Source organism: Apodemus sylvaticus, chromosome 11 (genome assembly GCF_947179515.1).
Source record: "Apodemus sylvaticus chromosome 11, mApoSyl1.1, whole genome shotgun sequence".
Taxonomy (NCBI): Eukaryota; Metazoa; Chordata; class Mammalia; order Rodentia; family Muridae; genus Apodemus; species Apodemus sylvaticus.
Genome location: NC_067482.1, coordinates 22144485 through 22216573, shown reverse-complemented (window position 1 = coordinate 22216573; position 72089 = coordinate 22144485). Strand labels below are relative to the sequence as shown.

At 37.5% G+C, this 72089-nt stretch overlaps 1 protein-coding gene across 2 annotated transcripts; it reads right to left on the bottom strand.

Annotated features, from left to right (window-relative positions):
- Positions 1-40675: 40675 nt before the first annotated feature.
- LOC127696036 (UDP-glucuronosyltransferase 2B17-like) lies at positions 40676-67568 on the bottom strand. Of its 2 annotated transcripts, none has more exons than XM_052198491.1 (6): positions 66845-67568; positions 65544-65692; positions 64124-64255; positions 51621-51708; positions 50963-51182; positions 40676-40955 (listed from the first exon to the last, which is right to left on the bottom strand). In XM_052198491.1, the coding sequence occupies exons 1-6, from the start codon at positions 67566-67568 to the stop codon at positions 40676-40678; spliced, it is 1593 nt and encodes a 530-aa protein (XP_052054451.1). The 2 variants fall into 2 exon arrangements, with proteins under 2 accessions (XP_052054451.1, XP_052054453.1); XM_052198493.1 differs by having other exon boundaries at positions 65544-65688; positions 67093-67568.
- Between the last annotated feature and the right edge of the window lie 4521 nt (positions 67569-72089).

Below are 72089 nucleotides of genomic sequence, written 5' to 3'. Positions count from 1 at the left end.
TTTTAGGCAAAATTAATAATTGTTATCTAAAAAATAAGTTGTTACAATTTGCTTTATATTTCTGTACATATATCCCATGAAGATTATATCAACTGGGGGAGTATAGTTTATATAATTAGATTAAATGTTATTCCTTAAGTTTCTCCCTGCTTTAGCACAAATAACTAACTTGGGTTCTATAGCAGCTATTTTTAAGATGTTAAAAATCAAGCTTTTAATAATAGTAAATATAGATATAGCTCATGGGTTACAATTGCTTAAAATTGTTCCCTTTTTAATACTGCTAATTCTTAATTTTTACAATTGTTTATGCAAATGTAATTCAAATTTCAAAGGATACGTTCTCTAAATGACTGTCCATTAGATATCTGAAAGCTAATCCAAAGGTTGGAGAGACAGCCATGGATGCTGGGAGCCAAACTCTTATATTTTATAGTTATGAGCCTGGAGAGATGGCTCAGCCTTTAAAGGCTAGGTCCTCATTCCTGGAGCATGGGAGTTTATACTCCAGCGACCACCTGTGATGCGATTTGACACCCTCTTCTGGTGTGTCTGAAAACAGATACAATGTACTTATATATAATTAATCTTTACAAAAGTGACTGGACAAATACTCCTTAAGGCAAGGCACATAAAATTTGTATCCCAGACAGACTATATAGAAACAATTGGCCATACAAAAGGCCAATATCTATCATCAAAAAGGTAATTATAAAAATTTGCTCTTGATGTCCTCTATTTCTATCTCTACCACATAATGGTGTTAATTCTAGAGGATTTAATTAATTTTTACAGATAAATGATACTCGTATTTCTAATTTAGAAAGTTAAAATATGTGCATATAACTATGATTCATTTTGGGGCATTCTAGTTGCCACTGCTCTAGCAAAAAGCAACTGGGAATGCTACATTTATTTTCTATATTTACATAGTTATTGCCTATGTTATGCTATATGCTTGGTGTTCCAACTTAGATTGGAAAAAAAACAATGGAACTGGCCATTTAATAAATAAAGGTTATTCGTTTGAGATGTCTTTGACAATTTGATTCTTTGTTATCCTCAAAGATGAGGTAATATAAAATATTTAAAACAAAACAAAACAATATCTTCTTAAAAAAGAAAAAGTGAGGGGAAATGGTATCCCTGTGCATATCATTTAAATTATGCTTATATATTTTTAAGAAAAATTTAAAATTTGGGTGCCAGAGAACTCCCTGCTGAGTGTATATGGCATCCTATAACTAGGTATACTGATACCTAGGTGCCACTGTGGCCTTGCTGAATGCCCAGATAATGGTAACAAAAAAGCTATATTATATACACTTTAATTGTCAATTGTCCCAGATTAAGTAAACTGCCTTGCTTCAAGCTTTTAGAAATTGTGGGACAGAAAAATTGAAGACTGTTAAACCAACTTAGAAAAATTAATCTAAAGGAGAAATAATAACGACTCATTTGCCTATAGTAGAATTGTGGCAAAAGTCTTTTCTTATGTGGATTCATTTAAGAGTATCTCCTAAATGTAATATCTTGCCATATTATGAGGCAATGGCCCAAATAATTGTACTTGGAAGGAAGCAGTCACTAACTTGTTTTGGCAAAGAAGCTAAAGCATCATGGCACAGATTGATTGCTTGCTCAAGTAGGATTTGAAGGAACTATAGATGGCCATTAGCCTCAAGATAGATTAATAAAGTTTTTGGATGTGCATGAGGTTGTATTTCCTAATATGATCTTTGCAGCCGCTGCATAATGCTCTTTTGATTTTCATAGATGGCTCTTCTGAAGGAAGAGCTAGATATCTTATTAATCAACAAGTGGTTATAGAAACACCTGGGCTCAGTTCAGTTAGCAGAGCTGACAGTGGTATTAAATGTTTTTCAACCCATAAATAATACTTTTAATCTTTTTTTACAATTAACTTGTATGTTATTTTAGAATATGTATTTTTTTGAAACCTGTGGCAGATTTAATTTTAATACACCCCCAGGATCTTTGTTTTCACTATTGCAAAACATCATTTTTGCTAGAAAATAAAATCCCTTCTATATTGGCCAAATACGAGCTCACTCCAGTCTTCCTAGAGGATTAGCTAAAGGCAATCATTGCATTGACATAGCTCTATTAAGAGAAGCTTTAGTGTTAGAGCCTGTTAATTTGGCTACACATGGATTATAATGGGTTCCACCTTTCTAGTTATACATTAAGACTCTGACATGGAATCACAGAGGAGCAAGAAAGAATGATTATAAAACAATGCCCTAACTACCTTACCTTATATCCAACTCCCCATTTAGGGGTTGATCCATATGGCCTTATGCTCACTCATATTTGACAAATGGATGTAACTCACTATACAAAATTTGGAAAATTAAAATTTATACATGTTTGCATTGATACTTGTTCAGGATTTCTTTTCACTTCTCTACATTCAAGAGAAGCCTCTAAATGTAATCAATCATTGTTCACAAGCTTTTTTTACCATGGGATTAACCAAAGTCATTAAGATGGACAATGGGCCAGCCTACACTGGCAATAACTTTATCTCCTTTTGTAAAGAATTTGGTATTAAACATAAAACTGGATTTCCTTATAACCCAATGGGCCATGGAATTGTTAAGTGTGTACTCCACACTATTAAAAATGGGCTTTTTAAAACAAAGAAGGGGAAACTATACCCTTCTAGATCACCCAAAGCACACCTTGCTTTTGTTTTGTTTGTTTTGAATTTCTTGCAAACTGATGCTAAAGGTCAGTCTGCAGCGGATTGCCATTGGCATCTTGCCACTTCTAATTCTTATGTCATGGTTAAATGGCGGGAAACTTTAAATAAGGGTCCCTGTAATCACTGAACAGTCCAGACCCTGTTTTAATATGGAGAAGATGCTTTATTTATATTTTCTATCAAGAAAGAAGACAGAGCCCAATGGCTACCAAAAAGATTGGTATGGCAGGTAAATAGAGACAAATCAGTTGGTAAGTATGACTAATTCAATAATGTTCTCAAAGCTGCTTCTCCCATATTGGAAAGGTAGGCTCCTTTTCCTCTAGCTATTAATTTGCAAGCCAGGTTTGTTCCTGAGATACTAATTTACAACCAAATTAAATATCATGGGCCTCCCAGAAACAGCCCAAGCAGTTTTTTCCTTTTAATCTCTCTTTTTGTGTTTCAAGCAGGTATCTCTCAGATACAGGACTTGAAGGTGGGCTGCTATGAAGGCCAACCAGCTCATATTCACAGGGCATTTACTTTATCATTGGATCTCCAAAAATGGAGCCGCATAGAATTCAGATCTATGTGTATTTGTTAATTAAACGAACATGGGCACCAGCAGGAGGTGCGAGGCAAAGCTCTGCCAGGGAAGGACCATGTTTTCTGGCTCTGAGTTCCCTGAAAGCACACCTGACTCCATAGGGGTTGACATTGATAGGCTGTCCTTATGATAATAATAGGGAAGTTTATTCCCCTCCACTGCAAAAGACATCTTATAATATTTATGTGGGCCATGGTCAATTCTTTCCCCCTCTGGTCAAAGCCCACTGTCTTTTGATGGATATTTATCCACTGTTTTTTCTTAAAATTAATAAAAAGGGAAGAATTGTGACATTCTTCATCCCATTGTTCTCAAAGAATAGTAGCCAGTAACTTGACCCACCCGCCTCCTGAAGAACAAAAAGAACCGGTTTCCAGCCTTCAGGGGAGGGGCTTGGCCTGCTTTTGTATCCTGAGAGAGGAGATTAAAGATGGAGAGTTGAACCGTGTCTGTCTCCATGTGTTTTCTCTTGCCACCCTGTCCAATTCCCATCTCTTCTTCCAGGGAACCCACCGTTAGAATGTAGCAGCTGGACTCTACACTCTCTCTAAACTCTTACATGTAAACACCCACACAATTGTCCTTCCCTGTCCCCCTCACAGAGTCCCCCCACCTTCCCCCATCCTCTTCTCCTCTGAGAGGGTGGGGAACCCCATACACCCCACTATTTCACATAAAAGTAATCCTTAAACTTAGTACTTGCACTATCACTGTTCTGTTCAGAAAGTTGTCTCCTGTGCCAATGACTTTAAGGCTATTCTCTAATGCTTCTACTGTCAGATTCAGAGTGCCTGGTTTTATGTTGAAGTCTCTAATCAACTTGGACTTGAGTTTTGTGCAGGGTGATAAATTTGGATCTATTTACATTTTTCTACATGTAGACATCTAGTTTGACTAGCACTATTTAGTAAAGATATTGTGATGCACTCACTAATAAGTGGTTATTAACCTAGAAAACTGGAATACCCAAAACAAAATCCACACATCAAATGAGGTACAAGAAGAAAGGAGGAGTGGCCCCTGGTTCTGGATAGACTCAGTGAAACAGTATTCGGCAAAACCAGAACGGGGAAGTGGGAAGGGGTGGGTGGGAGGACAGGGGAAGAGAAGGGGACTTACGGGACTTTCGGGGAGTGGGGGGCTAGAAAAGGAGAAATCATTTGAAATGTAAATAAATTATATCGAATAAAAAAAAGAAATATTGGAATAAGTCTTTATCATTGTAAATTTGCATTATGTAATTGGGAGTTTTATATACATAAAGATATTTGGTTAACTAAAAAAAAAAAAAAAAAAAAAAGTAAAGTTATTGTGTTTTGTGTTTTTTTCCCAGTGTCTATTTCTGGTTTCATTATAAAAAATCAGGTGTCCATTTTCTGAAGACCTGGTAGTTATGGCTACCACCTGGGATTCCAGATAAAATGTATTTCTGGGAATAAGGATCTAACACTTAGAAGAAAAAGTAGTCTAGGACTCTGAAGGGTTTCACAGGATGGAGGAGGATATGTTTATTTAGTCTGCTTGGAATGAGAGGAGACTGTGATGAGTAGTCACTGTAGAAGATCTGATAGATCTAAGGGTGAGACCTGGGGATTGGATCTGGAAGAGCATAAGGACAGGTGAAGATATGCAGGCAGCTTACCAGGGTCCTTGGCAGGAGTGGCCCTTAGGTTAGCAGTGGGTGACTGATGGAGATGAGGGCCAGGAAAAAGTAAGGGTAGGGTAGGGATGTTAAGAAAGAAAGGTCTGTGGGATTCACAAGAATGTGGGAATATAACTGTCCAGTAGCCATGGGTGAACAGGGATTTACCTCAAAGTGAGGTTGGAATTAAGGTGGGGTAGGGGGTGCTAGAGAAAAATGAAGCCAAGACCAACATTCTGATCAAGGCTCAATGTTTAATTTTAAGTTCTGCTTTTACATAGTTACAGACTCATCCTTAGTTTCAGCTGAGTTCTGGTTTTCAAAACAAGCTCAGCAGGCAGTCTTGTTTTTGCAGGAATATTGTGGATGTGGTAAACAGGAGACTTGCACCTATTCAGAAGACTTCACCCCAGGTGGGGTAGTTAATGATGACAAAACATGGTTTGATTAGCCTGCTCAAGGCTGGGGGGAAGGGTACATGGGAAGAGCTGGGAAAAGGGGAGGAAGGCTTACAGCAGGTGTGCTGTTACAGAGTGAGAGATGAGACTGGTAGAATAGATTTCAACTTGAGGAGGGCACAGTGAAGATCTTCATTTAGCTTATCTGTTTTCCTAGAAGGTTCAGCTGTGTAATTGCCCACAGTTCCTTACAGCAGATTACCTGGAAGGGAAGCTGGGGATGGATGATAGGGCAAGGTAATGAGAACAGAATGAGACCAGGACAACAGGTTACTGGTTGAGGGTCAAATTTTAATGGGTGACTAAGAATTTAAGTTGGGGGATGAGACCTTTCCCCTGCTCAGTGGGTGGCATGCTTAATTCAGGAAATTGTAGATCTGGAAGGATAATGGACTTCATCTTGTTCCAAGTGCTCCACTCTAGGAGGGGGAAATTGTGGCTAGCCCTGAGGTCTGGAATTACCACTCAGAAGGCTGTGCAGAGAGGGTGCAATTCCTCAATTTTGATTTATTAAAAATTGACTGGACTGGGGCAAAAGATTTACTTATGCTCCATACTCCTGTCTGGGAATTATGGTGGCTGGCGGCCCTGCCTGTCTTATTCTAGACTTTCTCTTACCCATCTTTGGAAATGCATGTGCATCTTGCTTGTGGTTATTTGCACAAACAAGGCCTTTAGCATTTATTATAAATAAATGTGGCAAATAGGTACAAGTTCTTATCTTAGGTTGATGAAAGATCATAGAATTTCAGCTGCCCATCTCTGGTGATAGGCCTTCATAGCATACCTTTTTCCCAGTACAGACCAAGCCACAAACATGCACTCAGTCCATTTCTTCATAGCAATGAAAAATTTGTCATGGTAAGCCACTGAGCCTTGCCTGGATGAAAACACTCAGCCTGATTAAAACACATAGACAGAAGTTAAGAGTAAAACAGGATTAACTTGTCTCTGGAAGGCTGAAGATATTCAATTCAGTTACAAATTAGCAGCTATCAGACACAAAGTCTAATCTCCCAGTGTGGGGGAAGTTGCTCTGCGAATCACCAGAAAGACTCTCAAGTAAGAGCCAGATAAACTGTCTGATAAAGGTTTTTAGTCATCCTTTGTGATTAGTCATACTTACTAGAAAATCCAGGATCTGTGTCCACTTGACAAACCAATCTTTACATCTGCTATCGGGCTCTGTCTTTGTTTTGTGAGAAAATGCAAGCATAACCTCTTCCCCATATTAAAACACATTCTGGACCATTCCATGTATTAGTTAAAGGGTCCTGCCATTTAACCATGGCATATGAGCCAAAAGTGATTGGATGCCAGTGGGGATCTGCTGCAGACTGACATTTAGCATCAATTTGCAAAAAATTCAAAACAAATAAGACAAAAGCAAGATGTGGTTTTGGTGATCTTGGAGGGTATAAATCCCCCCTCTTTGTTTTTAAACACCTAATTTTCACAGTTCAATGCACACGTTCAACAACTCCTTGGCCCATTGGGTTATAAGGAATTCTAGTTTGATGTTCAATACAGAATTCTTTACAAAATGATATAAAGTTATTGCCAGTATAAACTGTCCCATCATCTGTCTTAATGACTTTAGGTAATCCCATACTATTAAAGGCTTGTAAACAATGATCAATTACATTTCTAGAGGCTTCTCCTGTATGCAGAGAAGCAAAAAAGAATCCTGAACAAGTATCAATACAAACATGTATATTTTTCAAATTCTGCATAGTGAGTTACAACCATTTGCCAAATATGATTGGGTGTAAGATCACATGAATTTACCACTAAATGAGGAACAGGAGATAAGGTAAGACAGTTAGGGCATTGTTTTACAATCATTCTTGCCTGCTCCTTAGTGATTTTGTGTCACAGCATTAAGATGTGGCTAGAAAGATGAAACTTATTATGATCACTTCTAGCTAATCCAACAGGATCTGAAACTAAGGCCTCTCCTACTAGGGCTCTATTAACGCAACCATTGCCTGCAGCTAAAGGTCCAGGAAGACTGGAGTGAGCTTGTATATAACCAATTTAAAAGGTATTTTTCCTTGCAAGAATGATGTTTTGCAATTGGGAAAGCAAAGATCCTGCTGGCATATTAAAATTGAATTTATCACAAGTCTCCAACAAAGGGACAGATCCAACCACATACAAACTATCAGAAAAGAAATTAAAAGTATCATTTACAGATTGAAAATCATATAGTACTGCTGTCAGTTCTGCTAAATGAGGTGAGCAGCCAGGGGTCTATATTACTATGTGTTGATTTTTCACAAGATATACAGCTCATCCTTTAGAGGAGCCATCCTTGAAAATCAAAAGAGCATTATGCATCAGCTATAAAGATGTCATATTAGGAAATACAACTTTATGCACATTTAAAATTTTTATCAACCTATCTTGAGGATGATGGTTATCTATAGTTCCTTTCTATCATATTTGAGCAAGCAACCAATCCGTACGATGCTGCTTCAGCCAAGTATCTTGATCTACATTAAAAGACTGAATAATAATATCTGGTACTTTGCCAAAATAAGTCAAAGCTTTCTTCCTTCCAAGTATAATCACCTGGGCTACTGTCTCATAATATGGCAAGGCATTGTGTTTAGGAGACAGTCTCAAATGAATTCACATAAGAGGAGTCCTTTGCCAACATAATCCTGTAGGCATATGAGTCGTATTAAAAACCAACAGATGTAAAGATAAAGAATAATGTATATAGGTAACAAGTTGTTTTTCAATAGCTCTTTCTATTTGTTGTAAGGCCAGCAGTCTTTCTTGGGTTAAAGATCTAGGGGAAGCAGGATTAGCACTTCTTTTTAAAATATCAAATAAATGTTGTAATTCTCCTGTAGTAAGCTTTAAATAGGGTCGTAGCTATTTAATATCACCTAAAGATTTTTGAAAATCATTTAAAACTTTTAAACTGCTCCTGTGAATAATTATCTTCTGGGTAAAAATGGCTTGATCTGTAAGTCTAAAGCCCAAATAATTATAACTATCCTGAGTTTGCACCTTTTCTGGAGCTATTTGTAGTCCTTTATTAGCTAAAGCCTGTTGTAAATCTCTATAACATAAGAGCATGTCCTGAGGATCTTTTCCTGCTGTTAGGAGGTCATCTGTGTAATAAATAAGGTATATCATTGGTCATTGCTGTCTTACAGGCTGAATGGTCTCTGTCTCAAACTTTTAACATAAGGTAGAAGGACTGTTTGTCATGCCCCAAAGAAGAACTGCCCATTGGTATCTTTTCATAGCTTCCATGAAGTTACTAGAAGGAATGCTGAAAGTGAATCTTTCTCAATCCTTAGGGTGCAAAGGAATAGGAAAGAAACAATCTTTCAAATCTACTACTATTTTATAATGTGCTCTAGGAATAGCCACTGGGGATGGAAGGCCAGATTGTAAAGCTCCCATAGGTGCTATGGTTTCATTAACCTTTCTTAGACCTTGTATCAATCTCCATTTACTGGATTTTTTTTCTTAATAACAAATATTGGAGTATTCCATGGTAACTGAGATACTCTTAGATGTACTGCCTCTATTTGCTCCTGCACTAGCAAAGAGGTGGCTTCTACTTTTTCTTTAGAAAAAGACCACTGATCAACCCATACTGGATTATTATTAAGCCATTGAATTTTATCAGTATAGGATGCAGGCAAGATGGTGGCCATTACAGAAAATGCCCCAAACCTCTAGTGTTAGAGTGAGGCTTAGGGCTTTCAAACCTTTTAATGCCTTGTCCTTTTCCTAGCACAATAGTGGCAATTACAGAAAATGCCTCAAACCTCTCTTGTTAGAGTGAGACTTAGGACTTTCAAACTTTTTAATGCCTTGTCCTTCTTTTCCTAGCCCCTGACCAGGCAAAAATCTTTGTTATAAGCATTTCTTAGCCACTGCCTCATTAGGACTACACATTATGAGACCCATATATGACAAGAATCTCTTCCTCAAAGGGTAATAGGCAAATTTGGAATAGCATAAGACTGAATTTTCCCTGAATTGCCCTCTCCATCTTTCCAGGTTAGAATTTTAGCACTTTGCTTTGGGTTATTGACATAACCAATCCCTTAGAGGTGAGTGAGCTTATCTAACAAGGAGCCAAGTTGAAGGCCAGTCTTGTCCTTTAACAATTGTCAGATCAGCTTCAGTATCTATTAATCCTTTAAAGCTTCCCCCTCAATTGTTAATTTAAGGTTAGGTCTTTTATTAGTAATAGATTAAACCGAATACATATCAGAGAAACCAAAACCACTCTGTCCTCCCTTACTCTTAAGAATCTGGAAGGTAGCAGACACAAAGGAACTAAGATAAATTCAGCAATTCTTTGGTTAGCAGGTGCAGTTATAATACCATGAGGGGAAGCTGCCATAATTTTCATTTCTCCCTCATAATCATTATCTATGACTCCAGAATAAATCTGCAGTCCGTTTTCAATGGCACTGCTTCATCCTAGAAGCAATCCTCAAATTTCTGCAGACAAAGGTCCAAAAACTCCTGTAGGCAGGGTCTGAACTCCCATTTCTGGGGTTAATACGTCATGAGAGATGGAATAGAAGTCCAGTCCTGCACTTCCTGGTGTTGTCCTGATAAGTTTAAAAATGGAATTCCCTGACCTGGCAGCAGTTTCATGGCCCCATAAGCTGCCTGCTGTGGGAATCTGGGAGCCTGAGGCTGCCCCGCTGCTCATTTCCTGACACAGGATGGCCTTGAATATCTATATTAGATTTACATTCCCTGGCCCAGCGGTTGCCCTTCCTGCATCGAGGATAAACTCCTGGGACATAACCTGATTGCCCATTTATGGAGCCTCTGTTCTTAGGACAATCACTTCTAAAATGACCCAAACCTCCACATTTAAAACATGTTTTATTCCCTTGTCTGTGTGAAAATATCCACTGCACAGTGGTTCCTTGCAAAGCTGCAGCCATGGCTAGACCTTGATTGACGAATGCCCAATCTCTGCACAAAGATGAATGTACCCAGTTAAGTCTGTCTGCTTTTTGTAAGGTCTAATACTGACTCAGCAGGCTGCATTAGCATTCTCATAAGCCAATTGTATATAAAAAAAGATTTCCTGTTTGAGAATCTCAAAAAAGGCTGCTTTTAGTAGCCTATCTACATATTCCTGAAAAAGCTCATCAGGAGCCTGTCTAATGCTAGCTAAATTTCTACTGAGATTCCCTTTAGTCAGTAATTGATTCCATGAGTGACAGGCAGCCATTGCAACCTGTACATACACTCCAATATAAAACCAATCTGATTAGCATTGCCTTCCTATCAACCTTCTCCTAAAAGAGTGTTAGCATCCCAATCTGGATTACCTGTCTGAGCATTCATCATGGCAATTCTCTTACTAGCTTTGTGCCATTCAGAACCCCAGATTAAAAAATTTCCTCTTAACAGAGTAGCCTTACGTAGAGTTTTCCAATCTTGGGGGGAGGGGGCACATTAAATTTGACTCCATTACAGTATCTAACAAAGCTTGTGTAAGAGGAGCTGTAGGGCCAAACTGCCATGGCCGTTTTTAATTCTTTTATCACTTTGAACTCCAAGGTCTGATATTGTCTGACTCTATTGTTCTGTTGATCCATGATCTCAGTGATAGGGAATGCCAGTATCTCAGATGTATCCAGTCCTTTCCCTTGAGCCTGACTCACAGCTCTTTCTAGCAGTGATTGGTGCATCTCAGAATCCCTGCTCCTTCCTGCACTTGATACCAATTTTAGCTCCTATAACTAATTAGTCAATTTCTGCAACTATATTTCAAACTCCAATTTATGTAGTTGCATATCCATCTGAGTATCATCTTTACAATAGTGGCCATAGGCCGAGCAGAAGGAGACCAATCTTCACCATAATATTTGGCAGCTCTTTTGTCTGAATGAGCTTTCTCCTCTAATGCTAGCTCATCAGTAGTATCTCTATATCTTTCTAATTTAGGGTTGCAAGGACCCTTTTCTGAGAAAGTCTTCTCTGGCAGGCTTCCTTCCTGAGATTCCTCAAGTTCTCCCTGGGTGCTATCTGACACCTGAGAGGTCTCTTCATCGATAGCATCCATTATAGGAGCCCAGAGGCAGAGGGTAGTATTATCTGCCTTGGTGGTTCTTAGTGCTTCTCCATTTCTTTCCCCAGGTCCTCTTATCTAAGGTTCTTTCATCTTGAGACCATGGGCAACAAGAATTTATCTGATCCAAAAGATCTTCTAACCATTGTTCTTCAAACCGTACCCCTCTCTCCTGTAGCAGATCTTTAAGGCTGTGGACAAATGCCTGTTTATAAGTTTTCTGTCCCATTTTCTACTGTCAACCCCTAAGTGAACTCAGCATTGGGTCAACACTGTCCCACCTAGCCTGTATCCTTCTGCACGTACAACAGCTTCAAAAAGATGAAATTTAAGACTAGCCCTAGCATTTAGTGCTGTAGGTTGCTCACTGTGCAAGATACCATCTTTTTCTATTTTCTGGGAAGCTTTGCCAAGACAGTGTCCCACAGGAGTTCTTTTCATGTCCAGCCCCATGTTTGGGCACCAATCTGTTACTGTGGGCAGTTATGTTGAACAGATTACCTGGAAGGGAAGCTGGGGATGGATGGGTAGGTAGTACAAAGAGAATGAAACCAGGACAACAGGTTGCTGATTGAACCCCAAATTTTAATGGGTGACTAAGAATTTAAGGTTGGGGGCAAGACCCAATGTTCAAGAGTTTGCTGAGCAGGAGTTGGCTCCACTGCTCAGTGGGGAGTCTGTTTAATTCAGGAAATTGTAGATCTGGAAGAACAAAGGACTTCAACTTGGTCCTAGCACTCTACCCTAGGTGAGGGAGATTGTGGCTAGCCCTGAGATCTGGAATTATTACTCAGAAGACTGTAGGGTGGAGGGGGGCACACATCTGTTGTGTTCCTAGTGAATACTTGCTGGTGTTGAAGGGTGGGGTAATGGGTTAAGTTGAGGGAAGGAAAGTTGGAGTGAAGAAAGTTGTAATCCATTGAGAGTGTGATCAGAAAAGAAAGGGACAAATGGAACAGAAGGAGCCATAAATATCTATGTGCAGTTTCTGGAGTTATCTTTAACATTCACCTTAACTTAGAAGTTCAGTACTTATGAGTGTTGTATGAGTATTATCTGGTTATTCCAAAATTGATAACTTATTTTGAAACTAGGCTTGAAAATGATTTTGTTGCAACAGCCCATAATAATCTTTGATATGCATGCTTTGCAACATGTTGCAAAGACTAAATGGTCAATTGAATAGATTTTGGCATCATTATGATTTTGGACCATTTCATTTCACTGTAAATTGTAATTTCCTTTCCTATTAATGTTAATAATACTCTGAATTCATGTTGAAAATGCCCTTGCTAATTTTTGCCAGGTTTAAAGATGAATAATTTATAGTGTCAACAAGTCATATGCAAATTCTAAGAATAACTCACTATTTCAGACAGCAAATGACATAGACTCAAAAATAGTACATATTAGTCAAAGAACTTATCAAATAAGAAAATATCATTGAGATCTACCATTTAATATGAGACTACTAGTAATGAGGGGAAAATTAGGTGAAACATGGTCAATAAATAAAGCAAGTATTAATCATTATCAATTTGTTTCTATGCAGTAAAGTATGACTACATAACTGTTTTTTAAATTCAAGCTTTGGGCACTTATTAGTCACTTTTTTGTGTTACTCTCCATTCCATGTCTTTTAATATTTCAGTAGTTATCACTACATCACCGCTTTTATCATTCCAATGCATATTTCACAGACATGAATCCTAGAGAATTTGAATATAGTATAATTTGACATTCAACTGTTCTTCAGAAGTTTGAGAAGGAGAAACCATGTGTAAAAGTTTTCTCATATATAATACTTGCATATGCAAGTAGAAGGCCCCAGAATGACATTCATGGTATAACTCTAGAGAATACGTAATGAAATATGAGTAGCAATAACTCAATGCATAAATTGTTTAGGACTTTGAGACAAAAATGTGACCAAACATAATGGAAGAGAGCCTGGTTGGTCACAATTCTTGTCCATGACTAGCAGAATATATGAAGTATGAAAAGAAAAAAGTCAAGATCACAATAAAGTTTTCATGGGTGTGACTCCATTTCTCCTACTTTGAACAATTCCTAAATCTCCAAAATCTTCTAGTTGATTACTAATACAATGCCAAAGCCTCCAAACATGGATCATGAGGCACCACTATCCAAACTGTAACAGGAATATATTAGTAAGAATAATAATACAAAATGTACAACTCCAGGAATATGCTATTATTTAATGTGCTGGCTGGTTTGGGGCCAACTTGACACAAGCTAGAGTCATCATAAAGGAAGGAGACTTGATGGAGAAAATGCCTCCATTAGATCCAGTTGTAAGGCATTTTCTCAATTAGTGATTAATGAGGGAGGGCCTAAACCTTTGTGGGTGCTGCCATCCCTGGGCTGGTGGTCCTAAATTCTACAAGAAAGCAAGCTGAACAAACCAGGGAACCTCTGCATTGGCTTCTGCTTCCAAGTTCTTTCTGTTTGAATTCCTGTCCTGAGTTGCTTTGATGATAAAAAGCAATAGACCAGTATAAGTTGAATAAAGCCTTTCCTCCCCAGCTTGCTTTCAGTTGTGGTGTTTTGTTGCAGTAATAGAAAACCTAACTAAGACATTTAAGAAAGATAATATGCTTGCGTAGTTTTAATGATAAATTGTGTGAGCGTTTTTTTGAGTTTTAATGTTGTCAAATCACAGTTTTCTACCAGCTTTCTCCAAGCTTGCATATCAACTTTGCCACATACTTGTTTGTGTCTGGAAATTTTTGGTATTATCTTGAGCTGTACACATCATGGCCAGCTTTGGACATGATATTTAACCGTTCCTCTTGGATTACTCAAGCCCTACATCCATGACATGATAATTTCTACTGTCATTTATGCCTTTAGGGATTACCTGATTGTAGCCTCTAGTTTTAACTATTTGGTCCACTAAATCTTCCGTAAATCCTGTGTTCAAAAGTCATCCCATGGATATCACACTTCCGTTCTGTGACACACATCCCCCTACCACTTTAGTCAGGAGCTGATATCTGTTCCCCCAGAACTTTGCAGGGGTGCTGCATGCTCCCGGGTCCTCTGCCTCCCTGTCATGCCACATCTTTTTCCCAAAGCAAGCTGGGCTGGGTCAAGAAAGAATGAGCATCAGGTAGGATCTGTGACCTTCCTCAACACTCATGGGGTGCCCTGGTTCCCCATCTTCTTAGGTGGTTCCCAGAACCAAGCATGGTTAGGGGACAGGCAGGACTTAAGAAGAGCCTACCTCTCACTGTGACTGCTTGGGACTCCATTTCTTCCTGTGAATTTATGAGTTTATGAATCTTTATGTGGAAACATGTCTTTTCAGTTCCTGATAGTATATATTTCTCTTTGTATTTCTATAACTGCTAATTAATGTTAACCTTGTCTTACTAAAGGTCACCCAAAAACCAAAGCCCTCATAACTCACAGTAGATCAACGGCCTCCATGAGGTGATCAGTCATGGAATCCCTATGATTAGCATTCTTTTGGAGAACAACATGATAACATTGGCCATATGGTGGCCAAAGGAGCAGCTGTTGCATTGAATATCAGAATAATATCAAACTCAGATTTGCTCAATGCATTGGAGGAAGTCATAGATAATCCTTCATGAGTCTAACCTTTTAAAATGAGTATTATTTATTTATTCATTTGTTCATTCTTACAATCATTGTGTTTGTATAGAAGGCCAAATGAATAAGATTATCCTGAAGGTAATAATGATGATAGAAACAGAGATAAATTAGGGTGTGATTGAGCACACACATTATTCTCTGCTTTTGTTGTTTTTTAAATTTTTTGCTATGCCTTATGTTTCTTTGTTATGTAAACCAGGGTAGACTTAACTGTCGAACACTTCTGCTTCATCCTCCACATTGCTTGTTCAAGAGGGATATACCATCATATCTGATTAAATTTTCATTAAAATTATTTTAGTAAAGTAACTTGCCAGAGTTTGAAGCATAATACACAATGTATACATCCAATGAGTAAGAAATAAACATTGAGTGTGGATTTGGATATGTTGTTCATAGGAGTAGAAGGAAAACATTACATGGCAGTAACTTGAATGTTATTACAGATAATGTAACTTTATGGCAATTACAACTTTCAGCATCAAAACAGTTTATGGGAACATAAAAGTAAGTATATGGTTGGTGTGTAACTATGCAATCCAATATTTTAGAGTAACATATTAGAGTAAAGCAAATCAATATCTCAATCATGATCATCCTTTGATTTAAAGAAAAAATGCAATTTGGCACTTATATCATGGGAAGGACTGTTTCTACTTTGCTCCTATAATAGCTCTGAGTATTGTTGGGGGAAGGGGGATGTTTATCCCCTTCCATACTAACATGATTATTGGTATCAAACTTATTTAGATCTTGTTTTGGTACACATAATTGTTACTTTATTATTGCTTATTTATTTATTTATTTATTTATTTATTTATTTACCTTTCAAGTGTTGTCCCCTTCTGAGTCTCCCTATTGCAAAATCCCCATCCTATTACCCCCCACCCCCAGCTTCGATTTATCTCTAAGAGTATGCTCCTCAACCTACCCACTCACTCCTGCTTCACTCTTCTAGCCCCTTCACTGTGGCAACAAGCATCCATAGGATCAAGCGCTTCCCCTACAATTGATGCCAGATAAGTCATTCCTCTTACATATGGGAGTCAAAGACCCACCCATGTATACTTTTTCATTGCTAATTTAGTCCCTGGGAGTCTGAGGGTTTCTGTTACTTCAAACTGTTTTTTCTTCAGCTCCTTCAGCCCTTCCCCTAGCTCTTCCATTGATGTGTCAATGCTCAGTCCAATGGTTGACTGTATAGGCATCTGCCTTAGTTAGGTACTGGCAAAGCTTCTCAGAGAACAGCCATAGTAGGCTCCTTGTCTGCAAGAACTTCTTGGCATCAGCAATAGTGTCAGGGTTTGGTGTCTGTGGACAGAATGGCTTCCAAGGGGGGCAGTCTACAGATGGTCTTTCCTTCTGCCTCTGTTCCATTTTCCTTCCCTGTGTTTCATTTGTACAGGAATAATTCTGGGTTAAAAAGTCTTGAGATAGGTAGATGCCCCCCACCCTCAAATGGGGACCATGCCTATCTAGCGGAGGTGGTCCTTTCAGGTTCTATCTTCCTTCTATTGGAAGGAAGTCATCCATCATGAAATTTCAGGTAATGTCATCACCATTGGGTCCTGGGAATCTCTTGCATCCCTGGTGTCTGGGACTTTGTATTGGTTACCCACTTTCCTCAACTCCCACTACTACATATTTTTATACATTCTCCTGGCCCTCTGCACATCTCTCTTGCCTCTTGCCTCTTGCCTCTTGCCTCTTGCCTCTTGCCTTTTGCCATACCTGTTCCTGCCCCCTTCCCCCACCTCGTCTTTCCCACTGAGCTTCTTATCTCCATCTACCTCCAATGATTATTTCTTTCCCACTTCTAACTGAAATTGAAACATCCACACTTAGGCCTTCCTTTTTGTTAAGCTTCATATGATCTGTGAGTTATTTCATGGGTATTCTGAGCTTTTGGGCTAATATCCACTTATCATTGAGTACATACCATGTATGTTCTTTTGGATGTGGCTTACTTCACTCAGGATATTTTCTGGTTCTACCCAATTGCCTGCAAAAATTGTGATGTCATCAATTTTAATAGTAGTATTCAATTATGTAAATGAATCACCTTTTCTGTAGCCATTATCCCATTGAGGAACATCTGGAATGTTTCCAGCTTTTGGCTCTTATAAATAAGGAGGAGGTAATATAAAAATTTTAAAATAATATCTTCTTAAAAAAGAAAAGAGAGGGGGAATTGTATCCTTGTGCTTATTATTTAAGTTATGTTTGTATTTTTTTTAGGAAAAACTTAAAATTTGGATGCCAAGGAACTCTTTGCTGAGTGTCTATAGCATCCTGTAACTAGGCATACTGATGTCTAGGTGAGATGGAAGAATTTACTTATTGGCATATGACATGATCCTGACTTAATGTTGGGGAAGAAGGCATGTCTATGTTTTTCCACAGAATGCTGCAGAAGCATGCTAGCTGCCAGAGTGATTGGTGTGGCATGCTGAGGATATGCTGACTGGAGGCTTGCTGAGTGCCCAGACAATAGTAATAGAAGAGTTATACTGGGTATATGTTCTTGATTTACTTTAATTGTCAAATGTCCCAGATTAGATAAATTGCCTTGCTTCAAGCTTTCAGACTTTGTGGAACAGAAGATACTGTTAAACTAACTTAGAAAAAAATTAATCTAAAGAGGAGTTATAATGACTCTTCTCCTTCCTTTAATGTGATCAGCTGACTCAATCATAGACTGGTCTAGAAATAAATCCAATATTGGAGATTCCAATTATGAAGATGGCTAACAATCTTCTTCAGCCAGCTGAGTTAATTTAAAATATAGTCTCCACTTTTCCTGAGAAGTAACAACTTATCTCTTGAGTCACAAAGCTACCTCCCTCACCCCAGAGGCCAGGCTTTGTATTTTTTAAGTTGCTAATTTTGCAACTGGATACCTTGCGCACCTAAGCAGACAAGTTAATCCTGCCCCAACTTTAACCCTTGACTTTGTTTGTTAAGCAGACTGGCTGTCTCTACCCAGTTCACTTGGATTGAAAAATTGCATGTCTTGTTAAAGACCCCTGTCTTCAAAACCTATACAAGTGGGTCTCCTTTCAGGAGCCACATAGAACTCAGATCTGTATGTGTCTGCTTGTAAGCAGACGTGGACACCAGTGAGAGGTGCAAGGCAAAGCACTGCAGGGGGAGGACCATGATTTCTGTCTCTGAGTTCCCAGGAAGCACATTTGATTGCATAGGAGTTTACTTTGAGAAGCTGTCTTTAAAATAATAATAAGGAATCCTATTACTCCTCCTCTGCAAAAGACGTCATATAATATTTAAGAGAAATTGAGGTCACTGTTTTCTATCTCTGGTTAAGGTTCACTGTCTTTTGAGGGATGTTTATCCACTTGTTTGCTACCTCCTCATTTTCAAACTAATAAAGAAGGAGAAAATGTACAGAGCCATATTGCAGTGTCATGCCACTTGGTAGGAACTCGACATTGATCAAGGTGAACTTCCTCTCCCAGCCTTTGTTGAGTGGGGATTCTTGTGCTATTCAGGATCCAGCTTCACCGAGGGTGGAGTGCTCAGAGTGAAGGTGAAGTTTATTGCTCCTCCAGGTCTATGAAGTCCTGAATAAAGCAAGTGACCCAGCCAGTTACCTGAGCAGTGGAGCCAATGGACTGCCAGACCACTTCCCCGGAACTCACCCAGGAGGTTGGAGGCAGGGGCTCACCCAAACTCTTAAATTGTCAGACCTCCATTAACTTGGGCCTCAATCAGCAATTGGGTTTTTCTGGCCTCCATTCTTTTCACTGCCCCTCCCATCTATCCCCAGCTTCTCTTCCAGGAACCCAGTTCGCAATAGCTGTTGGTTATAGTACAGCTTTTGGACTGTAAGTGGGTAAAACCACTTTGGAAATCAATCTAGCAGATCCTCAGAAAATTGGAAATAGTTCTATTGGAAGATCCAGATATACTACTGCTGGGCTTATAATCCAAAAGCTGCTCTAACATATAGCAAGGACACATGCTCCATTATGTTCATATCAACCTTATTTATAAAAGCCAAAAGTTGGAAACATTCCAGATGCTCCTCAATGGGATAATGGCTACAGAAAAGGTGATTCATTTACACAATTGAATACTACTCAGCTATTAAAATTGACATCACAATTTTTGCAGGCAATTGGATAGAACCAGAAAATATCCTGAGTGAAGTAAGCCACATCCAAAAGAACATACATGGTATGTACTCAATGATAAGTGAATATTAGCCCAAAAGCTCAGAATACCCATGAAATAATTCACAGATCATATGAAGCTTAACAAAAAGGAAGGCCTAAGTGTGGATGTATCAATTTCAGATAGAAGTGGGAAAGAAATAATCATTCAGGTAGATGGAGATAAGGAGCTTAGTGGGAAAGACGAGGTGGGGGAAGGGGGCAGGAACAGGTATGGCAAGAGGCTAGAGGCAAGAGGCAAATTTCATTAGCCTTGCCTTAAGGGGTCTTTTCCAGGCAATCTAGGATGAGCTCTTTTTAAAGATTTATTAATTTATTATATATAAGTATACTGTAGCTGTCTTCAGACACACCAGAAGAGGAGGTCAGATTTCATCACAGGTGGTTGTGAGCCACCATGTGGTTGCTGGGAATAAACTCTTATATTTTTAGTTGTGAGCCTAGCCTTTAATGGCTGAGCCATCTCTCCAGCCCCTGGATCAGCTCTCAAATATCCAAAGGATGGTCATTCAAAGAAATATATCTTCTTCTTTTTTTTTTAACTTCAATTGTATTTGCATAAATAATTTAAGAATTAGCAGTATCAAAAGAGGAACAATTTTGAACAATTGTAAACCATTATATATATATATATATATATATATATATATATACTATAATTAAAATCTTGATTTTTAACATCTTAAAAATAGCTGCTACAGCACCCAAATCAATTATCTGTGCTGAAGCAGGGGGAAAAGCAAAAGAATACTCATGTGATCTAATTTTATGAGCTTTACTCCCACAGTAGATGCATTCTTTATGGGATGCATGTATAGAAATATAAAAGCATGTATGGAAGCAAATTTTAACAATTCATCTTTTGGATGATAAATATTAATTTTGCCTAAAAAGGTTTTCCAAGTAATAGATTATTGTTAATAATCAATTTGATTGCTGTTTGAAACAAGGAACAAACTTTTCATCAGGCTCTTAAAACATTCCTTTTAAAATACTTTTATGATTTAATCTTATAACATTTTACTAAAACACCAATATCTTTATTGAAGGATGTAAAATCTTTATTTGAGAGGGAAAAAGCTGATTTTACATCAATGTTCTCTTTGCCATAGAATATCAGGGAACACTTAACAAACTGTTTGACAAATGCTTACAGTAGCTTTCTCTGAGTTATGTCTTTTACTATTTATTTTGAAAACATTAGAGGCTTAAATGCTCTTGTGGCAACCTTAAAGCAATGTCTTAACCAATTAATTTTTCCTAACAACTTTTGAAAGTTATTTATTTGAAGTTTTAAAATCCCGTTGTTAAGAGCAAAGTCCTGTAATAAAATTCTATAAACAATATACACTGAAAATGTATGATCATAGCTTCTTATATTGAAGCAGAGACAAAATATTATTTCTCACATAAGATAGGCTATTAGCCATTTCTTGAGGAAAAACTTTCTAATGAAATTGCTTTACTGCTACTTTAAAGTTAGCTCATGGGAAACAAATGCCCCTACAATCATCAGGATCCACAAAGCAAACAAAACAAAACAAAACAACCCTTTAAATCTGTAATAATTTTGTATGGAGAATGCAGGCCAAATTTTAATGCCTACATGAGTTCTACATAGCCTTAGCAATCTTTCATAGATTTTAAATTTGAACTGTATTATGCACCACACCTAGATAAGTTTGCTAAGAAAGTTTTTTGGACAGAAACTTCCTAGGTCCGGTTTACAAGACAAAAGCAGTTCCTCACAAGCTTCCACTGAGGCAGCTCTATGCTTTGCATTAACTCAAATGTAATTTTTTCTAATCTGCCCAACACCCACCTGTCCAGCAATGACATTGTTTGAGAGTCTTCAAATGTAAATATCTTCTAATCTGAGCCTATTGTCTAAGACCAGACCCACACCCACCTGTCCTGCAAGGACATTGTATGAGGGTTGAATAACAAAAGGAACCTGTAATTTCAGGGTTCCTGGAAAAATTCTACTACTTTTTTCTTAGTAATAAAAGGAGCCTTTTTGATATCAAATAAATTTCCACTGAGATCTCCTTTTTAATCCTGGGGGGTTAAACTTTGCTTTTACCACAGTACCAATAAACTTGTGAAAAAGTCACAATAGGCTCATTCTGGCCACAGCTGTTTTTAAATTTATCACTCTTAAAATCATCTTAATTACAAAATACTTTAAGAATCATGAGCCTTTAACCAGACTGAAAACTGCAGCCAATGGCATACTGGCATTTTTTTACCATATTTCTCAGCCTTCCCTTGCAACACCAGAGCACAACCACAATTTTGGAAAGCAAAGCCCAATTTTAAATGATCTATTTTCTTTAAAATTAATGGCAAAGGAATTACTTTCACACTACAAAGTTTGTCTGCCAGTTCTTATGTTCGAATGTATGACAGCATATCCTATTAAAGAGACATTATTTTAAATCACACAGAGAGGGAAGCACACTGTACAGTAATAAGAATATCTCCAGTAGGGTCCACAGAGGAAACAGGACCTCTCTCTATTTCCACTTTTCCTCAGGAGAGTTTTAAAATCCATTTTCCTACTCTCAGTCTCTCTCATTTTTCAAACCTTCTTGAAGCAGCTCTTGAAGGCTGCAGACATACACCTCTTTTCAAACCCTTTTCACCTGAATCAGCTCTTAAAGACTGTGGACAAATGTCTATAAAGTTCCTGTCCCATTTTTTACTGTCTGCCCCTAAGCAAGTTCAGCATTGGGTCTACGCTGCCTCATTTAGTCCATATCCTTTTGCACCTATAGTTGCTCACCATGCAGGATGCCATCTTTTTTCATTCTGCAAAGCTTCACAAAGACAGGGTCACCTCAGGAGATCTTCTTGTGTCCAGTCCTGCATTCAGGTGCCATTCTGTATCTACGAGCAGCTACTGCAAACTTAGTCCCTGGAAGAGAAGCTGGGGGTAGATGGGGCGCAGTGGAAAGAATGGAGGCCAGGACAACCCAATTGCTGATTGAGGCCCCAAGTTTAATGGAGGCCTGACAATTTAAGAGTTTGGGCAAGCCCCTGCTCAACAAAGGCGGAGAGGGGAAGTTCACCTTGATCAATGTTGAGTTGCTACCATGTGGCATGACATTCTGTTATGGCTCTGTACATCTAACCTGAAATGGAGGAGTGTTCCTTTTTCTCCACATGCCTGCAAGCATCTGCTGTTACCTGTGTTTTTGATCTTAGCCATTCTGGTTGGTGTGAGATGGAATCTCAGTGTCATTTTGATTTGTATTTCTCTGATGACTAAGGATGTTGCCCATTTCTTTAAGTGCTTCTCAGCCATTCAAGATTTTTCAGTTGAGAATTCTTTGTTTAGCTCTACACCCCATTTTTAATAGGGTTATTTGGTTCTCTGAAGTCTAAGTTCTTGATTTCTTTGTATATTTTGGATGTTAGCCCTCATCAGGTGTAGGGTTATGGTATTTTAGCTTTGTTGGGGAATCCAGGGCTTGCTGTGTTGGATAAACTGGGTTCTGATGTTGCCAAGTAGCATATTTTTTGTTGTTTATGAACTTGTGCTTGCCTCTCACCACCTGGTTATCTCTGGTGTTAATGGGCTTTCTGTCTCTGATTGGAGCCTATCCTTACAGTGAGCCTGAATATCATGGGACTTCTTGTGTCAGGCTGTCTCTGGGTTTGAGAGGAAGTATGGAGGATCAGATCTGTGAGGCTGGTTATGATAGACCTCCAGGGAATCAGGGTGTCTCTGGGAGTGGATCAGAAACCCTGAGTACCCAATCTGCTCTTGGGCACAGTTGCATACTGGAAGGTCCTGCATCCTCTGGGCACAGGATCAGGGGTTCCAGGGTATGTTTGGTGGGGGTTTCTTACCTGTGATCCTGGTTGTGACAGACCTCCTGGGAGTCGACCTGTTTCTTCTTGTCATGCTTTTTGTTCCCTGCTTGTGGCCTTCCCCCAGCCTTAAGTTGGCAAAACCTTCAATGGATTTTACAGCCTGGCTGGAGCCAGATCCTGGCCTTACCGCATTTGCATTTTCTTACATAAGCCTTGAAGAGTTGACTGCCTACTCAGCACACTTTGCAACCCAATCCAGCTGAAACAAAGCAACAAAACTTGGCCAGAACAAAGAACAGTTCTTTGGTTTTTTTTTTTTTTTTTTCCTTATATAATCAGAGCTGAACATTAAACTTTGAGCCTTGATCAGAAACCTTTGTCTGGGCTTCATCCCTCTCTCTTCTCTTCATTTAGATCAATCCTCAGCTCTCCTTTCAGGTACCCAATTCACCCTCTTGCTTCTCTAAGGATTCTTCCATCTTCCAATTTCCTTTATTAAATGATTTGAATTTTGCTATTTCTCTTCACACTCTTTACAACTTCTGTATTTATCTCAGTCTCTTTCTCTAAGAAGCCTCTATTCTTCTCATTCTCATACAGATAAGTTGAGTCCTGAATTTTAAATAAATATGCTTAATAAGAAATGAGGACTATTCATAAGAATAAATACACAATTTTCCAGTTGTGCTTTGTAAATAATGAGAGGGTAATTTACCACCATTGTAATTAATATTTTGTCCCTTCCCCCCATAGCATTTAGCTGTGAATCTCCTGGCCTGCAGCCTCCACCCTTCCCCTGGTGTTATCTCCGGCCCTTGTTCCATTGGGAACAATACAGCCGCTTTCACCTTAACAACCAAGGCTGCCTCAGGGCAGTCTCACCTGGAGACCAGCAGAAACCTACGTGACTGGAAGCAAACAACCCGCTGAGAAGAAGAACCAAGGAATTCGCGGCCATTTGGGGGGCAGGGTTGTTTTCTAAACACTATATATATTGGCTAAATAATAGTAAAGTCAGTCTCCATCGGCAACTGTCGTCTTGACTCATTTCCCTTTCGTCCCCTTCCCGTTTATCCTCAGAATTCTCTTCCAGGTATCCGGTTCTGTGCAACATAATCTGATGTTTAGAGTTGGTAACTAATATCTCTAAATCAGCCTACGTTTTTGTATATTCATCAATAACATTTCAACAGTAGAATCAAAGGCACCTGCAAATTGCAGTGTGAAAATTTGACCGCTCTTACTTCTAAAATCAGAATGCTGATTAAAATTGAAGAACAACAATACTGTCAAAAATTAGACTCAATGCAGGGCTCAATGAGTAAGAGCAGGCTTTCTTCTAGGAAAGGACAATTGTTCAGTTCCTAATTCTCACAGTAGGTGGTTTTAACTGTAATTTTAACTTAGCATATATCTCTCTATCTCATTCTGTCTCTCTGACTCTCTGTCTCTGCCCTCTGTCTCTGTCTCTCTCTGTATCTCTCTCAGACACACATATGCATAATAATATATAATAGGAAATTTGTCTTTCTACTTTACAATAAAAATAATATATGTTATGGAATAAAAATTACAGTAGCATAATAAAGAAGGACAGTACCCTTCCTTTTAATTGCATTGAATAAGCAATAACCTTCATGAGAAATGCATAAAAGCAACAAGAAAAACCCATTAGAGTTAATTAATAAGAAGCCTGACACTTTTGTAATCATAATCTTTAATCACTGAAACATCATTTCATAAAAATTTTTTCCAATCCGAAACTATTATTAGCATTACACATATATGCACCACTGTGGGAAGGTTTATGAGAGATTTGTCTTCAACTCAGTGAAGGTTAAGTTCATTGATCCTCCAGGTCTATGAATTCCTGAATTAAGCGGTGACCCACCCAACTGCCTGAGCAGTAAAACCAAGGACCACCAGAAGACTTCCCTGTAACTCAGCCTGGAGTCTGGGGGAAGGGGGCTTGCTCAAACTGTTCAAAGGTCTGACAGCCATTGAAGTTGGGGCCTCAATTGGTAAACTATCATCCTGGCCTAGTTCTTTTTGCCCCTTCCCCATCTATCCCTCAGCTTCTGTTCCGCCAACCCAGTTTGTAGTAGCTGCAGGCAGCTACAGAATACAACAGAATACAACAGACATTCTGAGACCAGTATAAAGTGTACACAAAAGGTTTCATAATTCCATAACTGGGTTGCTCAACACTCTAGAGTATCAGTGGGATATCCAAGAGTAGAACTTGTAATTGAGGCATAGAAGTCTCATGCAAGAGCCTATTTTGTTCAGAGTATGAGTCAATTAATACTACAAGGATAAAGAGGAGTCACATGAGCAGTGTATAATCACAAGAGCAATCTGCATAAGATAGTCAGGCAATGAACAGCAGAAAATGCTTTTCCATGGAGGCACAAGAAAAAAATAACAATAGCTAGTTATAATGAATAATCAAAAGTAAACTCATGCCTAACTGCTACCCCTGGAAGAGGCACAAAATTATAATCCATGAACAATTCCACGACTTTTGAAGAAACTGAGGTTACAAGACTCTTGTTTTCTTACAAGCAATTAGAAATCTTGTCACAAGATTTTGTTCTAAGACCATATTCTGATAATTGGATAACTGAATCTTCATATACTCAAATACTCTCTCATTTTGATATTTTTTGTATTTAATGTTTAACTGTCTGAGCAATGTAATTTGAGAATATTTGAACTTTTCCAACTTTTCTGTTTATATCCTTCCATCATTTGTATTCAAGAAATTCACACATACCTACTAAAATTTTCATAGGCATGAATACAAAACATAATTTGTTTAAAGTTATATTTTTGCACAACCATATTTACTGCCAGCACAAAAATTGGCGAATCTGTGTTCTTCATTCATTCTGTGAATTGGCATCAATATTATGTTTTACAGCTAAAAAAAGAATAGTTTTATAGATATGTGGTTGTCAACCCTCACCAGTCTATGAAGCCTCTGGACAGGGCTGTCTTCTGGATTGAGGGTCCAGCACCTGAGTCCACTTGCATACAACCTCATCTGGTACCAGTATCACTTTCTTGGATATGATTATATTCCTACTTGTCTGTATAGTGGTACTGCAGTCCTCGTTGTTTATTCAAATGATGTTGATATGCTTTGAGGAATATTATAAAAGAGATATGTAACTACTAAGACAGTTATAACTTTTAGCATGGAAGTATTATGTGTAGTAACATAAAAGTAAGTATGTGGTAGGGTGTTTAAATGTGTAAACTAAGATTTTAGAATAAATTCAAATAGTGGAGAAAATAAATATGCCCAGCATTGTTGTTCTTTAATTTTTAAAAATGTGTTTTGGAGATTCTTACCTAGAAGTGACTTTCTTTCCCACTGCCAGAATTCCTTAGGTGCCTATAGGAATTTTGTGTAGAGTAGGGGGGCCCAAGTGAGATTTCCCTCTACCCATATTAGCATGAATATTGGTGTCATCCTTATTGAGCTCTTGTTTAAGGCACCCAGGGTGAGACATATTGAGTATAACTTTCCTGATTTTTCTCAAAGATGAAACTTCACAGCAGATATCTTGGTCCTCTGACTCTTATAATCTTTCCATTCTCTATTCTACAATGTTTTGTTGATATTTAGATAAATATTGGACACACAAATCAAATATTTTAGGCCTATTAGTTCAATCAAACAGCTTTACGCTCTGTATATGTAAATCTACAAATAGTAAATTAAAAATAATTTATTCAGTTATGCTAGCCTCTTGTCTGCAAGCATGACATTAATATAGCCAGGGATAGGTGTTTGCCCATGGGATAGATCTCAAGTTTGAGTGGACATTGGTTTTCCATTCTCTCAGTCACTGCCCCATTTTCGTCCCTGCATTTCTTGACAGGAAAATTATGAATAGCCATCATTTCTGGAGGCCCTGCCTAGCTACCCTGTGTGGCATCTTCTGGTTACATATTCCCACTACTAAGCATCTCAGATAAAGTCACCTGGGAGCCTCCACCATCCCAGGTCTCTGGCACTTACTAGAGATTCCAGCAACACACCACCCCCAGAAACAGCAGGTTTCCCTTCTCCTGGCCATCTAGTCCTGTCTTCTGTCTCTCCCCACAAATGATCTGACACCTCATTTTTCTCCCCTCTCCTCTTCTGCATAATTTCTTTGCTCCCTCTGCCTTGTATGGTTATTTTACTCCCCATTCTAAGTGAGATTCAAGCATCTTTGCTTGGGCCTTCCTTCTTTAGCTTCTTTCAGTTTGTAAAAAATATCATGTATACCCTGTACTTTATGGCTAATATCCACTTGTCAATGTGTATAAACCCTGTATTTCTTTGGTTCTGGGTTACCTCACTCAGGATGATATTTTCTAGTTCTACCCATTTGCCTGCAAAATTCATGATGTCTTTGTTTCTAACAGATGAATAGTATTCCATTGTATAAATTAGTGACATTTTTTGATCCATTCTTAAGTTTAAAAACATATGAGTTGTTTCCAGTTTCTGACTATTACAAATAAAGCTGTATTAAACATAATCGAACATCTGTCCTTGTGGTAGGGCATAGTATGTTTTAGGTATATGATCAGGAGCTATATAGCAGGATCTTCAGGCAGAGCTATTTTCAATTATATGAGAAAACACTAGATTAATTTCTGGAGTGGATTACAAGTTTGCAATTTCACCAGCAATTGAGGACCATTTCCTTTGCTCTGCATCATTACAAGCATGTATTGTCTCTTAGTTTTTTATCTTAACCATTTCTATAGGTATAAGATAGAATTTCAGGTTAATTTTTGACTTGCATTTCCCTGATGACTAAGGGCATTAAACATTTCCTTAAATGTTTCTCAATTATTTGAGAAACCTCTGTTGAGAATTCTCTTTTTAGCTCTGTAGCCCATTTTTAGTTAGGTTATTTGTTTAATTGGAGTCTAATTTCTTGAGTTCTTTATACAATTTGGATATTAACCTCTGTTGGATGTAGGGCAAGACATTTTTCCATTCTGTAGGATGCTCATTTGTCCTGTATATGATGTTTTTTGCTTTCCAGAGCTTTTCAGTTTCATGAGGTCACATTTATTAATTGCTAATCTTAGAACTATTGGTTCTAAATAAGGTAATAAATAAGAATCTATTTGCATTATCCTACATGTAGACATCTAGTTAGATCAGCATCACTTGTAGAAGATGCTTTCTTTTTTTCATTGTATGGTTTTGGCTTCGTTGTTAAAATTCAAATGTCCATAGGTTATGAGAGCTTATTTCTGGGTCTTCAATTCAATTCTGTTGATCAATCTTTCTGTTTCTACACCAATTCCATGCAGTTTTATTTTTAATCTCTATTGCTCTGTAATACAGTAGAGCTTAAGACCAGGGGTGATGATCCCTCCAGAAATCCTTTTATTGTTAGGATTGTTTTGAATATCCTGGATTTTTTTCTATATGCAGTTGACAATTACTCTTTGAATGTTTCAAAATTTTTATTGGAATATTGATGGGAAATACATTGAGTCTGTAGATTGCTTTTGATAAGATGGCCATTTCTACTATGTTAACCTACCTATTCATAACATTGTGGAATCTTTCCACATTCTGATATCTGCTTCAATTTCCTTCTTCAGGCACTTGAAATTCTTGCCATACAGGTCTTTCGTTTACTTGGTTAGAGTTAAACCAAGATACTTCATATTATTTGTGGTTATTGTGAAGGGTATTGGTTCCATAATTTATTTCTCGGCCTGGTTATCATTTGTATAGAGGAGGAATACTGAGGTTTTTAAGATAATTTTGTATCCAGACACTTTGTGGAAAGTGTTTATAAGCAGTAGGAACTCTCTGGTAGAATTTTTGAAGCTACTTATGTATATGAAAAAGTCATCTACTAATAGTGATACTTTTGCTTCTTCCTTTATAAATTTCATCCCCTTGATATTCCTTTGTTGTCTAATTGCTTTAGCTAGAACTTCAAGTTCTATACTGAAAGACGGGGAAAGAGTAAACAGTGCTGTCTTGTCCCTGGTTTTAGTGGGATTGTTTTAAGTTTCTCTCCATTTAATTTTATTTTAGAGATTGAATTGCTGCATATTGCTTTTATTATGTTTAGATATGCACTTGGTATCTCTGTTATCTCCAAGACTTTTTTTTTTTTATTTTTTTTTTATTTTTTTTTTTATTATTCGATATAATTTATTTACATTTCAAATGATTTCCCCTTTTCTAGCCCCCCCACTCCCCGAAAGTCCCGCAAGCCCCCTTCTCTTCCCCTGTCCTCCCACCCACCCCTTCCCACTTCCCCGTTCTGGTTTTGCTGAATACTGTTTCACTGAGTCTTTCCAGAACCAGGGGCCACTCCTCCTTTCTTCTTGTACCTCATTTGATGTGTGGATTATGTTTTGGGTATTCCAGTTTTCTAGGTTAATATCCACTTATTAGTGAGTGCATACCATGATTCACCTTTTGAGTCTGGGTTACCTCACTTAGTATGATATTCTCTAGCTCCATCCATTTGCCTAAGAATTTCATGAATTCATTGTTTCTAATGGCTGAATAGTACTCCATTGTGTAGATATACCACATTTTTTGCATCCACTCTTCTGTTGAGGGATACCTGGGTTCTTTCCAGCATCTGGCAATTACAAATAGGGCTGCTATGAACATAGTAGAACATGTATCCTTATTACATGGTTCTCCAAGACTTTTAACATGAAGGGGTGTTGCATTTTGTCAAAGGCTGAATTTCAGCATTTAATGAAAAGATTATATCATTTTGTCCTTTTCACTTGTTTATATGGTGGATTATGGTGATAGATTTTCATATATTGAACGTTCCGTGCATTCATGGGATAAAGTCTATTTGATCATAGTAAATGATGTTTTGATGTATTCTTAAATTCAGCTAGTGAGAATGTAATAGAGTATATCGGCATTGATGTTCATAAGAGAAATTGTACTGAAATTCTCTTTCTTTGTAGAGTCTCTGTACAGATGAGTTATTTTTACATTGTTTCTTCTGTTTATATTTTGTGTAATAGTTTGAGAAGTACTGGTGTTAGCTCTTCTAATACTTATGAAGAGAATTAGAATTTTGAGCTAAAACAATGCGATTTTTCTCTTCCCATGTGCAGGGTGATCCTCTCGTAAGTTAAGGGTCCCAGAGTCTTACATTTGGTGTGTGGACAGGGAATCTGTCCTCCTGTGGGAACATGCTGGAGTAGTGAATCAGAGGTCTCAAGCAGGTAACACCACAGTATTGTTTTTGTCTGTCTCACTGACAGACTTTGTCAAAGTCTGAGTCTGTAAGTCTGTTTGAAATTTCAGTTTGCTTGCAAGCATCTGGGTAGCGCGGAGAGCTAACAGTCTGCTGCAGTCAAGTTTGGCTGGCACATGTGCCATAAATCGAGACTGTGGGGGACTTGAGAATGCTTCAGGACCTGGGTGAGAGCTGGGAAAGCTCTGCTCCTTCCGGAAACAGAAAGATCATAATGGCGGGAGCTAGGTCTTGCTATAATTTTGTTTGTTATGCTCCCATAAGGCAGGAGCACCTAGTTTGTTTCAATGCAGCTGTAGGTAGTTGAGCGACTCTGTTATCTGATTCCTGCCAAATGGGCAGGAGCACCTGGTGGCTGTAACTGGGCCCATCAAGGGGCAAACTGTGTGTTGATTGTCTTTTCTCTGTGTTCTCAAACCTGAATGCTGGTCTATGGCAGGGTCAGGCTGTCTGTGTGGTGATTGTTCTTCACTGTGTTTGTTAGTATCTTATTCTGTGTTCTTAGACCTAGATGCCCACTTATGGCAGAGTAGAGCTGTCTGTGTCCTGATTGCTTTTCTGTGTTTGTTGGTTTCTCCTTCTGTGTACTTGGACTTAAACTGATCACATTGTTGTTTGGACATTAGACTAACTGAAAAGCAAGTTAATTACTCTCAGCTTCTCCAAATGACCTACCTTTAGGGACCTTTGATTGGCAGATAATCAAAGCAATAGAAGAGATAGTCTTTATAGTTAGAAGAAATTCTGTCTCTGAGGCACTCTGAGGCAGTCTTCTCCATGTCCTACACTAACCTTGGTACACATCAACATGTATTGTTCACATTAAATATCTCACCTTTGCTCCAACACATACAGAACACTCAGGAAGGAGGCAGACTAAAAGAAATGGGGGTACAAGTTCCAATGTCAGTGATAATTACAATAATGTGGATGGTCAATTAAATCTTACCTGCAAATTTCCCTGCTCTTACTGACTAGAGACTTGTAGATCTATATTAATAGTCTTATAATTCCAAAGCAAAATTTATTTCCCAAGAAGATACAAGAATTATTGAGTTTTTTATTCATGTGAATCAAAAGCAACAGGGTCAAAACCTGTGCAATGTGAAAACAGACCAAATCTGAGCATGGAGATGGGTGAGAGGTACACAGTCAACACAGAGCCATGGACTCCTGGCAACTGTTGGCTTGTGAGAGGGGAAGAGTGCACGCCCTGTGAAGTCAACTATCCTCTAGCAGAAGACCACATACACAAGAATAGTTGGAGTGCACAAATTTGTCTTGAAGTTGTTAGGTTATTTTTTAAGGATGCTTAGTTGGGTTTATAAGGAAGGGGATGATTTACAGAAGATTATAGTAAGAAGGAATGAATTTTAAGAAGCGCATTATATGGCATACCTAGAGAAATGAATAAAAAAGAAATGTCAGTTTCTCTTGGTATGCTCACAGTCATTTTATAGCAGGTGGAATCCCAGCAGAGGTGATGCCTGTATATTATAAACCATTAATCCACAGCAATTGCTCTACTGTAGAGAGTCTTATTGAGGTGCCATGCCACCTGGCAGGAACTTGACATCGACCAATGTGAAGTTCCTCTCCCAACCTTTGAGAGGGAACTCCGGGAACTCCTGTATTAGCCATAATACCCTCCACCTAGGGTAGAGTGCTCAGACCAAGGTGAAGCCTATTGTTCTGCAAGGACCTGCAGTTTCCTGAGAAACACTAGCTTAGTTATCTGTGGAGCAACTGAAGTGGTTATGCTGAGACACTTTCAGCTTTTGGGGGAAGGGTTTACTCTGCCTATGTATTTGGAGTTCTCCATTAAACTTTGAGACCTTAAACAGCAATGTTGTCTTGGTATCAATCACTTTTTGCCACTTTCCCATACATCCCCAGCTTCCCTTCCAGGTAACCCATTTGATGTAGCTGCAGGCAATTACATTCTCCAAAGGGTATTTGTCTATTAGGGTGAAGTTTGTATATCAGGCTTAATATCTGTGTTTAAATCTACCCTGTCACTACTCCAGAGGAAGTTGGGAATGTAAGTCATATGCAATCTTCAACTTTATTCAGAGAATAAAATAACTTATTCTCTGAGGGTTAGCAAAGGTCTTATGAGTACATATCACATGAGTTCAATCTACATACAATCATAAAGATACATAAAGATGTGGTAAAAACATGCATTTCCATACAGGTCCAGAAAGGACGGTTTATATATTATCAGGATACCAGTAGCATGCAGAAGTGGGTAACCTGAAGTAGATTCACTTTTATCAATTATATCTGGGAGAAGGGCAAACACACATTCCAAAAATAATATCTTGGTGTGAAGAAACTGAGGTCAAAGCCTCTTGTCCTTTTTTCTTTGAGTGTTCCCAGAAGTACTCATTATTCTACTTATGTGACACTTCTTGGACCATTTTCTAATATCTCCCTCTTTTTTTTCCTCTTGGCAATTTTTTACAGCTTTTTCTTTTTTAATTTAAATCTAATTTTAATCTTTTTTAATTAATTAATTTATTTATATTTCAATTGTTATCCCCTTCCCAGTTTTTCTTCCTATCCTCCTTACTCCCTGCTTCTATAAGGGAGCTCCCTCTGCATCGTCCACTTGAAACTCACCACCCTAGCATTCTGGGCCATCGAGCCTTTCCAGGACCAAGGCCCTACCCTCCTATTGATGCCAGATAAGGCCATCCATTGCTACATAAGTGACTGGAGCCATGGGTGTTTTGGTGTGTTTATGTGTGTGTGTGTTTTGTTTTGTTTTGTTTTACATACAAATAAATCTAATTGTCCTTTGATGTGTGAGTATCTGCAGACACAAAAGTTAAAGCAGCTAGAATCATGATAAAGAAATTGTCAGGTGACAAGGGGCTCTGTGTTATTTCTCCCTTGGTGTATATGATGTTTACCTGGCACTAAGAGGGCAGACTTGAACCTTTGATGGTTTGGTCCACAAATCCTTCTGCCTTTCCAGCTGGAGGCTTGCTGTCTTCACAGTGACTGCCCTACTCCCTCCCTCTCCACCTTTGTCCTTCATGGCCAAAGTCTGGAGAAGCCTAAGAGGAATCCATAGTCTTTCAGTAGAAACATCTGCAAGTCCAGATACATATCCTTTCCTAAATTACTTCAGCCAACCAGACTTCAAATTCTCAAATTGTTTAAACCTCACAGTCCTGTCCAAAGGCAATGCAACATGTTCTGGAGATGAATAGTTTTGAGTTCCTGAACATGTATTACTTCAGGTAAACTTCAAAATAAGTGTAAAAAACAAAAGCATAAGGGAGGGAGAGGGAATAGTGCAGTCATTGTGAAGACAGCAGCCCTTCAGCTAGCAAGGCAAAAGGATTAATGGAGGATCCAGCTCAAGGGGAAATCCCAAAGTCTGACACTATTACTGAGGCTATGGAGTACTCAGAAAATGGGACAGAGCATGACCTCACTCCAGAAGACCCAACAAGCAGCTGAAAGAGTCAGATACAGATATTTGCACCCAACCAATGTACAGAGGCAGCTGACTAGTGTTGTTGAATTAGGGAAGGCTGAAAGAAGCTGAAGAGAAGGGCAATCCTGTAAGAGGACCCCGAGTCTCATTTAATCGGGAACACCCCCTCCCGAGATCTCTCAAACACTAGACTACCAAACAGGCAGCATACACTTGCTGATATGAGGCCCCCAACACACATTCAGTAGAGGACTTCTGGGTCAAGGTTCATTCAGAGATGATGCACAGAACCCTCAAGAGAGTGGAGGTCCCAGTCAGGGAGTTTAGAGGTCGAGAGTGGTGGGGAGGAGGGTTGGGACATCCATGTGGAGACAGGAGGTTTGGGAGAAGTTATGGAATGTGGAACAGTCACAGGGTGGAAAAAGGGTGTGGGAGGAATAAAATATGGAGAGTAAAAAATAAAATTATTTATTAAAAATAAAAAGAAGAAAAATAATTGTTATTTTAATGTTATATTTGCTCTTTTACTTATGACCTGGCCTTAATGATTATGAAGTTTTACCATATGATAAATATTGCATCATTTGCAGAAGTTTATTTTTTTTCTACTAAAGACCTAAATGCTGTTCTACAATTGTCTGTAATTCCAGTTCTAGTGGATCTGGCACCCTTGCACAGACAGGCAAGCAGAACACTAAAGCACATAAAAATAAAGGAATATACATTTAAAGCAGCATGTAGGCAATTAATATGCCATAATTTTTGAAAGTGTTGAATGTTTTTAAATGTCCTGTCTAATTGACATTTATGTGGGCAATAACACTTCTTAGAGGAGACACCATGGGTCCTGGGAAGGTTTGATGCCCAGTGTGGGGGAATGCCAGATCAGGAAAGTGGGAGTTGGGGTTGGTAAGCTGGGGGAGAAGGGATAGGGTATGGGATTTTCAGAGAGGTATTGAGGAAAGGGGATAACATTTGAATTGTAAATAAAGCAAATATCTGAAACAAAAGACAAAACACACCAAAAAAAAAAAAAAAACACCCAGGTGTTGTTGTTAACAGGTATCCCAGATATTTTAACATGTCTGATCTTTGTAAATTTTCAAGTGTAATAATAAGACTGATTTTATTTACCACCTCCTGAATCATGTCATATACACATTATAGCTCTTTCTCTTTGGAGGTGACTAACAGGATTCATCCATGTAATGAATACTATAAGCCTGAAGGAAGGCCTGCCTCACAGCTCTTAAAACATTTCCTACATGATATTGACACACAATAGTGGGTTTTTTTTTTTGCCATGACTTAAGGTAATATAGTCGATTAATATCAAAGCTGGGTTTCTTTAGGATTGGGTGAAGGAACAGAAAATGTTATATATGCCTTATAATAAAGATGTACATATAGAGTAAAATCAGTTTTTCAAATCCCAAACAATGGAAGGCCAGTCTTTAGCAATAGCTGTCAGTGTAGATTCAGGCTATAAAGCTCCTATTGGCCACATGGTGAAATTAAGATTTCATAAATCAATCAACCATCTCCATTTACCCTATTATTTTTTTAACTACAGGAACAATAGAATTCCATGGAGAAGAGGGACAGATATATGTTCCCATTCTCCAACTGTCCTTTGACTACTGGTAAGGAGCCTGTAACTTTCCTTTAGAACTGGACCTTTGAGGTATCCAGACAAACTAACATTTTATGTAACTTTTAGCTACAATAAAATACCCAATCCATGCCTATGATATTTGTCATGAGAGAATATAGGTTCAATAATCAGTAGTAATCCTTAACCTACTCCTTTTCTTTTCTTTTCTTTTCTTTTTTAATTTGATATATTTTTATTTACATTTCAAATGCTTTCCCCATTCCTGGATCTCCCCTCCTCAAGAGCCATATAAACTCTCTTCCCTCCCCATGTTCCCCAATCAACCCCTTCTTGCTTCCCTGTCCTAGTATTCCCCTACACTGCTGCACTGAGCCTTTCCAGGACCAGGGGCCACCCCTACCTTCTTCTTTGGCATCATTTGATATGTGAATTGTTTCTTAGGTATTCAGAGCTCCTGGGTTAATATCTGCTTATCAGTGAGTACATACCATGTGTGTTCTTTTGTGATTGAGTCACCTCACTCAGGATGACATTCTCCAATTCCACCCACTTGACTAAAAATTTCGTGAGTTCATTGTTTTTAATAGCTGAGTAGTATTCCATGGTGTAAATATTCCACATTTTCTGTATCCATTTCTCTATTGAGGGACATCTGGGTTCTTTCCAGCTTCTGGCTATTATATATATGGCTACTATGAACATAGTAGAACATGTGTCCTTTTTCAAGCTGGGAAATCCTCTGGGTATATGCCCAGGAGGTATAGTGAGGTCCTCCACTAGTATCATTTCCAGTTTTCTGAGGAACCACCAGACTGATTTCCAGAGTGGTTGTACCAGCTTGCAACTCCACCAGCAGTGAAGGAATTTCCTCTTTCTTGACATCCTCGCTAGCACCCGTTTTCTCCTGAGTTTTTGATTTTAGCCATTCTGACTGGTGAAATCTCAGCGTTGTTTTGATTTGCATTTCCCTAATGACTAAAGATGTTACACATTTCTTAAGGTGCTTCTCAGCCATTAGATATTCCTCATGTGAAAATTTTTTGTTTAGCTCTATACCCCATTTTAATAGTGTTATTTGGCTCTATGGTGTCTACCTTCTTGAATTCTTTGTATATCTTGGATATTAGCACTCTGTTGGATGTAGCCTTTTCCCAATTTGATGGTTGCCATTTTGTCGTTTTGAGAATGTCCTTTGCCTTACAGAAACTCAGTAATTTTATGAGGTCCCATTTGTCAATTCTTGATCTTAGAGCATAAGCTATTGGTGTTCTGTTCAGGAAATTTTCCCCTGTGCCTGTATGCTCAAGACTCTTCCCCAGTTTCTTTTCTATTGGTTTTAGTGTGTCTGGTTTTATGTGAAGGTCCTTGAGCCACTTGGACTTGAGCTTAGTACAAGGAGATAAGAATAGATCAATTTGCATTTTTCTACATGCTGACCTCCAATTGAATCAATCCCATTTGCTGAAAAAAAAAAAAAAACTCTTCTATTTCCACTGGATAGTTGTAGCTTCTTTGTCAAAGATCAAGTGACCATAGGTGTGTGGGTTCATTTCTGAGTTTTCAATTCTATTACATTGATCTACTTGCCTGTCACTGTACCAATACCATGCAGTTTTTAACACTATTGCTCCATAGTACTGCTTGAGATCTGGGATACTGGTTCCCCCAGAAGCTCTTTTACTGTTGAGAATAGCTTTAGCTATCCTGGGTTTTTGTTATTCCAGATGAATTTGAGGATTGCTCTTTCTAACTCTATGAAAAATTGAGTTGGGGTTTTGATGGGGATTGCATTGAATCTGTATGTTGCTTTTGGCAAGATGGCCATTTTTGCTATATTAATCCTGCCAATCCAAGAGCAAGGAAGATTTTCCATTTTCTGAGGTCTTCTTGGCTGTTCATGATCATATTAGTGTTTCTTCTTTCATGAGATCAGAACCAGTACTGTGTGGTTGATGTTGCCAAATATTTCTTCAAGACTATATATCACAGCCAGCTTAAAGTGCCTTTAGTATGTGGTTGAATGCTAACCCTGACTAAATAAATTATTAGGGTCTTGTTTCTAAAATCACACTTTTGTAGCAGCATTAAATTGGAACTTTCTTTTCTAATTGTTGTAAATTTTCATAAGATAGAGATTATGGTGGATGTGCTATGTACTTTCATGTTGAACTACTACAAGGGCTAGGTTTCTCTTTAATGGTGCTAATTTCTTCAATATGTATAGCTGGTTTTTTAGTACCCTTCTTGCTGGCAAGTTAAATAATTTTATGCACATTTCCTTGCCAACCTTCACAGTTTTCATAACTATCTGCTGTATCCCAGGCAGATCTGAATTGAAGCAGTGAGCAGAAGCCATACCATACTCTGAGTGACCTCATGTTTCCAAAGCTAACTGGCAAAATTTTATTGCTTTATATTAATAGATTGACTTTTAGATTATAGCCATAGTGATATGATAAGATGTAATACCTTTATGTAACTCCGGAATTTATTATATTATGTTTCTGATTAGAAGTAACAGTCTTTGAAGAGGAGATGGCTTAATAATTCTAAGCACAATTATAAAATATTTGTCTTAGGACATGTTAAAACTGTGGCTTCCATCTTATGCTGGCATTTAATTTTATATGTGTAAACAGTATCTTGTCCTCTAATTAACCCAACTAAGCTGAAGATTTTACAAATTAGTTACTTCTTTCAGACTAGCTTGCTCTCTCTCTCTCTCTCTCTCTCTCTCTCTCTCTCTCTCTCTCTTTCCCTTTCTTCTCTCTTCCTTGTAGCACCCATAATTAAAAAACTAGGGTCTCAGTGGGTAACTTTCTCTTGGTGCTTGCTTGTGTAGTGTTAACTATTCAGTATTCATGAACATGCTCCCTACACTTAGTGACTTCTGCCCTCTTAAGGGCATACATCAAAAAAAAATATATAACCATGATAAATAGAAGGGGAATACTAATAAGAGCTTGAAAATACTTATACTCAAAGAGCTAAGTTCAAGCTAGCTACATGGAATGGATAATTGTATACTAATTCTGTATTAAAAATACATCCACTCATTTACTTGTCTGATATTTTAGGAATCTGACTTCCTCACTTTCACCAGAACTTGTTTCCGATTCTTAACAAAACATGTATAGGTAAGATTTGTGATTTATATGAGATTTATATCATGTACATCTTATTAATAATAATGTAAATAATCAAGTTTTTCCCCTCCTTTGAGTTCATAGACAATCTGGTATATTTCACCTAGCATTTATTTATTTTTAAAATAAAACAAGTAATTTTATTTTTAAAGGGGTTCTCTTTCTTCCTTTTTATTTATAAAGATAGCCGCTACATGTCTTAATGTAAGATTTTATTTGCAAAAAAATTGGTTGTAAAATTTATAGTCTAGTCCTATACTTCAATTGGAGAATATTTTGAGGCTAAAATCTATCATCTAGTCAGTTTTGATAAGTTTACCATAAATAGTGTTGACATTGGAGACCATTTTATTGTTTGTATTTTATATAAAATTAGACCAACCAAAATTTAGGTCATCTTAGTTTAATTTTGGTCGATTGCATATATGTAGAAGTACATGTATTTCTTTAAGACTTATTTCCAGTTTAATATAAAACAAAACTTAATATGAATTCCATAATGTTTTAAGTTGCCAGCAAAAATGTTATTTTAAATAATTAAAATAAATAAATTAAAATTATTAAAAATAATTGTATTGATTTAGTGCTTGAGAACTAGCCCAACCTCTCTGAGCAATAGGTACCACACTTGGGCTACAGCTTTAGAGAGAGCCTCCATTCCAGCTATTGGGGTGGGGAGCTACATAGAGCTCCTGGAGTACATCACTGGAGCAAGCTTTGAAAGCTCACAGCTTAGCCCCACCGTCTGCTCATTCTCTCTGCTTTCAATATGTGGTTGGTTGAGATGAGTGAGCTGGGTGGTGGTGGCCTTTAATCCCAGCACTTGGGAGGAAGAGGCAGGTGGATCTCTAAGCTCAAGGCCAGCCTGGACTACAGAGTGAGTTCCAGAACAGACAGGGCTATATAGAGAAACCCTCTCTCAAAAAAAAAAAAACCAAAAAAAAAAAAAAAGAGAGAGAGAGAGAAAGAGAGAGAGACAGAGAGACACAGACACACACACAGAGAGAAAGAGAGAGAGAGCGAGAGAGAGAGAGAGAGAGAGAGAGAGAGAGAGATGATGAGTGAGCTTTCTCCTCTTGGTATCTACTGCCCGGCCTTCCCAGCATTCCAAGGATCTGTAACTTCAATTCAAAATAAACTCTTCTCCTTTTCCCTTGAGATGCTTTTGGTCAGTGCACTTTATTACAGTAACAATATAGTAAATACTACATATTCTAACTCTGTTTCTCACTTATTTTATCAGCTTTAAAATTTCACCTTGCAAACTGTTAAATAAATTCCCTGAAAAATTTTCTCTACCCAACAGAAGGTTTTTCTTTATTAACATTTAATACGTGAAAGTATATTTTAAGCCACATTTTTTATAACTTATGGAGGAAACAGCCTTGTTTTTGTTTGTCACAGTTGCTTATCTTTCAATAGTCAAAACATACTATGTAGGTATTAACTCAGAATATTTATTGCTTGTACCTGAAGTACATGAATTATTTAATGCACTTTTTATAGAATGAAACTTTGATAACTTCATTTTCGCTAATAATTTTTGTAGAGTCTAGATTTCCATGTTATTCAATATTAATATCTAAAATAAACTACCCTTTTCCTCAGACTAAAAAATTTAAGACTACTTCAGAAAACACACACACACACACACACACACACGTATTTAGAGTGTCTGAGTAAGCTAATTTTTGTCTTCTTTATTTTGGAAATATATGACAGCTATAAAATTGGTCTTGAAGATAAAGAGAAATGAAAAATATTCAAATATTGGAAGGATAATACTTTGATTTTTAAGACTCTCTCAAATAAATCTTTATTTTCCATATTTTTTACGCATGCAAATTGTTTTACCTTAAATAATTTGAAAGTTAAAATAAAATTATAGTATTAGCTGATCACATATCAGTAGCCACAGAATTACATGTCTTTTTATATGATATTAAGTTGCAAAGATGTGCTTCTGTAAAGTGATGAGTGTTTAGAAGGTGGCTCATTACATAGAATGATGCAGAAATCTCATTCATGTAGTGCATTATCAATGAGCACTACTCATTCTTCATTTTCTTTTCCTTCTTTACAAAGAATCGGTAAACTAACAAGAAGCACTTTACAATAAGGACAACAATAACTGCCACACAGGTGAGCAGGAATCCAATCACATCCAGGGAGTGGTACTGATACCAGGTGAGGTTGTATGCAAGTGGTCTCAGGTGCTTGGCCCCTTTGTGGCGCATGACAACCTCAATCCAGAAGACTGCTCTGTCCAGGGGCTTCATAGGCTGGTCATGGTGAATGGCTGACAACCACATAGCATTCTTTTTATAGCTATAAGAGATAAAATGGTCATTTAAAAAAGACAGAATAAATGAAAAAAACACAGTTATAAATTTTTGTGTAGTGAAGATGATATACAAAAATTAGAAGAAAATTTGTTTTATATTCGTGCCTAGAAAGATGTTAGTAAGAATGTCTAACCTTCTTGAGTAAACCAGATGGAAGCACATAAAGAGAAGTTTGAAAAAGTCATGTATTTTAGAGTTTATAGACAGTTAAACCATAAATACAAAAACATCAAAATGAGATATTTTTATTTGAATATATGAAACTTTCGCTTACTTGCCATGTATAGCTTGCTCTTGTGATTGTTACAATCTTCATTTTTGGTTAGCACTGTCATTTTAAAAGTAAGAGTGCTTTTTGCCAAAAAGCGCTTTCTGAAGGGAGCCTGATATAGCTGTCTCTTGAGTGGCTCTGCCAGTACCCGGCAAATAAAGAGGTGGGTGTTCCCAGCCAACCATTGGACTGAGCACAAAATCCCCAATGGAGGAGCTAGAGTAAGGACCTAAGGAACTAAAGGAGCTGTCAGCCCCATAGGAAGAAAAACATTATGAACCAACCAGTAACCGCCCAGAGCTCCCAGGGACTAAACTACTAATCAAAGAGTACAAATGGAGGGACTCATTGCTCTAGCTGCATATGGAGCAGAGGATGACCTTGTTGGACATCAAAGGGAGGAGAGGCTCTTGACCCTGAGAAAGCACGATGCTCCCGTATTGGGGAATGCCAGGACTGGGAAGTATGAATGGGTGTGTTGGTGAGCAGGAGGGAGGGGAGAATGGAATAGGGTGTTTTTGCAGGGGAAACCAGAAAGGGGGATAACATTTGAAATGAAAACAAAGAAAATAGCTAATAAAAAAAGAAAGAGTGCTTCTGCACCTCCACTTGAATCCCTGTCTCCACCCACCCCCAGGAGCCCACAGCCTGTCTGTCTCACAGGAAGTCTGCCCTAACCTGGGTCACAGGTAAGACCCCCACACCTCAATACCCATGCCAGCTGGGACCCCACACAGAGACCTAAGATATGAGATCTACCCTGCTCTGCCAGAGTCCCATCCCCCTTCAGGTTTGTACCTCCACCTGAACCCATGGCAGGCCAGCCTGCCTGCACCTCCATAGGATGCCAACACCTACCTATCTCCCAGGAGCTCTGCCTTAACCAGCAAGAAAGATCAGTGTGCTATTACTAGGAACCCAAAGCCTGCCTGTCTCCCAGGAGGTCTGACTTAACTAGGGACACAGGGACACAGGGACACAGGGACACAGGGACACAGGGACACAGGGACACAGGGACACAGGGACATAGAAGGCCTGCTCTAAGCAAGAAGATAGGAGGCCTGGCCTAACAAGAGATAGCTCTTCCTGACTCACAGAAGGACTGCTCTAACTCAGGTCATACAGATCCACATGTGTCCAAGGAGGCCTTCTCCAGTTCTAGACACCCAGGTCAAAGGTACCTTTTGGCCCTTACTTACCAAAAGTAAATAACCAGATGGTAAAATGCAAGCACAAGAATATAAGCAACAGTAGCCAATGTAATTTGAAACCACCCAGTTGTTCCACTACAGCAAGTCCTGGATATCCTACCACACTAAAAGAGCAAGATTCTGACTGAAAATCCCATCTCATGAAGATGATGGAGGCATTTAAGGAGGATGTAAAGAACCTCCTTACAGAAATACAGAAAAGCACAGACAACTGGGAAGAAGCCTTTAAAGAGGAAACAAAAAACCCTTAAAGAAATACAGGAAAATAAATTCAAACAGGTAAAAGATTTTAACAAAATGTTCCAAGTTCTAAAAAGAAATTAGAAACAATAAAGAAATTACAAATAGAGACAACCCTGGAGATAGAAAACCTAGGAAAGAGTTCAGGAGCTATAGATGCAAGCATGACCAACAGAATAGAACAGATAGAGAAGAGAATCTCAGGCATAGAAGATATTGACACATTAGTTAAAGAATATACTAAGTGCAAAATGTTTCTATCCAAAACATCCAGGAAATTTGGAACACAATGAAAAGGTGAAACCTAAAAATAATAGGAATAGAAGAGGATGAAAATTCCCAGTTCAAAAGTGCTAGAAAACAGCTTCAACAAAATCATAGGAGAAAACTTCCCTGACCTGAAGGAAGAGATGGCCATCAATCTACAAGAAGCTTACAAAATACCAAATAGATTGAACCAGAAAAAAAATCCTCCTGCCACATAATAGTCAAAACATTAAATATACAGAACAGAGAAACAATATAAAAGCTTCAAGGAAAAATAGCTAAGTAACATATAAAGGCAGACCTATCAGAATTATAATAGACTTCTCAAAAGAGATGCTAAAAGAGAGAAAATCCTCCTGGACAGACGTCATGCAGACTCTTAGAGACCAGAGATGTCAGATAACTATATGTGGAAAAACCTCAATCACAATAGATGGACAAACCAAGATATTCAATGACAAAAACCAATTCAAACAATATCTTTTTACTAGTACAGCCCCACTAGAAGCAAAACTCCAATATGAAGAAGGTAACTACATCCAAGAAAACATATGAAATTATCATCACAACAAGCACAAGAGAAGTGATTAATCTATACATAATACCATATACAACAACAGAAACAACAGGAACTAACAATTAGTCATCTTTAATATATCTCTATACCAATGGACTTAAATACCCAATCCATAAACACAGGCTAATGGTGACATATGCAAATTCATTATTTTGCTACTTTTAAGAAATATACCTCAGCAACAATAGACCTTTTCTCAGAATAAAATGATGGAAACAAATTTTCCCACCAAACGGTCCCAAGTAACAAGCTGGAGTAGCCATTCTAATATCTAATGAAATAGACTTTCAATGGAAAGTAATCAAAAGAAATGAGGAAGGACATTTCATATTCATCAAAGGAAAAATGCACCAAGATTAAATCTCATTTCTGAACTTCTATGCCCTAAATGCAAAGACACCCACATTCATAAAAGAAATACTACCAAAGCTCAAAATACACATTGAACTTCATACAAAAATATTGGGAAACTTTAACACTGCACTCTCATCAATGGACCAGTCATTGAAACACAAACTAACAGAGATACAGTGAAAGTTACAGAAGTTATAAACTAAATGGATTTAACAGATATCTACAAAACACTCAACCTAAAACACAAGAATGTACCTTTTTTTAGGACCTCATAGAACATACTTCAAAACCAATCATATAATCAGACACAAAACAAGCCTCAATAGATAAAAGAAGATTGACACAATCCCATGCATTCTAACAGATCACCAAGGACTCAGACTAGTCCTCAAAAACAACAGAAAGCCCCCCTATTCATGGTATCAGAATAACTCTCTGCTCAATAATAACATATTCAGGGAAAAAGTAAAGAAAGTTTTTAAAAACTTTATAGAATTCAATGAAAGCGAAGATACATCAAACCCAAATTTGTGGGACACAATACAAGCACTGTTAAGATGAAAAGTCATAGCACTATGTCCTTTTATAAAGAAATTGGAGAGATCCCATTCTAGCAATTTAACATCACACCTGAAATTTCTAAAATAAAAAGAAGCAAACTTATCCAAGAGGAGTAGAGTAAAGGACATAGCCAAATTTGTGAAATCAAACAATTAGGAACAAAGAGAACAACACAAAGAAGCAACAAAACCAACTACCAGTTCTTTGAGAAAAATCAACAAGGTAGATTCACCTGTAGCCAAATAAACTAAAGGGTACAGAGACAACATCCAAATTTACAATATCAGAAGTGTAAAGAAAGATATAACAACTGAAAAAGAAGAGATTAAAAATATCTTCAGATCCTAATATAAAAGCCAATACTCCATAAAACTGGAAAACTAGACCAAATGTATGATTCTTTAGACAGACACCAGGTACCAAAGTTAAATAAGGATCAGATAAACCATCTAAACTGTCACATAACACTTAAGAAAATAAGCAGTCATTAATCACATTAGTCTCTCAATCACAAAAAGCCCAGGGCCAGATTGCTTTTTATTTCAAGGAAGAGCTATTACCAACACTGATCAAACTATTTCACACACACACACACACACACACACACACACACACACACACACACACACAAGAAATAGAGGAAAAGAAAGAAAAGAAAACAAATAGAAGAAACACTACCTAATTCATTCTATGAAGCCACAGTTGCTCTGATACCTAAACCACACAAGGATGCAGCAAATCAAGAGAACTTTAGACCAATTTTGCTTCTGAATATCGATGCAAAAATACACAATAAAATTATCACAAACAGACTCCTAAACAAGTCAAAAACATCATTCATCATGGTCAAGTAAGCTTCATGGCAGGGATTCAGGGATAGGTTAATATATAGAAATACATCAATACAATCCACTATATATGCAAATTCAAAGAAAAAATCATATGATCATCTCATTAATTGCTGAAAAAGCCTTTGAAAAAATCCAACACCCCTTCATGTTAAAAGTCTTGGAGATATGAGGAATTCATGGCATATACCTAAACATAATAAAAGCAATATACAGCAAACCAACAGCCAACATCAAATTAAATGGAGAGAATTTGAAGAATCCCTCAAAAATCTGGGACAAGAGAAGGCTGCTCACTCCCTATCTCTACTCAGTATAGTACTTGACATTCTAGCTAGTACAATTAGACAACAAAAGGATATCAATTTGGAAAGGAAGAAGTCAAAGTATCAATGTTTGCAGATGATATGATAGTATACATAGGTGACCCCCAAAATTCCACCTGAGAACTCCTACAACTGATAAATAACTTCATCAACATTGCTCGATATACAATTATCTCAAACACATCAGTCACTTTCTTTTATAAAAATGGTAAATGGACTGAGATAGAAATTAATGAAAGAACACTGGTCACAATAGTGACAAATAATATGACCACATGGTATTGGTACAAAGATGTACAGGTCAATTAATGGAATAGAATTGAAGACCCAGGAATAAACCCACATATCCTGGACCTCTGATTTTTGACAAAGTAGTCAAAAACATACAGTGGAAAAAAGAATGCATCTTCAAGAAATAGTGCTGGTCTAACTGGTGCTATACATGTAGAAGAATGCAAATTGATCTATATTTATTACCATGCACAAAGCACAGTCTAAGTGGATCAAGGACCTCAACATAAAACCAGATACACTGAATCTAATAGAAGAGAAAATGGGAAGGAACCTTGAACTCATTGGCTTTGGGAGAAATTTCCCAAACAGAACTCCAATGACTCAGGCTCTAAGATCAAGAACTGACAAATGGGACCCCATGCAAACAAAAAGCTTCTGTAAGTCAAAGGATACTGTCAATTGGATAAAACAGCAACCCATAGAATGGGAAAAATAATCTTCACTAGTAATGCATCTGAGAGATGATTAATACCCGAAATATACGAAGAATTCAAGAAGGTAGACTCCAAAAACCAAACAACCTAATTTAAAATGGGATAAAGAGCTAAACAGAGAATTTTTAACATAGGAAGTTCAAATGGCTGAGAAGCACTTAAAGAAATGTTCAACATTAAAATGCAATTAAATACAAATTAAAATGACCTAAGAATCCACTTACAACAATTAGATTAGCTAAGATCAAAATCAAATATACAGGCAAGGATGTGGAGAAAGAACACTTCTGCATTATTATATAACCGTCCTCAAAATAAATCTGGAGGTTCCTCAGAAAATGGGAAATAGTTCTACTTGAAGACCCAGCTATACTGCTCTTGGTCATGTACCAAAAAGATTCTCCACCATATCACAAGGACATGTGCTCCACTATGTTCATAGCAATATTATTCATAATAACCTGGAACTAGAAACAACCCCTCCTCAAGGGTAGAATGGATTCAGAGAATGTGGTTTATTTACACAATGGAATACAATTTAGTTATTAAAAATGTGGAAATCAGCTCCTAAAGAAATGTTCATTAACATTGTAATGTTAATGAACAGTGCCAAATACACTGTGCAATCTACAATTTTCCATTTGAATGTATGTTAATTAGTTACTCCCTTCTATGTGATGGTCCCATGCTTAGAGTCAGTGAGGTCCTTGTGATGGCTTGTTATGCTTGTAGATTTTGGCACTTGTAATTAATGTGTATAGCAAGTTTTTATGATTAAGGAATCAAATTTATTGAATTTTATTATTGAAAGTTGAAATAAGATATATGAACAAAACAAATCAATAAAAGAATATACTCTTTTCATGGAAAAAAAGAAATATTCAACACCCTTAGTTATCAAGGAAATACAAATCAAACAACCTTGAGATTCCACCTCATACCAGTTAGAATGTCTTAGAACAAAAATTCAGGTGACAGCAGATGCTGGAGAGGATGTGGAGAAATAGGAACATTTCTCCATTGTTGGTGGGAATGCAAGCTGGTAAAACCACTCTTAAAATCAGTTTGGCAATATATCAGAGAACTGAACAAAGTATTACTGGAGGACCCAGCTATACTGCTCCTGGGCATATACCCAGAAATTGCTCCAACTTGTAATAAGGATACATGCTAAACTATGTTCGTAAAAGCCTTATTTATAATAGACAGAAGTTGGAAAGAACCATGATGTCCCTCAACAGATGAGTGGATACAGAAAATGTGGTACATTTATACAATGGAGTACTACTCAGCTATTAAAAACAATGAATCCATGAAATTCATAGGCAAATGGATGGAACGAGAAAATATGATCCTTAGTGAGGTAACCCAATCACAACAGAACACACATGGTGCACTTGCTATTAAGTGGATATTAGCCCAGAAGCTTGGAATACCCAAGATGTAATTCACAAACCACATGGACCTTAAGAAGGAAGACCAAATTGTGGATACTTTGGTCCTTCTTACAAAGGGTACACATACCCATGGAAAGAAACACAGAGACAAAATGTGGAGCAGAGGCTGAAGGAAAGACCATCCAAAGACTGCCTCACCTGAGGATCCATCCCATATTCAGTTACCAAACCCAGACACTATTGTGGATGCCAAGAAGTGCTTTCTGACAGGAGCCTGATATAGTGGTTTCCAGAGAGGCCCCTGCCAGTGTCTGACAAATACAGAGGGGGATGCTATCAGCCAACTATTGAACTGAGCACAGGCTCCCCTGTGGAGGGGCTAGAGAAAGGTCCCAAGGAGCTGAGGGGTTTGCATCCCCATGGGAGGAACAGCAATATGAACCAACCAATATCCCCCAAAGCTCCCAGGGATTTAACTACCAACCAAAGAGTTATGGGAGAGACCCATGGCTCCAGTCACATGGGTAGCAGAAGATGGCCTTGTCGGACATCAATGAGAAGAGAGGCCTTGGACCATGAAGGCTCATTGCCCCAGTGTAGGGGAATGCCAGGTCAGGAAAGCAGGAGTGGGTGAGTTAGTGAGCAGGGGGAGGAGGATCAGATAGGGCTTTATCAAAGGGGAAACAAAGAAAGGGATAGCATTTGAAATGTAAACAAAGAAAACATCTAATAAAGAAGAAAAGGAGGACATCATGCATTTTTCAGGCAAGTGGATGTGAGTAGAAAATATCATCATGAGTGAGGTAATTGAGATTCAAAAGGACATGCATGGTATCTATTTACTGATAAATGTATATTAGTCAAAAAGTACAAAATGCCCATGATACAGCCCATAAACTGTAAGAAGTTTAAGAGAAGGAAGCCCCAAGTGAAGATGTGGCAGTCCAACTTAGTAGTAGCAAGGAAATAATCACAGAAGGCAGAGGGAGGGAGGGACCTGAGTTGGAGATGGGAGGAGGGGTTAAAAAGGGGACAAGATCAGGTATAAAGGGAGACAAGAAAGAAGCCCAAAGGGCCAGGAGAAAGAATAGAAACATGCATTTCATTCTTTCTGTGGGGTGGGGGTCGGGTGGGGGTGGGGTAGGGAGAATCTCTAGAAAGTCCCCAAGACCTGAGATTTGAGATGTACCCTGTACTCAGTGGGAATGACCTTAGCTAAAATGCTGAACAAAGATGAGACTGGACCTGAAGATTCTACCTCCAGTATGTAGTCAGGACCCTCAATGGACAGCCGAAGTCACCAACCAACCTTCGAAAATTGTAACCCAGAATTGTTCCTGTCTAAAAGAAATGCAGGGACAAAATTGTGCAGAGACTGATAGAATGGCCATCCAGGGAGTGGCCTAACTTGGTATCCATTCCATGGCAGGCACTAAATCTTAATTCTATTACTAAAGCAATGTTGTGCTTGCAGAAAGGAGTCTAGCATGGCTTGCAGACAGGAGCCTAGCATGGTAAAGAGGTTCTACCAGCAGCTGGCTGAGACATCTTCAGATACTTGCATTCAAATATTGGATTGAGGTCAGGGGCACCTTATGGAAGAGTTAAGGGAAGGATTGAAGGAGCTTATGGGAATGGGAAGCTCATAGGAAAAACAACAGTATCAACTAACTTGGACCCCTCAGAGACTGTAGAGGCTTAGACACAAAAGGATTGGTCCACGGCTCTAGACATATATGTAGTAGATGACTGCCTCATCTGGCTGGCTTCAGTGGTAGAGGATGTGCTTAATCCTGTAGAGACTTGATACTCCAGGGAATGGGGATGCCAAGGTGGGGTGTGGAGGTGGTGGGTTGGTTGGTGTGTGTGAGAGCACTCTTTCAGAGGCAAAGGGGATGGGAGGTGGGTTTAAGAGCTATGGGAGTAAGGAATCGGGTGCTGGGACAACAGCTGGAATGTAAATAAAATAAATAATTAAAAAACAAAATGCCAAAATTAAAAGAAATGCCAAATTCAATTTTAAATTAAAATTAAAATGCCAAATAAAATTAAAAGAAAAATAAATAAGGCTTGTCAACATTTCACATTGAAGCATGGAGGTGTATCTGACTGTATTGTTGAAAAGATTTTTGATGAGTACATAAAGGAGAAATGTGACTCAGAGACATGAGTCACCAGTTTGGGTAGCACAACAGGTAGTAATTGCAATGGTGATTGCTTGCACTTCTAGTGTTTACAAAGTACAATAGGAAACGTGCGCATTTCTTCTCATTAAATCATCTTCATTTCTTAGTATGCATATTCCAGTTATTTAAATTTAGGATTACATGTATCTGATGGAGGAATGGGAAAGGGAGAGGCTTCTTTAAAGATGGGGGGGGGAGGTAAATACTGAAGAAGGTATGAAGACAGTGAAGGGAGATAGCAGAATTCAACAGATCTGGTAAGGAATTTTGGAAGAAGGGAAGCATGCCAAAGAGGGGAACGAGATGAGGAGGGAAATGGAAAAAATAACAAGAATAATGTTGACAAATATCAAAAGAGTGATGCTATTAATTATCCAAATCATGTAGAAAAAATGATCATGTACATGTTCATTTGCTTTACTCTAATAGTTTCTCATTTTTATCCTAAAATATTGGGTTGCACAGATATACATCCAACCATGCACTCAATTTTATGTTCATATCTATCCTATTTCAATGATGCAAGTTATAACTACCATAAATGTTGCATATCTATTATATAAAATTTTGGGCTTCTCCATTGTAATGTTTTCTGATAGCTGCTCTGTGTAATCCATCTGATACCACGTTTTCATTCATTGGCTATGTACATTTTGTACTATCATTAGAACTTGGACCAATTTCTTTACTAAAAAAAAATGAAAAGAAAAATTGGCCAGATTTGATAGCTCATGGCTCTTGGTCAAACAGTGTGGATGAAGAAGCAGAAGGGCTTTATGGTTAAGATGGTGCTACATGGCAAAGAAATGTAAAGGACACATGGAATTAAAAAAATGTAAGTAAAGGAGAGTGTAACATAGACACAGAAACTTGCCTGAATTTCTCTCAGTTTCTACCATTATTTTTATATTCAGGAGAATCCTTGCTCATTTGTCCTTCAGGAAGAAGGGCAATGAATAAATAAATAAATAAATAAATAAATAAATAAATAAATAAATAAATAAATCACAAAGTTTATACTCACAAAGGATTGTCTATGACTTCCTTCAGTGCATTGAGCAAATCTGACCTTGACAATGTTCTGATATTCAATGTAACAGCCACTCCTTTGGCCACCATGTGGGCAATGTTATCATGTTGTTCTCCAAACAAAGGAATACCAATCATAGGGATTCCATGATGGATTGCTTCATAGAGTCCATTGGCTCCACCATGAGTTACAAAGGCTTTGGTTTTTGGATGACCTAGAAGAAGATGAATTCAGATTAATAGAAATGAGCAGTCTTAGAAATGCAAAGAGGCATGTATAGTATGAGGAACTGAAAGGAGATTTTCTTTATGAAGATTGTTATACTCATAACCTCACTGAAATTCCTCTTTGTTTCAGAGAAAGAAGAACCTAAATTTACAGAGAACAATCTTTGCAAGTTTGCATGTGACTTCAGACTTGAACTATGAAATATAGACTTCCACTGGAACACAGGAACCCCATGGTAGATAAGATAGAAATATAGTAGATAAGATAAAAAAAATGAGTGTTTAAAAATTCGAACTGTATTTCAGAAATTTTTCTTAAATAAATAATCAATTCAATAAGTATAATACGCAATATTTTGAAGTCAACAATGATAGAAATCAGAGAGAGTCAGTCATTATTAAGCATTTATTTTGCAGAGTCTTACCGAGAAGATCATTTTGGGGAAGCCACTTGTAGAGTCTGGTATTGGGTCCTAAGGTAGCCGGTTTTTTTCCATCAAATCTCCAAAGAACCTGTTAAATGTTAGAAAATCTGTGTTGATAGAGACAAATTTGACATTGTAAAGACTAAGCAGGTTATATTTAGGATATATATATATGTGTGTGTGTGTGTGTGTGTGTGTGTGTGTGTGTGTGTGTGTTTGTGTGTTTGTTTGTGTGTGTGTGTGTATGTGTATCTAACAACAATTAATGATAAGTGATGCCATGAGTTTGAAAGAAAGCAAGGGCACAGATATGAGAGTGTTTGGAGGAAGGAATTGAAACAGAGAAATGATGTTATGAGAATTTCCAAAAAAGTAATAATTAAAAATGTAGCTTTTTAAAGGGAAAACGTAGTTAAATTACTGCCATAGGATAAATGACCAACTCAGAATAGGTGAGCAATGGTAATTCTTAAAAGAATAAGCAAGAGTGTGTTGTGATAAATCTCCAACCCAAATAGGCCCCAGCAATGAAAACACTATTCGGTTAATATGAATACAAGCTATTCGTCAAGACTGGGCAAATTTACCACTACACTACCATCTTTCCCATCTATTAGATTCTTTATAACTTGTATTATCTCCAAGCCATGGGCTTCTGCTTCTCTCTCCCCCTCCTAAAACCTTCAGCTCCATTTTCTCTTTTCCCTCCTCTTTCCCTGTCCCAAAACCTTCTCTCCCAAAACCTTTGCTACCAAACCTTCTCCTCCTTCCTCATCCTATCTTTCTCTCCTCACACAAAACCTTCTCCTCCTCATCCTTTCTTTCTCTATCTAAAACCTGCCCCTCCTCCTCATTCTCTCTTTCTCTCCTTCTAACCCCTAACCTGCTTCTCCTCCTCCTCTTCATCCTCGCTTTGTCTTCTCACCATAACTTTTTCCTCCTCCTCCTCTTTCTTTTCTTCTCACCCAAACCTTCTCCTTTCTCTCTTTCTCACACAAAACTTTCTTCTCCTTTTGGTCATCGTCTCTTTCTCTCCTTCTCACACCAAACCTTCTTCTCCTTCTGCCCAATCACTGGCTCTAGCCTTAATTTATAAATTAAGGTGGAAAGTAGGTTTACAGGAAATCACCTGAGTGCTGACTCATTCCTAGTTCGAAGTCCCTCACCCGAGAAGAGAATTTGCATCAAATACAATTAGTCCCAGGGCTATCTACAACAAGAGTGTGCCAAGAGTTTCTGTTTACTTCTATTCTCTTGTTCTATGTTTTTTCTAATGAGTTTCATTTTTTTTTATTATTTCCTCATGGCAAATATTCTCCATTCACAATTCTCTCTGAATGAAGTTCTTAAAACTGATGTCATTGTGTTTATCTTATATTAACCTCATCTTAAGATTGCCATAAGAGAATTTTAACCTCTGTTTTCAAGGTAGAAAACATTTGTTCCTTGTTTCAAACACTAATCAAATTGGTTATTACAAAACATTGATGGTTGATCTATTACGTGGCAACCTTTTTTAGACAAAATTAATAATTGCTATCCAAAAGGTAAAATGTTACAATTTGCTTTTATATTTCTATACATGAATCCCATAAAATACATCAATTATGAGAGAAAAGTTTATATAATTAAATCACACGTTTATTCCTTCGAGTTTCCCCCTGCTTCAGCACAAATAACTGACTTGGGTGCTATAGCAGCCATTTTTAAGATGTTAAAAAATCAAGCTTTTAATAATAGGAAATGTATATACATATAGCTCATGGTTTACAATTGCTTAAAGTTGTTCCCTTTTTAATACTGCTTATTCTTAATTTTTACAATTGTTTATACAAATATAATTCAAATTTAAAAAGATATGTTCTTGAAATGACTGTCCTCTAGATATCTGAGAGCTAATCCAAAGGCTGGAGAAACAGCCATGGGTGCTGGGAGCTAAACGCTTGCATTTTATGGTTGTGAGCCGGGAGAGATGGCTCAGCCATTAAAGGCTAGGCCCTCATTCATGGAATATGGAAGCTCAGATCCCACGAGTGGCTCACAACCACCTATGATGAGATCTGATGCCATCTTCTGGCATGTCTAAAGACATCTACAATATACTTATATATAATTAATCTTTAAAAGGTACCTAGACAAAGACTCCTTAAGGCAAGGCACATAAAATTTATATCTCAGAAAGGCTATATAAAAACAATTGGCTATACAAACATATTCTTTATATCATCAAAAGGAGTAATGGTTTAAAAATTAATTTTATATTTTTTGTGCACATCAAATTATAAAGATTTGTTCTTGGTGTCCTCAGTTTCTACCTCTACCACATAATAGTGTTGATTCCAGAGGACTTAATTAAATATTAGAGATAAATGATGCTCATGTTTCTAATTTAGAAAATTAAAATATGTACATATGACTATGATTCATTTTTGGGCTTTCTAGTCACAACTGTTCTAGGAAAAAGCAACTGGGAATGCTACATTTATTTTCTATAATTACATAGTTATTGCCTATGTTATGATATATGCTTGTGTTCCATCTTGGTTTGAAACAGACAATAGAGTTGGCCATTTAATGAATAAAGGTTATTCATTTGAGATGTCTTTGACAATTTGATTCTTTGTTATCCTCAAAGATGAGGGAATATAAAAAATTTAAAAATAATATCTTCTTAAAAAAGAAAAAGAGAAGGGAAATTGTATCCCCATGCATATCATTTGAATTATGCTTGCATATTTTTAAGAAAATTTTAAAATTTGGATGTGAAGGAACTCCTTTCTGAGTATATATGGCATCCTATTGAAAGGATAGAAAATAAAACAGCCTAATTCTAATGACCCCAAGAAATCAGTAGTTTAAAATGCTATCTCTCTTTGTTAGAAACTAGGTAAAAGGTCACATTCCAGAGCCCGCCCTTTGTTTAGACCTAGCAGAAAGGCCTTAAATAGGTGATCCTGGCCCCATAGGGTAACTGAAAATGGGCTAAGCTTATCTTCTGTAAACTTACACCATTGCCCCTAAGCAGGAGTTCACGCAGCTGTAGACATTATAGAAAACTAATTGGTTCACTGAGCATGGGCTCCGATAATTTAAACTGATTGGCCTAAAAACTATGGAGTGGTACAAATCAATTGGCTCCCATTTCGCGGGCTCTCCATGCTAAGAAATGATTGGTTTGTGATTCGCGGGCTTTGTCGTAAACTTATAAAAGCTGTCTCAATTCGGCACTCGGGGTCCATAGTCATCTAACCCTGCGTGGTGTACGGCTATGGAACCCAGAATTCTGGAAATAAAGAAATCCTCATGCTATTGCATTGAGACCATTTCTCGCGAGTGATTTGGGCATCGCCTTCCGGGGTGTGGGGTACTGGGGCACCCTCGGTTTTTGGGGTCTTACACTATAACTAGGCATACTGATGCCTAGATGAGATGGAAAAATTCACTTATTGGCATATGACATGAACCTGACATAATATTGGGGAAGAAGGCATGTCTATGTTTTTTCCACAGAATGCTACAGAAGCATCCTAGCTGCCAGAGTAATTGATGTGGTACTGAAGATGATATTGACTACAGGCTTGCTGAGTGCCCAGACATGGTAACAAAAAGGCTATATTGAATACACTTTAATTGTTAATGGTACCAGATTAAGTAAACTGCCTTGCTTCAAACTTTTAGAAATTGTGGGACAAAAAAATTGAAAACTGTTAAACTAACTTAGAAAAATTAATCTAAAAGAGAAATTATAATGACTCATTTGTCTATAATAGTATTGTGGCAAAAGTGTCCTCTTATGTGGATTCATTTAAGGGTATCTCCTAAATGTAATATCCTGCCATGTTATGAGGCAGTGGCCCAGATAATTGTACTTGGAAGGAAGCAGCCACTAACTTGTTTTGACAAATAACCAGGTATAATTATTCAGCCCTTTAACGTAGATCAAGAAGCTTGGCTGAAGCAGCATGGCACAGATTGGCTGCTTGCTCAAGTAGGATTTGAAGGAACTATAGATGGCAATTATCCTCAAGATAGATTAATAAAGTTTTTGGATGTGCATGAGGTTGTATTTCCTAATATGATCTTTGCAGCCACTGCATAATGCTCTTTTGATTTTTCATAGATGGCTCTTCTGAAGGAAAAGCTAGATATCTTATTAATAATCAACAGGTGGTTATAGAAACACCTGGGTTCACCTCAGTTAGCAGAGCTGACAATGGTATTAAATGTTTTTCAACCTATAAATAATACTTTTAATCTTTTTACAATTAGCTTATATATTGCAGAACCTGTCCTTGTATTAGAAACCTGTGGCACATTTAATTTTAATACACCCTCAGGATCTTTGTTTTCACTATTGCAAAACATCATTTTTGCTAGGAAAAAATCCCTTTTATATTGGCCAAATATGAACTCACTCCAATCTTTGACATTAGCCAAAGGCAATCATTGCATTTGACAGAGCTCTAATAAGAGAAGCTTTAGTGTTAGAGCTTGTTAATTTGGCTAGACATGATCATAATGGGTTCCACCTTTCTAGCCATACATTAAGACTCTGACATGCAATCACAGAGGAGCAAGAAAGAATGATTATGAAACAATCCCTTAACTGCCTTACCTTATATCCAACTCCCCATTTAGGAGTCGATCCATATGGCCTTATGCCCAATCATAGTTGACAAATGGATGTAACTCACTATACAAAATTTGGAAAATTAAAATTTATACGTTTGCATTAATACTTGTTCAAGATTTCTTTTCACTTCTCTACATTCAGGAGAAGCCTCTAAATGTAATCAATTATTGCTCACAAGCTTTTTATACCATGGGATTATCCAAAGTCATTAAGATGGACAATGGGCCAACCTACACTGGCAATAGCTTTATCTCTTCTTGTAAAGAATTTGGTACTAAACATAAAACTGAAATTCCTTATAACCCAATGAGTCAAGGAATTGTTGAGCATTCACATCACAATCTTAAAACTTGGCTTTTAAAACAAAGAAGGGGAAACTATACCCTTCTAGACCACCCAAAGCATACCTTGCTTTTGTTTTATTTGTTTTGAGTATCTTGCAAACTGATGCTAAAGGTCAGTCTGCAGCAGATCACCATTGGCATCCTGCCACTTCTAATTCTTTTACCATGGTTAAATGATGAGACCCTTTAACTAATAAATAGAACAGTCAGACCCTGTTTTAATTTGAAGAAGTTGTTCTATTTATATTTTCTCTCAAAAGGAAGATGGAGCTCGATGGCTGCCAGAAAGATTGGTATGTCAGATAGAGATCCTGACTCAGCTGGTAAGTATGGCTAATTCAATAATATTCTTAAAGCCCCTTCTCCCATACTGGGAAGGTAGACTCCTTTTCCTCTAGCCATTAATTTGCAAGTGAGGCTTTGTTCCTGAGCTACTAATTTACAACCAAATTAAATACCATGGGCCTTCCAGAGACAGCCCAAAGCAGGCTTTTCATTTTAATCTCTTCTGTTATGTTTCAAACAGGTTTCTCTCAGATACATCTCCACTTCCAGGGCTCAAAAATGAACAGCTATGTAGGTCAGCCAGCTCACATTCACAGGGCATTTACAAAACCAAATGGATCTCCAAAAAGGGAGCCACATAGAACTCAGATCTGTGTGTGCTTGCTTATTAAGCAAGTATGGGCATCAGTATGAGGTGCAAGGCAAGGCAATGCAAGGGGAAAGGAAATGTCCTGCTTCTGAGTTTCCCTGAAAGCACACCTGATTTCATGGGGGTTGATGTCGAGAGACTGTCCTTATAACAATAATAAGACAGTCTATTACCCCTCCCCTGTAAAAGACATCATATAATACTTAAGGGATCATGGTCAATGCTTTCCTTCACTGGTAAAAGCCCACTATCTTTTGAAGAATATTTATCCACTGGTTTTTCTTAAAATTTATAAAAAGGGAGGAATTGTGACCTCCCCCAGCCCATTGTTCTCAAAGAATAGCAGCCAGCAACCTGACCCGCTGCCTCCTGCAGAACAAGCAGAACCAGTTTCCAGCCTTCAGGGAAGGGGCTTGGTCTTCCTTTTTATCTGGCAAGAAATGCATTAAAGGTTGAGACTTGAACTAGAAGCCAAGTCTGTCTCCATGTGTTTTCTCTTGCCACCCTGTTCCTATTCCCATTTCTCCTTCCAGAGAACCCACCATTAGTATGTAGCTATAGAACCCTTCAATACATGGTATAATATCTGGGACACTTTTGATCAAGAACACCGGTTAATACCAAAGAAAAGGTCAATTAGACAGAATATTTAAAACATTTTCAAAATTCATTAGGGAGTGATAATTCCCTACATGCTACTATTAAAAAGTATATACTTTTACTGTTATGTGCATTGGTGTTCTACCTCTCTGTCTGTGGTGTGTGTGTGTGTGTGTGTGTGTGTGTGTGTGTGTGTGTGGTGTATGTGTGTGTGTTTGTCCCATATTAATTAGAACTGGAGATGCAGAGAGTTGTGAAACTGCATATAGGTACTGGGAATTAAGATCAGATCCTCTGGAAAAGCAGCCAGTGCTCTTAACGACCAAGTCATCCCTTCAGCCTCCCTCCATACTACTTTAAGAATACATAATTAATCACTAGTCATTTGCTTAAAGCTCTGAAAGGGCAGATCACATTGGATACTTTTTTACTTTATCTACAGAGAAATATGGAGTATTGCAGCTCTTTGAATCCAAAGTAAAAGAGACATTTCTGTTTCACATGGTTCCTTTACACTCTTTATAGTTACTTATTTTTCCCACTAAAATGTGTACTATAGGTATTATGACATGAGAGAATAAATCTTTGGAATGGATTTATTTACACAATAAGAGCCATAAAATGCTAACTGCATGTCATTCTCTTCTTGCTCAATTATTAAATCAGTGGAGGATCTAATATCAACAATTATATGGATATATTGCTTGCTGTATTATTTTATATCTAACTAATAATCAGTTTTAAAAAGTTATAGAACTCTATAGAGTTTTTATGTTTCAAACAAAGATTGTTACAGTAGAATAGGAAACTTTTAATTTTATCTTCACATACTACCATGCTCCCATTACTCCAAAATCTACAACAAATGATTAAACCTGCACTTATCCAGTGTGTATTACTCTAACTTTGTTACCCTCTAGACTCCTTGGTTCGATTGCAGAACAAAATAAGCAAGCTGATGAGTTAACTGATTATTTTTACCTCGCCACAATGAAAACATCACCACCTATGCACTAATGTTATTGGAGTTCATGCACAATACCATATCCCACTTAGACAAGTGAGATAAACTGTACAAGAACTCAAGAAGATCAACTCCAGAGAAGCAAATAACCCTATTAAAAATGGGGTACAGAGCTAAGCAAAGAATTCTCAAGTGAGGAATACTGAATAGCTAAGAAGAACCTAAAGAAATGTTCAGCATCCTTAGTCATCAGGGAAATCCAAATCAAAAAAACCCCTGAGATTCCAGCTCACATCATCCAGAATGGCTAAGATCAAAAACTCAGGGAACAGCAGATGATGGAGAGGATGTGGAGAAAGAGAAACACTCTTCCATTGCTGGTGGGATTGAAAGCCAACAAAACACAATTTGGCAATTCCTCAGAAAATTGCACATGCTAATACCTGAAGACCCAGCTATACTGCTGGGTCATATACACAAATGATTCCAACAGGCAAAAAGGACACATGCTCCACTATGTTCATAGCAGCCTTATTTATAATAGTCAGAAGCTGGAAAGAATCCAGATGTCCCTCAACAGAGGAATGCATACTGAAAATGTGGTACATTTACACAATGGATTACTACTCAGCTATTCAAAGCAATGAATTCATGAAATTCTTTGGCAAATGGATGGAACTAGAAAATATCATCCTGAGTGAGGTAATCCAATCACAAAAGAACACATATGGTAGGCACTCACTAAGTAGATATTAGCCCAAAAAGCTCAGAATACCAAAGATACAATTCACAGACCACTTGAAGCTCAAGAAGAAAAACCAAAGTGTGGATAATTCAGGCCTTCTTAAAAGGGGGATCAAAATACCCATGGGAGGAGATTCAGAGATAAAGTGTGGAGCAGAGACTGAAGGAAAGACCATCCAGGGACTTCCCCACCTGGGGATCCATCCCATATACAGGTACCAAGCCCAGACACTATTGTGGATGCCAACACATGCTAGCTGACATGAGTCTGATATAGCTGTCTCCTGAGAGGCTCTGCCAGTGCTTGACAAATACAGAGGTAGATGCTCACAGTCAATCAATGGACTGAGCACAGGGTCCCCTATGGAGGATCTAGAGAAAGGACCCAAGAATCTGAACTAGTTTGCAGACGCATAGTAAGAACAACAATATGAACCAACCAGTACTCCCAGAGCTCCCTGGTGTGAATCCACCAACAAAGGAGTACTCATTGAGGGAATCATGGCTCCAGCTACATATGTAGCAGTGAATGGTCTTTTCAGACATCAATGAGAGTAGAGGCAATTGTTTCTGTGAAGGCTTGATGCCCCAGTGTAGGAGAATGCCAGGACAGGAAAGTAGGAGTAGGTAGGTTGGTGAGCAGGGAGAGGGGGATTGCATAGGGGATTTTCAGAGGGGAAGGCACGAAAGGGGATAACATTTGAAATGTAAATAAATCAAATATCTATTAAAAAAAAAACAATGTCCTACTTGTTCTTCCTTGCACTGTCAGGGTCCTATAGCTAGAATTCATCCAAGAGGTAAGATCATTAGTGAATTATGGAAAGTAGATGTAAGTCTTCTGCCTTGGATTCTATAAGTATGTGTGTGCATTGATTCTCTAAATTTATTTGGGTTGTACCTCTATCCTCAGAGAGTGCTGTAAAGTTTTGCTCATGTGGGAGTGCCTATTGCAATAAAAAGTGGAAAGGAACCAATCTGTAGTAGAAGAAATTTTAAAAACTTTTGTAAATGATGGAATATTAATCATATGATAAGAATTCTTCATAATCATTAGGGCCAAGGCATAATTGTAAGAGCAAACATAACATTAAAATAACAATTATTTAAAAAAATAAAAATGGGGGAGATGCAAAGGTACATCCTAGCACTTTGATTACTTACAGTTAGTTTGAAGTTTACCTGAAGGTAATACCTGTTCAGGAACTCATAACTATTTATTCCCAGAATATTCTGCACTGCCTTTAGACAGGACTGTGAGGTTTAAAGAATTTGAGATTTGGAAGCCTGGTTGGCTAAGGAAATTTGGGAAAGCATATGCATCTGGCATTGCATGTTTCCATTAAAAGATTATGGATTACTCTCAGACTCCTCCAGTCCTAGGCCATGAAGTAGAAAGGTAGAGTGCGAGCAAATAGAGCAGTCATTGTGAAGACAGCATAGCTATAGCTAGAAGGACAAAACAATTTATGGAGCAAACCAAATCATCAGATCAAGCCAGCCCTCCTGGGTCAAGGTAAAGAAAGTATGTACCAAGAGAGAAGTTACACAGAGCCCTTTGTTACCTGAGAATCTCTTCCTGGTGATTCTATCTGCTTTAACCTTTGTGTCTCTGGATGCACTCCCATCAAAGGACAATTAGATTCATTTACATGTGAAACAAAGACAACACACACACTCAAACACACACACACACACACACACACACACACACCAATACATACACATAGACCAAATCAAAACACTCTGGATACTCTATGTTAAAATAAAATTAAAAAGAGGCAGATGTCCAAAAGCATTCCTAGAACAGAGTCACATGAGTTGATTTTTGAGGGTTTCTGAGAACACTGAAAGAAAATAGTACAGGAGATGTTGAACTCAGTTTCTTCAACCCAAGAGATTGTTTTCAAGATGTATGTTTTCCCTTGTCCCAGGGATATGTGATAGGAGTAGTTCTACTGCAGGTTAACTGCTTCTACTTGCTTCTATTATTTAGACAGTATTTAAAGTGTCCTTTGTGTTCCTCTGTGGTAATGCAGCTTTTTACCACATGCAGCTCATCTTTATAATTGTACAGAGCTTGAACTCGTGTAATATTGTACTACTATGACCTTTCTTAACCCTCTGAATATATATTGTCTGATTCTCTGAAGAAAGTCAGCCATTGCATGAGGCTTTGATCTTTTTGGAATATTGACAGTGTAGGTTTTAAAACAAGATAGTAAACCTACTGTATCAACTGGACCAAAATATATACATGTCCTTTGTACAAAAATTCCTGTGGATCAATAGTTCAGAATATGTCTGCATCATATGCACAATGGACTCCAACTGGTCTTCAAATAACAAATATAACCACAACAAGTGAGAACAATATTTCTTTTTTTATTAATTTACCTAAGAATTTCATAAAATGTGCTTTTAAAAATTAATTTATACCTATCACAGTCTTCCCTAAATCTCCCCTTTCCTTTTAACCCAATTTAGTATTTTTAAAACAAAACAAAAAAAACAACAACTTCAAGACCAATTTGTGCACTCCAAATATTGTTGTGTATATGGTCTTCCACTAGAGAATAGTTGACTTCACAGGGGCTACACTCTTTCCCTCTCACAAGCCAACAGTTGTCAGGAGTCCATGTCTCTGTGTGGACTGTGTGCCCCTCACCCATCCCCATGCTCCTATTTGGTCTGTTTTTGTATTTCAGATTTCCAAAGCAATCAAATGTTGCCTTTGATTCACATGAATTAAAAATTGCATAATTTTATCTGTTCATGAGAAATCAGTTTTGCTTTGGGATTCTAAGAATACTAATAGAGACCTGTAAATCTTTAGTCACTAAGGGCTAGACAATTTGCATATAAAATTTGATTGAACATCCACATTATTGCAATTATCTCCAAGACTAGAACTTTCTATCCCCATCCCCAACTTTTGTCAATCTCCTTCCCTGTGTGTTCTGTATTTGTTGGAAAATGGGTGAACCATTTGATATGTGCAAATTCATATTTTTGTGTACCAAGGTGAGTGGGTGACATGGAGAAGACTACCTCAGATTTTCAATTGAAAGCCTTTCCTGTTTTAGACAGAATTTCTTGTTTGTTGATTTTTTTTTCTATTACTGTCCCACAAAGGTCCAGAAATTCTATTTCTGCCTTCTCTCTATGAAGATACTATTGCCATAGTGTCATACAATACCATGTCTAAATTCATGTGGATTAGGAGGATTCAAACTGAGCTTCTCATAGTGCATTGAAAACATTTTATGCACTGAGCCATCTCTGTAGCTTATTCACTAATTATGGCAAATATATGTTAAACCTCCATCCTATGAGGTTTGTCATAGAGTTCTGATATTCTTACATTATTTGGGGACTGAATTGTAACTGATTCAGATAAGATGAGAATATTTCTCTGTGCAACAACTTTTTGCAGTCTATTATAAATAGTTTGAGATCACAAGTGATAAGTCTATCACTTAAAAATCCCCAAATCTAAAACACGATATGAGACCTATTGATGGCTATGTAGTCTTTATGAGAAATTTCAAAGGTCTTACTGTGGAGAGCAGAATTTTTTGTGACAGACAAAATAGTTTCAAGTCCATACCCATGATAGGTGCTAGTAATAGAATTCTCAGACCAGTCTTATAAAATGGACCATTATCCTCACATCTAAAATGGATTTCCTTTGTGACTGAATCAATTAACTTTTGGATCATTCCAAAATTATATTGTGATTAAGGAGAAGATTTTCTAAAAGAAAACTTAAGATACTCATAAATTTTCAAAGATTCTAATTATGTCACTTTTTAGTATGTTATATGAATTGATTTGTTGATAAGTTTTTCATATCTGATTCTCCTGGATTCTCTTATTTTTGTATTTCTTCCTTGAATGGTCTGATTGTCACTCCGACTGGTTAGAAGAAGAAGCATCTTTCATGGGTTCTGATGCACAGAGATGCTTGGCATCATCTCTCCCTTTCCTTTAGATATTTCTGCTACAATTACTGGCAGAGAACCCAGAAACATAGACTTATTTTTAAATTCTATTTTTCTCAGTTAGCCAAAAAGGTATTCAAGTCTTAGACTTCTTCATTCTTTAAACCACCTTCTGCACACAACAAATCTACATCAAAGTTAGAAGGGAATGCAAACTTATGTTACATTTGAAACATTTTATATATATTCTATAAATATAATACAAGTCATCTCCCCACTGAAAAATCTTACATATACAGTGACTTAAAAAGTTGACAAATGGAACAAGTAATTCTGAAAAATGTACTAAGTCTACACACCATTGACAGTGATGGCATCATAGTGTCAGCATTTCAGAATGTCTCCACAGTAGTTACAATGTTCATAACCTAGTTACTTGTAGCCAGGACACCTTCTGTAGTATTGTAGTATCTCTTGTGTGTATCTGATTCTAAATTGGCTTAGATCAATTAGAACTTACCTTAACTTTTAGGTTCCACAAGTCATTTCTAAAATCACACCCTCCAATGATGTTTATAGACTCAGTATAGAGTTACCTCCCATGGGCACTTTACCTCACCTTTTGAGGAATCTGGGCAAGGGCCCATGCAATTGCGTTGGCCTTTTCTTCTGTCATGTTTCTGACCATTGACCCCAGAGAAAACACCACCACACCATGCTCTCCAGAGCTCTGGACAAAGTCTTCCATTTCCTGAAAAGAAAGAATTTGTTCTGTCACACAATAACAATAGTAGAAAATCACTCATGAAACTCTTTAAAAAAACCTAGAAGAATAAAAACTGAAGTATTCTCAGGAGTTTTTAGAATAATGGTGTTAAAACATACAGAAGACAACTGGCACAGACAAACACCTTGAATGCCACAGGTAGCAGTACAAATTCTACTCACACATATGGGGAAATTTTTCTTCCTATTTTCCTCTGATGAAATAAAGCTCAGGAGTGCAAAGTGTGAAATATTTGCAAAATTATCACTTTCTTACATTTTCATGCTACAGAAAGTATAAATTTTCCTTGCTCTTTTATTTCTTTCCTGTGATGGCTGACTTAGCATTTTTAAGTCCACTGTTTGATGAAATAATACCTAAGTTGTAGTATGTACATAGGTGGTGCTTAAACAAATTTCCTACCATAATGAATTAAATGTTTTAGTCTTTTGAAAATACTCATAACTACATAGCATACAAATATATTTAATAATGTTCTAATATTGTATATAATTAAGAGCATTTTCAAAGATAACCACCACATTTCATTCTTTGGAACAGAAACTATGTCAATGTTTTTTCTGTGGATAAAACAATTAGCTCATATATGGTAATCATAGCTTATGAATTATCAAAACTTTCTGATATGCTGAATTTAACTGACTTAATTACCCTGTCTGTGTGTTTATGTACATGTAGGCCTGTGTATGACTTTGAACCTGTGTATATGATTGTGTGTATATGTGTGTGTTTGTGTTTTTGTGTGTGTGTGTGTGTGTGTATTGGAGTTTGTGATGCCTGTGAGGTTCCCTGCCTTTGTTTTAGCACATGGGTACCAAAGGTTAAAATCAGATGTCCTCTCTATCAATATTTAAAATAGTTGTTGAGACTGTCTGTTATTGAACATGAACCTCACCATTTTTATCTGGTCTATATGCAGTAAGCTTCAGTATTAACCTATTTCTGCAACCTCAGTACTAAAGTTGTCATTCTGTGCCAGGACAATCAACTTTTTATGTAGGCATTGGGATTCAAATTCATGTCCTCATGCTTTGGTAATGACTTTAACCAATGGCTAATTATTCTAGTCCCCTACATGACTTAATTTAACTCACTGATTTTGCAGTTCTATTGTATTCTTTCCTGAGTTTTTTGAGCTCCTACTTAGCAGGACTCTTAATTCCACTTCTCACAGATCTCTATCATTGGGATGTAGAATCACTTTCACCAGAAATGAAATGAACTGAAAAAGAGATAAAAAGGATGTATTTACCTTAGGCAAGGGTTTAGCAGGTTTGCAGTGGAGTCCTCCAACATAGTCAACATTTGGTAAGGTTGGGTGAGGGAACTCCAAATCCCAGTAGGATCTAATGAGCCACATTTCTGCTTTGCCCATTGTCTCAAATAAGGTTGTGGGCCTTCCTAAATGAAGAAAATAAGTAAATGAGTCAGAGAAAAATTGACAAGACTTTCTGCTGAGTATAAAATATATTTTCTTAAAATTGTTAGAAAAATTGTGTTTGACTTATAGAATGTATGCCTTTAAAATGTAATATTCATTTATATGTAATATAATTTGCATCAGTAATTGATTTGTGGCTCAAATCATATATGTAAATCTATGTCTGGGCTTATTTTTAAAGGAAATAGTAGGACTTACCTTCTGTTTCCTCATTAATTTAGCACCACAGTTAATCAAATAACCCACTGAGCCACTGTATTCATAAGTGCACATTTTACTCTTCTTTAACTCTTCAGAGGGAACAGTGCAATCATAAACACACAGTCCAGGTGCAAAAGTCACAACATGCTTTGTACTCTGCCCAAGATTACTGGGCCCATGGTAGTTTGTAGTTAATCTTTCATCCTTCTTTAGTTTAGGGAAATGTGAAGTTTATGGGTGGCTGGATTTCTGGTTAGTGATTCAAATCTTGTTTCTCACTAACACATTTAATATGTTTATCAGTATAAACAATAACCATATTTTCAAAATTATGAGAATATAAATTTTTAGCCAATCATAAGCATGATATATTTTTAAGACAATAAACATGACATCAAAAAATACAGATAGAGTATATGCGCATTCATATTTCTATAGAGTTTAGACATTTGCATTCAATACTATGAAACAAAATGAAGAAATATGGGTGTGATAGAAACCTCAGTTTTACTCTTAAGCTTGGGCAATAACACAGTATCTTTCAAGAGCAGCAGAAATCTTTAAAAAATTCAAAGAAAACATTACATGATTGGTCTTTTCATTTATGTGTGTGTGTATCTACATGAATGAATGCTAAGTTCATTCCAGTGTCTGTGGATACCATAAAAAGGTTGCAGGTCTGGTGGAAGTGAAGTTACAGGTAATTTTGGAACACTGGACATAAGTGGGTTCTAGGAACAGAGCTCCTAGAATTTCTAGGTCATCACTTGTGAATGATGTAGTAAAAGTTTCAAATTCAAGGCCATTTGATCACCTGTAAAAGACAACTTCACTTTGTACTTAATGGAAATGTATCTTTACATGCATGTGAAACTTAGATCATTAAGCCTGTGAAGAGAAGAATAACTTACCCAAAGTTTTACTGTAAAGCTGATCCCATTCCTTCTCCCTAAATATCTGGAACCAAAAGTCAAAATAAAGCATACATATCATATTTTTCACCCTCTCTTTGAATGTCATTTGGCCACCTAATCCTGACAGAATAACAGGTACATAAGAGGGAGGGAGTAGAAGTCCTGCAATATACTTTTCAATCGTGTAGCCAGGAGAGAAGCGAAGGCTGTACAGAAAAGGAATCTGGAGCAGTTCAGCTATGAGCTCCCCACAGGGAGCAACGGCATCTGACAAAAGGACATCAAACTTGGACTCCTGGAGTTTTGTCATGAGCTGTTTGTTTGAAATAGTGTCTTCACAAAGAATGAGAGAGTAATTAGAATATCCATCAATTATATTTTGTAGTAAAGGAGAATATGATAAGCATGTATCTCTTGGAATCTCATAAGTCCATGTGTCCACAAACCTTGCAAAAAAAATTTCTAGGTCATCACTTGTGAATGATGTAGTAAAAGTTTCAAATTCAAGGCCAGGGGATTTTTTGGGATCAAGAAAGATAGAAGATAAAGGTCTCAGAACAGTGACTTCATGGCCCTTCTGTACAAGTTCATCCAGTATTATCTTTATATTCATCCAATGGCTGTATTCCACTGGCCACACCAACACCTTCCCACACTTTGCAGACCTGAAGCAGCAACTTATTTGCAGCAGCAGCAGAGCTGAAATCCACTTTCCAGGCATCCTGAAAATCAAAGTCCTTCTGTTCAGAGTGTGATCCCTTCTGTCACTGCCTGAACTTTTAGCCAAAAAACATTATCCAAGAAGTTAAAATATAACTTCCATTGCTCAAAGCTGATAAGGAAATAACCATTACCATGTTGATGGAAAAACATCAACTTATTGGGCCCTCTCAAGACCTCAGAGGCTGAAGGCCTCCCAGGAGATCTGCTGCACCCAGGCCAACAGGAAAGGGACCTTCCTAAATAATTTCAGCAGATGGGAACCTTGAGGATCCCAGCGAACTCAGGACCTAGCCCTTCCACTCAAGTTCTACCTCTCCTTTAGCCTGAGCCTTCCACTGTGGCAAGTCTGTTACAGCCAAAGCCACAGGTCTCCCAGGATGCCTGCAGAAACCCAAGGACAGAGGAGGCAGACTCCAGACAGAGAAACTTAGGGCAGTTAACACTAGAGATAACCAGATGGTGATAGGCAAGCACAAGACCATAACCAACAGGAGCCAATATACTTTGGCATCAACACAACCCAGTTCTGCCACCTCAGAAAGCCCTGGATATCCCAAGACACCTAAAAATCAGAATGCTGACCTAAAATCCTATCTCATGAACATAAATGAGCCCTTCAAGGAGGATATAAATAACCCCTGGAAAAAATACAGGAAAACACAGGTGAATGGATAGAAACCCTTAAAGAGAAAACAAATAAACCCCACAGTGATGCTATCTAAATCACACAAAGACAGACAGACAGACACACACACACACACACACACACACTCACACACACACACACACATACAAAACTTCCAACCACTTTCTCTTATGAATATCAATGCAAAAATACTCAGTAAAATTCTAGCAAAGCGAACCAAAGAATATATCAAAACCATCATTCACCATGACCAAGTAGGCTTCATCTCAGGGATGCTTTGTTTAATATACAAATATATATTAATGTAACCTATTATATAATCAAACTAAAAAAGTCACATGATCATTGCATTGGATGCTAAAAGAGCCTTTGACAAAATATGATATCACTTCTTGTTAAAGTATTGGAGACATGAATTCAAGGTCCATATTTAAACATAATAGAAGTAATATACAGCAAACAGCCCATATCAAATTCAATGGAGAGATACTTAAAGCATTCCCACTACAATCACAGACAAGACTCTCCTTATATATTGTCAATACAGTACTCGAAGTTCTAGCTAGATCAATAAGACAATAAAACGACATCAAGAAGATACAAGTTGGAAAAGAACTTGTATAAGTCTCATTATTTGTGGATGATATGATAGTATACACAAGTGACTCCAAAAATTCTACCAGGTAAATTCTATAGCTTATAACTTCAGCAAAGTGGCTAGATATAAAATTAACTCAAAAAAATAGCATCCCTCTTTTATACAAATGATAAATAGATTGAGAAAGAAAATACGGAAATGACATCCTTCACAGTAGTCACAATTATAAAATATCTTGGGGTAACTCTAACCAAATAAGTGAAAAATCTTTTTGTTTTCAATTTTATTAATTTGGGTACTATTGCTTTGTCTTTTACTTAGGTTAGGTAAGCATTTGTCTATCTTGTTGATTTTCTCAAAAAAAAGCTCTTCATTTCTTTGATTCTTTGTATTATTCTTTTTTATTATAATTGATTGATTTTTGTTCCATAGCTTGATTATTTCATGTCATCTACTTCTATTGAGTGTTATTATTTCTTTTTTTCTAGCCTTCAGATTTACTCTCATTAGTATGAGAACTCTCCAATTTATTATAAAGACAGTTAGTACTAGTAATTCACCCCTTAGAACTGTTTTCATAGTGTCACATAAGTTTGAGTATGTTGTGGCCTCATTTTCATTGAATTTCAGAAAGTCTTCAATTTCTCTTTCTTTCCTGACTCAGTAATCATTGAGTAGAGTGTTGTTCAGTTTTTCAGGAATATGTAGGCTTTGTGTTGTTTCTGTTGTTGTTGAAGTCCAACTTTAATTCATGGTGATCTGATGAGATGCAAGGAGTTATTTCAATCTTCTTGTTTCAGTTGAGGCTTCTTTTGTGCCTGATTAGATGGACAATTTTGGAGAAAGTTCTGGGTGATGCTGAGAAGAAGGTATATATCTATAATGTTTTTGTAGATATTTGTTAAGTCCATTTGAATCATAACCTCCTTCATTATTTCTCTGTTAGTTTCTGTCTTGATGAGAATGGGGGGTTGAAGTTTCCTATTTTTATGTGTAAGGTTCTGTGTGTGATTTAAGCTTTAGTAATGTTTCTTTTACAAAAGTTTGTGTCTTTGTATTAATGACATACTTGTTCAGAATTGAGATGTTGGAGCTGAAGGGGTTTTAAGCCTCATGGGAAGAACAATATAAACCAACCAAACCCCCAGAGCTCCCAGGGACTAAACTACCAACCAAAAAGTACACATGTAGGGACTCATGGCTCCAGTCACTTATATAGCAGAGGATAGCCTTGTCGGGCATCAATGGGAAGAGAGGCCCTTGGTCCTGTAAAGGCTTGGTTCCCCAGTGTAGGGGAATAGCAGCATAGGGAAGCAGGAGTGGATGGGGATAATACCCTCATAGAAGCAGGGAGAAGGAGGACGGGACAAGGGGATTCTTAGGGGGAAACCAGGGAAGAGACTAACATTTGAAATATAAATAAAGAAAAATAAAAGATAAAAGAATTAAAACATCATCTTGGTGGATTTTCCTTTATTGAATATGAAGCATCCTTCTTCATTTCGATTAATTTCAGTTGTAAATCTATTTTATTAGATATTAGACCAGCTACTACAGCTTGTTTCTTGAGTCCATTGGCATGAAACCCTTCCCGAGCTGTTTATTGTGAGCTTGATATATTGTTAACATATATCATAGCTAATGAGATGTGGTTTTAGTATACAACAGAATGATGGAATCTGTTTACACTCATATTTTTTTCTAAGGAATTGAGCCCATTGTTGTTGAGAGATATTAATGACCAATGATCGTTATTTTAATATCTGTGGTGGTAATGCTTGTTTGTGAGAGTGTATGTTTGAATGTGTGTGCATTTGTTTTAATGGTGTGAAATTATATGTTCCTTATGTTTTTTATGTTATTATTATTTTATTAGATATATATTTTATTTACATTTCAAATGATTTCACCTTTCCTGGCCCCACTGAAAATACCATAATATATCTTCCCTCCCCCTGTTCCTCAATCAACCCACTCTCCTTTTCCTGTCCTGGTATTTACCTATACTGCAGCATCAAGCCTTTCCAGGAAAGGGGCCTCTCCTCACTTTCATGTCCAAAAAGGTCATCCCTCTGCAAGCTATGCATCTGGAGCCATGAATAACACCATGTGTACTCTCTGGTTGATGGTTTTGTCCCTGGGAGCTCTGGGAGAACTGGGTGGTTTATATTTTTGTTCCTTCAATGGTGCGACAAACCCCTTCAGCTCCCTGGGTTCTTTCTCTAGCTCCCACATTGGGGACCCTGTGCTCAGTTCAATGACTGGCTGAGAGTGTCCCCCTTTGTATTTCTCATGAACTGCCAGAGACTCCCAAATGACAGCTACATCCAGTTCTGGTCAGCAAGTACTTGTGGGTATCGATAATAGTGTCTCAGTTTTGTAACTGTATGTGGGCTGGATCACTGAGTGGGGTAGTCTCTGGAGGGTCTTTCCATCAGAATCTGTTCCACACTTTGTCTCTGTATCTCCTTATGTGGGTATTTTGTTCCCCCTTCTAAGGAGGACCAGAGTATTCATATTTTGTTCTTCCTTCTTGAGTGTCATTTGATATGTGAATTGTGTCTTGGGTATTCAGAGGTTCTGGGCTAATATCCACTTATCAGTGAGTGCATATCATGTGTGTTATTTTGTGATTGATTTTCCTCACTTAGAATATTTTCCAGTTGTACCCATTTGCCTAAGAATTTCATGAATTCATTGTTTATAATAGCTGAGTAGTATTCCATTGTGTAAATATACCACATTTTCTGTATCCATTCCTCTGTTGAGGGACATCTGGATTCTTTCCAGCTTCTGGCTATTATAAAGAAGGCTGCTATGATCATAGTGAAGCATGTGTCCATATTACATGCTAGAGAATCCACTGGGTATATGACCAGGAGTGTTAAAACAGGATCCTCCTGTAGTATTATGCCCAATTTTCTGAGGAACCACCAAACTGATTTCCAGAGTAGTTGTACAAGCTTGCAATCCGTCCAGCAGTGGAGGAGTGTTCCTCTATCTCCTCGTCCTAGTCAGCACCTGCTGTCTCCTGAGTTTTTTATCTTAATCATTCTGTCTGGTGTAAGGTGAAAGCTCAGGGTTGTTTTGATTTGCATTTCCCTGATAACTAAGGATGTTGAGCTTTTCTTTATGTGCTTCTCAGTCATTCAAAATACCTCAGGTGAAAATTCTTTGTTTAGCTCTGTACCCCACTTTTTAATAGGGATATTTGGTTCTCTGGAGTCTAACTTCTTGAGTTCTTTTTATATATTTGATATTATCCCTCTGTCAAA

Excerpts from the sequence above, each read along its gene's own strand:
- LOC127696036 (XM_052198491.1), bottom strand. The coding sequence starts at position 67,568 with ATGCCTGGAAAGTGGATTTCAGCTCTGCTGCTGCTGCAAATAAGTTGC. Across the intron at positions 51,183-51,620 it reads TCCCCAAAATGATCTTCTCG|GTCATCCAAAAACCAAAGCC; the intron begins GTAAGACTCTGC and ends ATCTTCTTCTAG. Across the intron at positions 40,956-50,962 it reads GAAGTCATAGACAATCCTTT|CTATAAAAAGAATGCTATGT; the intron begins GTGAGTATAAAC and ends TATCTCTTATAG.